The sequence below is a fragment of the Corvus kubaryi genome, unplaced genomic scaffold (genome assembly GCF_017639235.1).
Source record: "Corvus kubaryi isolate FWS band 111438036 unplaced genomic scaffold, C.kubaryi_AGA036_p1.0 37398, whole genome shotgun sequence".
Taxonomy (NCBI): Eukaryota; Metazoa; Chordata; class Aves; order Passeriformes; family Corvidae; genus Corvus; species Corvus kubaryi.
The window spans coordinates 54,179,507-54,246,503 of record NW_024581137.1 but is presented as its reverse complement, the minus strand read 5'-3'; the positions used below and the strand labels follow the sequence as shown (position 1 = coordinate 54,246,503).

The following is a 66,997-nucleotide window of genomic DNA, read 5'->3' as shown; positions in this document are numbered from 1 at the left end:
GAAAGAAAGAAAGAAAGAAAGAAAGAAAGAAAGAAAGAAAGAAAGAAAGAAAGAAAGAAAGAAAGAAGACTACTCATTTAAAAATTCCTCTTCTCCCTCCAGTTTTTTAAATGCTGCTGGGTTGCTGAGCTGTGAAATACGATGTCTTTTTAAGAGTTCCAAGATTTTTGCCCAGGAGGAAGAAAATACTGTTCAGGTTTGTCTCTTGAGGATTTAATGATCACATCGTAAATTTCTCTGGAGAAATGAAATAGCAGTCAGTGGGTAATATCCCATCTAATGCTGTTTCCCCCTCTTTTCTTCCTCAAAGGCCCAGCCTCTCTCTTCAGGCCTCTGGGATTTTCTGCATAATGGGAGGATGCAGAGACACAGGGTGATGTGCCCTTCACAAACCAATTTGACACACTCAAATGTTGTCCCTGCTCCAGCTTAAATCTTCCTGCTTGATTTAAACCCCTCTGTGCCCTAAAAACAACTCTGTTCAGTGCTCTCAAAAGCTAGAGCAACTAAAATAAGGGAATTTTTCTATATAGGTGGTGTGTGGTAGTCCAAACATCTGTGTTCCTGCATCCCAGCACGTTTCAGAGGGATTCATCTTTTACTGGAAGAACTCAGATACCAGAGCATAATGATTTCCATTTTCTTCATCATCTCTGCAAGGCATGTGAAGCCAGCCTAACTCTTTGCTCAGAAAAGCCTACATGGGAACCTGTGAAAGGATGAGACAAGGGGGCAAAAAGCTGTTATTTTTTAAACATCAGCCACCAGCCATGGAATCAAAGACTCATAGAATATCCTGAGCTGGAAGGAACCCACAAGGATCATTGAGTCCAGTTCCTGGCCCTGCACAGGAAAACCCATCGTCTGAGATCAGCTGCTCAGCTTCATTCCTGGACACAGGCAGAGCAACAACCATCCTTTTTGGATGCTGTGTTTTTTCCCAGAGGCATGTGTGGAACAAAGAGAAAGTCCATCTTCAAGTGGGGGTAGAAACACTCGTCAGCCTATGGCCAAAATCAGTGTATTAGTGTTGTCCTGCACACTTTCTCCACCTAAACCCTTCTTACCCTCTCTGGGGTAAGAGCTCCTAGTTCTGGTGTTGGCTTTTCTGAGAGCCATGTGTCTTTACCTGCACCCAGTTTTCATCATAAATACTGCAAGATAAGGAGGAAGGATTTATTATTTGCAAAATCATTGGTACCCTTGGGCTGAGATCTCTCCCAGACTCAGGATTTATGCATTTTACTATTTCCTAACCACCAGCAGCATGTGACTCTCAGCCCTTTGTTTCCCAGGCACTCTCAATGAAAAAAAGCACAAGTCTCCGTTACTATCTGGTTCTTGCTTTGCAGCACAAATCAGGTTTCAAGGGAAGCCAAGCCATGTCCTGCTTCACGCGAGAGTTTTCAAGTCACATCTTACCCTATTTGCTCATCTTTTTCCTGGACAGGGTTTATTTCCATGTGTGAACAGGCTGACCTGGCTAGTCACAGCAGCTGCATTAGAAAACACCATGGAGAAAGTGAAAATGGCATGGATGTTTGAAACCCTGCCCTGAGACGGATGGAATCCCCTCTTACCCAGATCACCAGTTCTGGTGTGTGGTTTGGGGGAGGAAAATGGCTGGATCTAAAGTAGGGGGGACCCCTGCCCCCTCCTCACACCCACATGGCGCTGCAGTTTAGTTTGCAAGGCAGCTGATGAGGGGGTTTTGTATCTTTGGGCAAATCTCTTCTTTGTTCTCCAGGTCTCCTGCTGCCTTGATAGTCACAAATGCCCCAGGCTGTGGGCACAGGCAGGAGATGTGGTGGGTTCCTACTCCAGCCTTCTCACTGCCTGATGGTGCTTAGGGCAGGTCTTCCCTCCTTCAGCCCTTGGGGATTTGGTTTCCTTCTCCTTCCCGTGAGTCGACGTGCCCGGTCACAAAATAAATATTGTACAATATTCCTTTGGAAAACACAGGGCATCAGTGCTGTATCCCAGTCTTACTCTCCTGAATAGCCCATTTCTGCACAAGGGTACACAGACCTTGAAGGACCTGTTGAATGTCAGAATGGGTCACCAAGCCTTGGATGTTGTCTCCTGACCACTGGCTCTGACCACACCTTAACACAGAAAAACAAAAGACAGTTTACATCGCACCTGGAGGTGGGCCTAAGCCACAAATTCAAATATGAATGAAGACAGAAGGCGTTTGTCTCCAGGGTTTTGGTTCTAGTCCTTAAATAAAGCAATTCAATTTACAGCGTGCCTGGCCCAGAGGAGCTTGTAAGAGGGAATGGAAATCCTCTACCAGGAGTTACGGGTTTCATATGGAAATCTGTGGAGGAGTGTCCTACAGCCTCTGCTCTGAAGACATTGGGACAAATCATTAGCAGGAAGACTTGTCATTTAAACCACTGCTGCAACACACTTTCACTTGACATTGGCACACAGTGTCTCCATACACCTGCATAACTGTTTTATAAAATGCTAGGCTTGACAGGATGCAATCCCAAAGGATAAATTAATAATAAGCCACATATACAGACGCAATACTCAGAATTGCATAACAGCTCCAGAGACGAACAACCCATATCAAGTTGGGAAAAACTACTCTGTTTCTGGTCCTCTGTCAATGGGCACATTCCTACTTTGTGTTGCCAATATTTGCTGGATTTAGTGTGGCAGGGATCGGATGTGACTCACGGTAAAACAGGCAAATCCTGCCCAAACTAGAAGCATCCCATTTCGTGTGTTGAAAAGGCACCAAATTAGCTATTTCCTCAACATTTGCATAATTTTTTTTGCATGAAACGTGCTTCAGGGTATATTCGCTCTCTCAATCTTCTAATTTATTAATCTTCATGGCATGGGCATAATTATTTTCATGGTGCTGACATGGTTTCTACATGCAATAAGCATCACCACGTCTAAACAATTATATCACCTTCTTCTCTTGCTTCCTCTGTAGCCTCCCAGCGCCAGTACTCTCCTTCTCTTGGCAAAGCCTGCTTTCCTCCTTTCTGCTCCCAACCCACCTGAAAGGAAAGGGATTAAGATGGAGACAGTTGTAGTGGCTGCAAGTCTGGCTGTGTGGTGAGGAGAGACGGGATGGCTGCGAGGTTACCACAAAGTGGAGGCTCCTTCCAGCCAGGGCTTCTACATGGCACCCTCCAGACACAAGGGTGGAAAGGCAGCAACAACCAAAGGCAGCTTCAGTCTCCCTTGTCAGGGCAAGGAAGGAGATTGTAGGAGGCCTGGAGAGAGACAAAGCTTTACCCAAGGGATTCAGACTCAGTCAGGGCCTATCTGCAAAGGGGTTTTTAGGCATTGCCAGCAGAAAAAGCCCCACACCCCCATGGCCTCACACTGTGCACGTTTTCCTGAATGCGCCCTGTAGCCTTCTTTCTTCAGGTGTCCCTGGCTGAGGTGCTTGGAGGTGAAATGACCTCCTCAGGAACTAGCTGAGGAGCAGCAACACAGGATGAGGTCCCCTCACTGTTTGCACCCAACTGACTACATGAATGGGTCCTCCTCCTTCTGCTGGACTGGCCTTTCAGCCTTGATACCACAGTGTTGTCAGGGTCTCCAGATGGTCTTTATCAACAAACTTCAGCCCTGTTCTTAATCGATTTCATGACATTTTCTGTCCTGGGGCAGAGCCATGGGTTTGACTCGAGGTGGGTGTCAGGTTCCCTGTGTTTCTCCAGCATTTGGGGATGAGCCTTGTTTGAACATTTCAACCTATCAATGCCTGGCAGGAGAAGCCAGCCCATGCCTGCTGGCAAGCAGATTGTTTCAGAGCCCTGTTTTATGAATGTCTCCTTCTTGGACCTGCTGGACAAAGGAAAACAGGAGACCAAGCTCACTTGTGCTACTTGTTCTTGGTCCCAAATAGAAATCAGACCGAGAAACGAATGCACGGTAGTGTCTGTGCCTGGACCACCCCAAAATCACACACTTTGAGTAACCTCAGTGGTAAAGAGCTCTCTTTACCACTGAGAAAAAAAATAAATTCACATATTGGCTAAAAGCCGAGTTGCAGTGTTGGCAGCCGGTTGCTGCTGATGCCAAACGAGCCGGTTTACTGGCTGGCAATAACCAGCTGCATTCCCATCCAGAAAGCCAAACTTGCACCCAAGAATCAGAGCAGGCATGCAGGCAGCAAAGCAGGGGACTGTGATCCCACTTACAGCACAGCAAACCCAAGTTATTCTAGTGGATTTCTTCCAAGCTCCTGCCAATAAAACTAAAATCATAATCTGGCTTCTGGTCATTGCTTGGTTCCAGGGCCATGGAAATATTTTCTGCTTGCTGCTGGGTGAGTTCTCCTCACCATGCCTGTCATGGGCAATTTTTTTGCCCCTCACAGCAGTGCTCAGGAGAAGATTGCAGACATAAAGGAAAAAAAGAATCAGAGCCGTTACAAAAAAAAGCCGGCTCTTCTCTGCGATTGTTATCGCAGGCAGACAGCAAACCCACACAGCTGGGTGCTGGTGTCTGCCCAGCCCAGGAAGAGGAGGAAAGGGCTGCTCTGGGTGTGGTGCCTACCTGTGCTGGCTGTCAGGGGAGTGTGGCAGCTAGGGCAGGAGAGCGTGGGCTGCAGCAGGGCCTGGCAAGCGGCAACCCCCAGAGAGTTCCTGCGGTGGCTGCTAGCACAGCTCTCAGCCAGTCCTGCACAATCCTGTGCCAGCTGGATGAAACCGTCCTTGGGACACAGGGGATGGAGCTGCGGTGTTGAGGCTGCTCAGTGGGATGGACAGAGGGAGGTATGTGGTCCTTGCCCAGCGTGCAAAACTCTGCTGAACATGTGGACATTTCTCTTCAGGAAGAGAGCAAATACGGCCTCAAGTTGCACCAGGGGAGGTTCAAGCTGAACATCAGGAAGAATTTCTTCACTGAAAGGGTTGTCAAGTGTTTGAACAGGCTGCCTGAGGAAGTGGTGGATTCAACACCCCTGGAAGTGTTCGAGAAATGAATGGACGTGGCACTTGGTGCTATGGTTTAGTTTGGCCAAAGCTTTGACTCGATGATCTCAGAGGTCTTTTCCAGCATTAATGATTCTCTGATTCTGCAGTGTTTGGGTGCAGCACCTTCATCTCTTGAACTGTTCTTCCTATCATCTCTCACCCAGTTCTCACAGTGCCAAGGCTGGAGCTTTAGTGCATGTAAAACCTGCCCTGGCGGTTTTCCATCAGCATTCAGTGCTGGCCATGCTCAAAGCACACCAAGGCTGGCTGTCACTGACGCCGAGGGATCCAAGCCCCTCTTCCTGCCTCTCTGAGCTGGAGGGGTCAGTCTCAGACCCAATGCAGACTCCAGGAATAAAGCCGGCTCTGCTTTACCTTGAGGCAGGCTGTTCCCTCTCCTCCTGGGACCTGACAACCTCTTTAGTGGCAACTGTCCCCATTGTCATTGGTGCCAGGCAAATCCGCCCTTGGGCATCATCTGGGCAAGTGGCGCCAGGGCCACCTACTCCAGAGGCTTTCTCCTGCTAATTTTGCTGGTACAGTGTGTACTGGGACAGGTCAGGTAGCTGTAGGGCTGTCCCCAAAGCCTGTCTAAGTGCAGTGGCTTGCACCTGGGTTGGGATTCTTGACAGGGAAATGAGTTTCCATGACATTAGCCAACAAACTTGGAGCAAACTGCATCACCTCGTGCTACACATCTTCCACCTCAGGCTGAAGGAAACCTCTGAGGAAAAATGCAGAGGAGGACATAGAGTGATAGCCAACTCTGCAAGGTCCTGCTCTAGAGAGGGATGAGAAATAATCCTATGTGTGACCCCCTCAGTGCCCCCAGTGCTCGCTGTCCCTGAGCGACTTTGCTGAGACAGGAACTGAGGGTCCTTCTGCTGCAGCAGCAGCTCAACACAATTTGCAGAGCAGGGAAGCAGTTGCGAAAGAGTTTGGGAAGAATAAAAACCCAGTTGGAAATTTCACTACCAATATTTATGATGCAGAGCCAAAGGCTCTCATCAAGATTTGGTAAGACAAAGTCCTGTAGCCTCCCTCATGAGAGCGCAGGGGACCTCAGCTGGTTTCTCTCCCAAGGCGTGACGCCAGGCGTCTTGCACGATTCCCCGTTTCCACGTGTCTTTGCGCATGTTTGCAGACTTTTGAGAGTTGCAAAATTTCCCCTTCCACCGTCATCTGAGAAGGGTGGACACTAGCGCTGTTCCCAGCCCCACGGTCAAATTGCTCAGCCTTTGAAGATATTTCCTTGGAGTCCTTGAGCCTGAGTTTCTTGGCTTCTTTGAAGTTTCCCCTTGATGTTAGTGCATCTCTGGGTGACTCAGTTCCCTCCCTCTCCGAGTGAGATCAGATCTTGTTTGCCAGCTTTGTCTTATGCCCCCTTGCTCAGATAACTCCCTGATATGTGGTCTCAAGCCACTGAGTCCAAGACCTCTGAATTTATGGGGGACTCTGGATATATTTCTCGTGGTAGCACATTCCCCCAGTACAGGGGTCTTTGAAGCATCCCTGCTTTCTGGAGGTGAAATCCTACAGCCCAGCTTCATCGGTCCCAGGACCCCCACCAAACATGAAAAGCCTCATTTGCTCCCAGTTTTGCTGTGTGGGACTGAAATGAGGATGAGAGAGTCAAAACACCTTTCCTAGAGTCATAACAAAAATCCCTCTCACCTTCTTTTTATTCCTCCTTCAGGAATGACTCCTTTGCTCACAACTTTCCTGGGGAACTTTTCCATCTGCAGTTGTCTCCGGAGGGCTGTCATGGTCACCTTCAACAGCAGAAATCAGCCTTGAGCTCTTCATGCTGCCCAAGGCTGGCATGAGATGCACGTTGGGTTTTGATGTCCATCGTGCAGTCACAATGAGCATGCAGATCTCACTGCCACACAGAGCCAGGCTTAAGGGGAGTTGCCCTTATCTGACATCCATTGATTTAGGCCTTTAATCTGGGAAGGAATTTGCTGCAGGTCACAGGAAACCAATGGATAATTCCGCAATCGTCAGTTGTGTCCCAGTCCTGCAGCATCAACCTCTCGGGCAGGTTTTTCACCAATGCAGATATCTGTGTGCTTCTGGAGGAGGAAAGCAGTCCCTTAGCTCAGTTCCCTTACACCCACTGACCCCTGAAACCTGGAATCTTTTTTGGAAAAAGCAAGGATTTAAATGCTAAAAGCCAGAGGGCAGAAAGCAGAGCCAATCCTTAGGTCTGCTGGCACTGCTGGAATCAAGTGCCATGGAGTGAGAAGGATGAGATGGGGAAACCCAAGATAAACAGACTCATGTTAGTGCTGTTATCCCAAGCCAGCAGTAACTCTGCTCCCACATGAGAGTAGCCCCCGCCCCCCCAAGCTGGGGAGCTGGATGGCTTGTGGAGCTACAACAAAGGATTCAAACATGTTTCCTCTTGGAACAGGATGAAGTGAACCATCTGCAACCCCATCCAGTGGGCAGGTTGTCTTCCCCCCTCTCCCTGCCTCCCTCCAGAGCAGCAGCTCTGCTTCTCATCCACATCCACCCTCCCCTTTGAAAGCCAAGCTTCCTGCTCTGGGCTATTTCTGACCTCCAGAGCCAAGCTGCCAAGCACCCAAGGATGAGCTGGCCAAGGTGGGTTGCTGGTGCAGGACAGAGACCAGCAGGGACCCGGGGTGCTGGGGGCACTTTTCTCATTGAAACAAGGCAAGATCACAGAATCATAAAATGGTTTGGGTTGGAAGGGACCTTAAAGATCCAGCCCCCAAGATGCTTCCCTGGTCAGCCATGTCCAAGTTGACAAAGTTTCTCCCACCCCTGTCCCAAGGCAAACAAGGAATTGCCATTTTTTGGCCCTCATTTTCAACATTCTGGTGTTTCTGCATGTGCATTTATTCCCTCTTATTCACACGGATGTATAACCAGGCAGCAGCTGTAATGTAATACCAGAGTCCTGTATATAACTCTGAAAACACCACTGGAGCAGCCCTATTATCGTGAGACCAATCTGAGCAGGAAATATTATCATTACCAGGGGGCATTATTTTTTCCAATCACACTTCATATCAGTTGTCATCAAACCCTGTGTTTTATATAGTGTTACAATAGCCACAGTTGCCATGAATTGTCTCTGGATGGACTGTAAGTATTAAAAACAAAATAAGAAGCATATGTTGGAATGTCTGAAACTAGCAGACAAAACTCAAGGCTTTGACAATGTTAAGGGTTTTTTGGAAGGAGCCAGATTTTAGCAATAACATTCCACTTTTGTGAGTCTACCCACCAGCATCTAACCTGCCCTATAACATCTCACTCGAGTTTACAATTTCCTTCACCTCCTGTTCCTCTCTAATGTAAACTCTCTGGCTTCTCTCGAACGTGTGGCTTGGAAGTGGAATAGCTCCAGCCTCCCAGGTGCCAGCTGGAAAGCCTCCTTTGCAGTGGACAAGCAAGAAAAAAATCTACAATCTAAGGAGAGTGCTCATCCATAGCTCTTTTTTTTCCCTCCCCTCCTGTTCTAGCTGTAGCAAAATGTCAGAGGCTTGATGCACACATTCCTTTGAAGCCATTCCATCGCCTGATGATCCATTTTGCTTACGAAAGGAATGTGCGCTCGGTGCTGTGATTTTTGTTGGAAGGCCTCAGCAGCAATGGAATAACTGCAAGGAACACTGCCAGGTTTCCCCCCCTTCCCTGCGCATTCCAAAACATCCATCCAGCGAGCAATAAATAGCAAAAAAATATTAATTACCCAAAGGAAGAATTCTCTCCTGAACAAATATTGGCTTTGTGACAAGAAGGAGCTTGTGAAATGTGTGTTTGCCTACCAAGCCCACTCAGTCTATTTCTGATTCCCAAAGAACATAATGACCTGTGTGCCAGATTTTATTTGGGCTTGTTTTTATTTTTTTGCATGACCAGCAAGAACTGTGACAAACGTACAGAAAGGAAAACACTCTATTGTTGCTTTTGGTCTTACGGTGGTTTTTGTTCTGTGCTTTTAACTCTGCTTCACTTCTGGAGATGCACAGAAAAAAAAAAAATCCAGTTATTCTTTTTTAACTTATTCACCAGTTCTCCCAGCTTTTCCTGAATTCATTTACTGCTTAAAAGTCTTCAGTAAATGAGCTTGAGAGAAATCAGTTTTGAGTTACTGTATACCACACACAAACACAGAAGGACATGCATACTTTTATATATGTATTTTTTTTTATATATTTTTTTTTTCACAGATATACAAGTAGGGACTTGATTCTGGGGCCACATGGGTTAATTTAAAAAGTAGAAATATATAAAAGCCTCCAATCCACACTCCAAAACAAAAATGATGGTTTCCATCCTGGGCACAGTGTTGTGCAAAAGGGTCAGTCTTTGAAGAACTTGTTGCAAATGAAGGTGAATAACTGTTTTTGCATATGGTGGTGAACACCACCCACCCTCATCCCTGCCTCCCAGCCTGCAGGAGCTCAGCTCTTGGAGCTACTGCAAAGCAGGAGCTGTGGTGAGCATGAGAGTGACTGAACTGGGTCAGAAAAAAGGTCCTGCCTGCCTAGAAGCCAGCCCAGCCAAGCAGAGATGCCATGGGATGGATGTAGGATGATGGATGCAGCCCCCACGGTCTCCTGCAGCCTCAGCCTCTCACAGCTCAAGGACTGCCAGAGCTGAATGTGGGGTTTCTGCGTTCAATAACTTTACCACCAACTTCACCCTTGAACCTGCAAACTGAGGAATTTCCTGTAGACTGGGAGGGATAGAGGAGAACTGGGAAAAGGGGATGTTTCTGTTCCCACTTTGGTTTCTTTCTGCCAGAGTGTAGGTCACCCTGCTGCAAAACTCCCATGGCATTTCCCCAGCAGGTCCCACAACCTTCACAGGTTATGTCCCTTTGTAACAGGCTCAAGTCTTTTGGTCTAACAGGAGCTAAAAAACCATGTTGGCATTTGCTCCTTGCCTGACTTGTTTTGGGGCTACTCTTTTGGGAAAACAAGCAAACAAACATACAAAAAACATCACTTGGACAGGCACTTGGAGGAAACCAGGAGGGAGTTCAGGTCTGTGTAGCCCCAGGGCTTGGTTACCACAGTCCCAGGACATGGAATGCCAGCCCTCTCCTGCAGAACAGCACAGCAGTGACATTTGGAGTCTAAGTAAAATGATGGCAGCCTTCCTGAAAGCAAAGCCTTCTTCAAAACACTCGGAGGAGACCACCCAGAGAAGACATGCCTGGAGTTCCCCACAAGCAAATCTCTTACATCCTAAGCTATCCCTCATCTAAGTTGCCCAAGGCAGGACAAGATCCATTCATAGGTTGTGCCCTTCCCTGCTGCGGGGAGCCGGTTGTATTGTAAAGGCAGTCAGCAGTTAGGAGCAGTTACATAGAATTATTTATCCACATAGAGATCTTTTCATGAACAGAATAGTAAATCTTTTCATTCAACAATTTTTAGACAAAAGCTATTTGTTAATGTGACATTTTTCAGCTGCATCAGTGCAAACATCCATCCATTTAGTTTTTCACACACAGAAAACTTCTTTCTTGTTGTTTGCAAAAAAAAAAAGAGAGCGAGGGTGAATGAAAACGGAACGTATTTTTGTTGTTGCTGCTGTTGTTGTTTGGGGTCTGTTTTGCTGGAAAATAAAAACAGGTCACAACAAGATGATGCTATGAGTCTTTAATTTAGGGGAAAGGTCATTTTTAACCATCTAAATTCACTTGATTCAATAAGTGTTGCCCAGATCCAGTGTCATGCGTTGCTAATCAGATTTCAGGAGATATTCAGCACAGCAGATCACGCTGCCATGTCTTACCAGCCAAACTAAACGTTGTGGTTCCACCATATCACAACAGGAACACTCCACACAAAATACTCTTGTAGTATCCTGAGCAGTGCTGCTGGTTTCTGGGGATGTGCAGAAAAGAGGAGCAAAAAGACAGGGAGAACAGGAAAGGGATTGCAAAGGTCAGCAGCATCCATTGGGATGCTTCGGGGCTGAGACCCACCCAGTTTTACCTCACCTTCCCTACCGTGGTGACTGTATAACAGGGGAGGGATGCCATCCTCTCTCCTTGTCTTGTTTGCTCTGAATCTGTGCTGTGGAGTTACAATTTCTGACCACTGTCTTTTTTCTTTCCCTCTGTGCTTGTCTACCCTTTCAACAGGATTCCTTTCCCCTCCACCAGTGGATGTTAGAGGGGATTACAAAGCAATTTAGCTGGGAAAAACTGCCAGGAAATGAAAAAACAATTTATTAAATTGTTTTCTGCACAAAAATCCAAATTCTGGCTTGAATTTCCAGAGCTGGAATACAACCCAGGGGATTATGTGCAGTTATCTCCAACCCTGGGCATTCATCTTTCTTCCTGGTGCGTTCCTCTGATCATCAGTGGGTTGTAGCAGAAGATAAATTTCTTTCAGTTTGAGGCTATTCCTTGGGCTTCTGTGGCGTTCCCACACAAAACTGTAATTGTCACAAACACCTTGAAATTTACTCTGCATAGAGAAATGAACTGATTTGATAAACAACACTCATTGCACCAAAGTAAGCACAGACTTGATTTCTATCATGCAAAACCAGATGTGGTGCCAGAGTCAGAATAGCAAACAGGAGGTTTCATGGGAAAGGCTGCTTGTTTGCAGCAGGTAGGATGCCTTTGAATGTTTCAGGTGTGACTCATTCGACAGGAGCAGACACCCAAATTGCCCATCTGAGCAAGTCTCCCTGGTCTCCCTTTGCAGTCACTGGAGATCTCATCAAGAGAGACTGTGACTCCTCCACAAGTGGGCAGCTAAACCTGGCCTGATATCCTGTGCCCTCAGGCCTGACCATGGCAGTGTCCCTGCAGCTGGCAGAGGTGCTGGGCTGTAACATGTGACGAGGTGAATGGGTTTTTTTCGTGTTGGAGCAAATTCTGGAGTTCTGGAGTGCTGGAGGGCATGTTAACAGCAGAAACGTTCAACCCAGACCTTGTCCCTCTGAAGGAACCAAGCTCTTGGTTCTGTGTCAGGTTTAACCCCGCCCAGATCTGTGTTCAGTGTGAGCTTTCTCATTTGATGCAATGTATTCATGAACGTCTGGTGGTTTGTCACGTTCCCACCTTAAGAAGTTGCACCCTCAGCTTGCTCGGGCTGTGTGCAAAGCCTTGAGTCTGCCAGGAAGATTTGGCCAAAATCTCATTATCCTTGGTCAAATCTTGAGTTGGCAGCTGGGTGTCCTTGAGTTAAGATATTCCCCTCCCTGATGCTGGTGTCCAGCTGAGTGGGAATCAGAGATTGTCTGCTCACCACACTTTGGGCACTAGGGGAAGGACAGACCTCCTAAATCACAGGAGCATGAAACCATACAATTGTTTAGGTTGGAAAAGACTTTTAAGATCATCAATTCCAGCAGTGCCAAGTCCACCCTGTCCCTCAGCACCACAGCTGTACATCTTTTATGTACCTTCGGGGATGGTGACTCCAACACTGCCCTGGGCAGCCCCTTATGATACCTGACAACATTTTCAGTGAAGAATTTTTCCCTATAAGCAATCTAAACCTCCCCTGGTGCAACTTGAGGCCATTTGCTTCTTCTGTTAGACAACCATGGCCACGGGGAAGGTGAGGACGTGGAGCTAAGGCCAGATGGATCTCTACCAAAGGATTAATTTCTCTGCTCCACAAGCTTCAAAGGGAGTAACTTCCTGTCTTGCCAGCAGGAAACCATCTCTTTTTGGCCAAGGCAGTCCTGTCAACCTCTTGGAGTGGTCAGGAATTGCGAGGAGAAGCAGGTCTGGTTTAGCTGAAAGATAAATCGCTGTTCCCCACTGGCCCCTGGAGCTGTCAATACCCTGACCACACCTGGGCATTTCTGACAAAAAAATCCAGTTTTCACCCAAGCATTGCTTTGAAATCCATGAAAATGCATCCACCACAATTTCCACCTCCTACTCTTCTCTTGTGGTGATTATCTGTATTTCAGTTGCACAAAGACCTCAGATGTGGCATGTATTTTCTCCTGCAAAGGCAGAAACACTGTCTTATCCCTGTGTCCTGCATCCTCTAACACAATGTGGTGTCACTACAACTGAAACTGAAATTTCTTGTAGCATCAGACTTTCTAAAATCCAATCTTGACCCAGCCTTGTATTCTGAATAGATCAGGGTTTTTTTTTTTGCTGAGGTTTTTTTCAACAAAAGAAACCCCAACCCACTGAAAAATGTTAGAGGGAAATTGCAAATGTTATGCTTGTCTGAACAGGAGTCACTCTGGGAAACGCACTACAGACAGACTAATTTCTGAGAGATTCCCCCCACGTTCCCCCATCCTGTGTGTAACTCAGACAAGGAATGTTCTGGTTTAGCTTATTCCCATTTTCTAATGCACACACACTGCTTATCAGAGATGCACTAGTTAAGGTGGAGGAAATTGAGGTGAACTCTACCAGTTCAGGTCTTTATGCAATTTGAGATGGTCATTAGTCACATATCTTGGCATGCAGTGAATTAAGAGCTCTGACTTACAGAGTATCGTCTCAGACCTTTTGTTTTGTATTTTGCTCTCCTTTGTGTGACTGAACACCCAAGAAGGTTGTTTTATTCATCTGACTCATAAAACTGATTACTTTATACAATTTAAAACAATAATATACATTTTAAAGATCTGTATGTCTTCTCTGGCTCTTTTAGCTAATTATGTGTGAAAAGTCCTTCCCGACTTGGTGGGAAAATGTTTCTCAGCTATTAATCAAGCCATTGATTTAGGAATTTTGCTCAGGGAAAGAACTTAGCCCTCACACAGGGAAAGGACCATAAATCTGAGAGAGGAAGAACTTCTGGGGCTCTGTTACTCATCCTCTTCCTGCCTGTGTGAATAGAGTGACTTTTGCAGACCAGATGTAGCAGTCAGCACTGCAAGAGTGGCAGGGAATTCCCTGCTTCCCTCTCGGCGTGAAGGAGGCACAATTTGAACATGTGTGGCTGCAGCCAAGGAGGAAAAGGCAGAAAACAAGGTAAAAATCACCCCTGGGCTCTGCAGTTGTGCTGACACACACTCACTGATGGACAACAGAAAATGCTGCTGTTCAAAAAAAATCCTGGGCTGGAAGGGACCCACAAGGATCATCGAGTCCAGCTCCTGGCCCTGCACAGGACACCTCCAAGAGTCACACCATGTGCCTGAGAGCATTTACCAAATAATTCTTGAGTTCTGTCAGGCTTGGTGCTGTGACCACTGCCCTGGGGAGCCTGTTCCAGTGCCCAGCCACCCTCTGAGCGAAGAACCTTTCCCTAATAAAGTGTTGGGACACCCAGACTCGTCCCATACATGATTCTAAATGCTGCACAATGAGATGCCACCACATTTCCCTTTGCAACACACCTGGACCCACACCATCTCCCTAATCCCAAGGCTTCACAGACCACCTCCTCCTCTTCCACCCCCTCACCCCATCCTGGCCAGTGCTTTCACCGAGGCTGAGGTGCCCCTGGGGGCAAAAACTCAACAGAAAAGCTTGGTAACTGCAAAAAGGAGCAGCCAAGGGTTGTGGGGAAGGACCTGAGTGCGTGCCTTTATGGCTAAAAAGGGCTGTGAACAGCTGATCTGGGTGAGTTATCTCACTGTTAAACAAATCTTCCTGTTTGGGAAAACATTGCTCAAGAGCAAAAGGGCCAGAAATTGCTTTTAGAAGCTGATTTATTTTGTGTGGGCCTACACACTTTTTGCCTCTGTCCTAAGAAGCACAACTCCCACTGACTTACTAGAAATATTAAGAACTAGTGACTCAGTTTCTAAGAATAATTTTGGGTGTTTCTATTTATAGGTACCAGCCCTAAGCTCAAAAGCATTGGCAACACCCAATCCTCTATTTTTCCATCATGCTTTGATATCACACTGAAATAGCCTGGAAATCAACACTTTCCACTGTTCCTTGTTTCTGGATATCTGCACTTTCCAACCCAGATAGCTCACAGCACTCGATTGCTCAGGAAGGGACTTGAGCCATCAACTATTTTCAGGAAGTGCCTGAAGGCCCAGTTTACAATAGAAGTGGAGATGCTGGTGGACAGATGCAAAGTCATCCTTCTGTGGTGGATTAAAGATATTAAAGAGCGTTTCTGAGGGGCAGCTGGTGGGCTGGAAGTGTCACCGGTGGAAAGGGTGTGAGTAAAGGAAGTTCTGTTGTGGGGCTGAGGATGGAGAAGCAGAGGATGGAGAAGGAAAGGATGGAGGCACAAGGCAGGGCATGGAGAGGTAGAGGTTGGAAAGGCAGGGCATGGACAGGCAACCTCGAAATTATTTCAACTTATGGCAACCAAAGTACCCTCAAAAATGTCCCCAAAGATGAATAATCGCTCCAATCACTTTTGACTGTGCTTTTCAAATGTAACCCATGATTTTTAGGGGACAGACAGAATCACGGAATCACTAAGGTTGGAAAAGCTCTCTGAGACCATTGAGTCCAACCATTCTCCCAGCATTGCCAAGGCTACCACTAAACCCTGTCCCCAAGTGCCACATCTACATGCCCTTTACATCTCTCCAGGGATGGTGACTCCACCAGTGGCAGCATCAATACTCACCAGACATCAAAAAATTGAGGCTGGAAAGTCACTCCTGAGCATTTAGACCAAAGAAATCAGTAGTGCATATCTGTAACCAAATAATGAAAATAGACACCTACACGATTTAAAAACTGCAGAAAGAAGAGATAACTACTTATTACAGGAATCTCCCAAGCCATTTAGTGCCCTTTTTTAGGATAATAGCACACCTGTTGCTTAAGGGCAAAAAACCCCTGCTTGCTCATGTTTATTATTTAGAGGGGTGATCCCATTGGGAAGGTGTTGGGGGAGGGATGGGCTGCACTTCCCCCTCCATGGTGCTCAGCACGGCATCCCCACACCCCCGGCCACTGCCAGCACACCGAGGTGAGGTTACAGAAGGAGCTCTGAAGGTTCTCTCGCCCTTCCTCCGTCCTGCCCTGGGCTCGGGGTGAGAGGCAGGATGCTGGACGTCAGCGCGTGACTCATCCTCTGGGAACCGGAGCTGGTGTGGCTTTCTGAGGAAAGAACCCACGAGTAAGGGCTTTTCTTTTTTTTTTTTTTTCTCTCTCACTTTTTTTCCCTTTTCTCACTTTTTTTTTTTTTTTTGTTTGTTTTTCAAGTGGAATTGGGCAATGCAGAACAGTGGCACATCAATGAAGGTTACATCAGGTTGGCAGGGAAGAAGGGGACTGCAAGAGCCCCAGTGCTTCCCCCTTGCTCAGAAGCCACAGAGTTTAATGCTGTGGTTGGGGGATGTTGCTTTCACAGTTATAAAAGCTCATTCTGAGCAAAAAGAAATAATATGAAATAAAACGTAATTGTTTCTCAGAAGTTGTTGTCTCTCCTGAAAGGGTGGATTTGAACAATATTATTTTAATCAAGTGTTTGGCTGCTGCAGGATGTTGTAAGGAGGCTGGGATACACATGGATCAAAACAGGTTCAAACCAGCTTTGCAAAGCCAATAATGTGTATTTCGTTACAGGGCTTCAGTTTATTTTTTTTTTTTTTTACCAGTTCTGCTTAATTACTGGTTTAGATGGCAAAACCAGTCCATCTCTGATTTTTAGGAGAGATGAAACAAGCCTTTCAGTAACAGCACCTCCCTGCCACACCAGGTGCTGTGAACCTGCTGCTATTAGGAATTATTAGTCACGTAGAGGCTGTCAGTGCACTGACATGCCTGGATGGGTTATGCTTTTTGTGGGATATCCTCTGCTCAGCATTCCCTCTGAACATCCTCCTGCCATCAGCTGGCCAACCTGACCCAGGGACTGCCTGCTGACCGCTCCTGGGCATGGTGACACAAGTTAACACTGTCCTGACACTCACACAAGATCATTTTGGGTATCACAGGTGAGCCAACAACCCCAAAGTTGGGAGGAAAGAGGACTCCAAAAGGGGCTGCACTGAGTGTCATGGGGAAGGCTGGTGGGACCCAGCATCTTCTGCCAGCAGGAAGGTTCTCAGAGGTGATGTGAGCCCGCAGCCCTGTCCACAGTGAGCTGGGGTCCTGCCAAAGAGCTCTCCCAGTGGCATTTCCCAGAAATAAAGCAGAAAGACAAGAAAAACTCAACCAAGTTTTCTAATAGATGCAGGAAGGCTGGAGCAGCTATTCCACCTACTCACATTATGCTCAAAGAAGGGGTTAAAAATAAAAGGGAAGGAGTCAGGGCTGGGGACACATCCCTTTGACAGGACAGCTTTGGTTAATGGGTCTGGGGAGGGGGGGTTGTGACAGTATCCCCCCCAAATAACTACCCAGCTTTTGCAGGAGAGGTCACCCCACTGGCAGGGCTGGCACAGAGGGGGTTAAGGTTTGTGCAGGTGTTTCCCTGTAATAGGCACTGTCAGGTACCTCTGCAGCCTTGATGACCATCTGGTTACTATAAAGAATGGTTTATGGGATCTCATCCTGGGTTTTGATGACTTTAACATAAGTATTGAGGGCCTGCGAGGTACAGCTTCGTAAAAATAACAGCTTAATAATGAGAACGACTTTCCCCTTCCAGAACAAATTCAGGTGTATTTTTCCCTTCCATTAGGATTGTAAAATGAGACAAAAGAGACCCAGTCATCTAGGAGGGAAAAAAACCCCCACAATACCACAAACTTCTTAGAACTTACAGCAAGGTGCAAGCACAGCTCAAAGCTTCTGCAGGGCAGGACTGAATCCCAGCCTCCAACTTGAAGAAGGGGAAACTGAGGCACAGAGGTGGCAAACAGCTGTAACAGCATCATCCAGGCAGCCAGTGGTCAGCACAGGAACCTCGGCCCTCGCTCCCTCCTGCACTCCTGTAATTAAAGACATCAGCACAGCTTCCCAAGGGTTGTCAACCTTTATCATGGCTCTGTCTTGATCTTTCAAACTCTTTCTTGTATTTCCAAAAAGCATTAACTCTCTTCAGCTCCAGTTTCTCAGTGGTTTATCAAATATCAGGGCAGTTTGTAAACAAATGACTTTCTCCTTTCAAGAAATGCTTGCTAGGTCTGGCCCAAAATTGTTTTATTTTCTCGCAAAGGTATGGGAGACCTTCTGCTATGCATTTCTTTGGGACACTGAAATATTGGATGTGTAAAATCAATGTTTTTGAGGTTTTACTTGGGCATTCCTCTCAAAAATATTTTCTGAATTTGCTCTTGCAAAAAAAAAAACCAAAAACAAACCAACAACCCAAACCAAACCAGAACAGAAAACAAACAAAAACAAAACAAAAAAACCTCCAACCCCAGAAGTTTTTCATGCAAGTAGTTTGAAGGAAAGATTGAAATTCAGGTAGCTGAATATTTACAGGCAACAGAGACAGTAATTTCACCTGAGAGCAGGGGACCAGGACCATCCTTTGGAGACACCTGTTTCTACAGAGCGTGGGCTGGGCACAGGAGCCCAAGGTTGAGCCTTGGAGAAGTGGGATCAGCTGGGACTGCAACCTCCCAGGGAGCAGGGACATCCAAACACCTGGTCCTCCCCTAACCCTTCTTCTGCAAACCAGTCAGCAAAGAGTGGAGCCATCACGAAATGACACCTGGCCAAGAGCCAGGGCGGGCTGGGGACTCCAGCCTGATCCTCACAGCACTCAAACCTTGCTTGGATAGCACAGAGAATAGCCCCTTGCACGGGGGGCCTGGTGGTCCCAGAGGCACGGAGGGCATCACTCCCATCCTTTGTCTACCAGGGAAAACTCCCTCTCTTTTTCCTTTTTAGAGCCAAGCCAGTTCCTGATGTCCTGAGATGGGCTAGGGGAGCTCTGGATTGGGCCAGGGCAGCGGAGATCATTGGCTGCACGTCTGGGAGGAGGTAGGGGTGGGATTATCTTTCTTATGCCTCCAGTTTGACCTCTTTGCCAGCAGATTGTTCTGATTTTCCACATGGAGGAATCTAGGGACCCTCTCGAAAGTTCAAACTCCCGGCATCTTCCCTGCCGGCAGCAGCAGAGGTCTGGGCTCCTGCAAAGCCCTCACAGGGAGCTGGGCTGCAGCAGCGTCACTGACCCAGATTGCTTCATGCACAAATTTGGACATTTCATGTCTTTTTAACACTGGACCATGTGGTCTTTCCGCTAGCCAAAAATTTCCGTGGAAAAGTAGGAATTTGTGTTTGCGTTTTTTTGTTGTTTTTTACCACCTCGCCAAAAGACCTGAGGGAAATTGCTGAGATGATTTCAAGTCGAAGCAATTCCATTTTGCTTATTGCAACAGAATTTTCTTGCAAAATTTGCAAGCAGTTAGCAACCAAAAAGCTTAACAAGTGAAAAACAAGAAACAGGGTTGTTTCTTTCAGATTTTTCCTTAGCTCAGAAAAGCAAAACATTTCCATCTTTAGTCAACCTGAATTCACACAATTTTTTTTTTTTTTTTTTTAACTTGCTTGGGTCAGCCAGCAAACCTGAAAGATCAGCTCTTTGCACAGCTTCATCTGACAACCTCCTTGACTTCCTCTGTGCTGGTGCAAAACCCTGGGCTTAGCTTAGCCAAGTATTGTCCATCAGTGCAGCACAACACAAAGCTATAAAACACATGGGAATATCAAGCACTGTCCTTCTGCCCTTTCCAGCTCAAAGCAAGCACTGGGGCATCGAAAACCAGAACTTCCCAGCCCGTGGCTGAAGCACAGAGTCTCCACAATCACATATCTTAATAACAGGTCTGACCCAGCACAGGAGTGCTCTGTGGCATGCACGTTATTGCTCCATCTGCCCTGGCTGCAAACATTTATTATTCTCTGTGACACACTTTGTAAAATTGCACTGAGGGAACCACGTCTAGTAATTTCCATTCAGATGAGCTGAAGGAATTAATGAATTTGGAAGATCTCAGATCTTTGGAGATAGGGACAGGCGATGGCACGCTTGAAAATAATCACCCTCAACTGTGCACAAGCTTGAAACCACCCTACTAATCACAGGCAGCCGGAGTGCTTATCGGGGCAGAGGGAGAGCTCAAGCATCATTCAAACGCTCTAATAATGGTAAATGATTCCGCAAACGCACGTGTTCAGGGCTCGGACTGCTTCCAAAGCTAAGTGCTTATGAAAACTTGAAGTGCTCCACTGGTTTTAAATCACAAGGCAGGGGTGGCTGATTCAAACTAGCAGAGCACTTCTCTTTCCTTGCATTTTCTTCTCCCCCCCCCCCCCCTTTCTTTTTTTTTTTTTTTTTTTTTTTTTTTTGTAATGATCACTTCGATTTGGAAGCAAGTCAAACACTTTAGTTTAGCGGTTCACCACCATATTGAACCGATTTAGAAATATGTCAAAAAAAGAAACAGTAAATTACGGTTTAAAACCCTTTTGTTTCAGAGCATTTAAGAAGCAGAGGCTGCAGCTAGAGCTGGGATGTATTAGCAGGGGCTGGAAGACAGCGCTGATTGAAGGCATGGACACTTATCTGTTTGATCACATACCTACTGCAGGACAGATCTGCCCATGTGCTGCTCCCTGCCCTGCACCTTTGATGTGCTGACTTTTTTCTCTGATCCTCAGTGGCCTCTTGCTGCAACTGGAAAAATTCCTCCATTGTAGGTGCAGTGCTAAAAAGGGCTTGAAATTTAAGTGCTGTGCATGGAAATGGGGAAGGGTGCAGCCCTCATACGGGGTTTTCAGATGAGCAGTGTTGGAGTTTTGGCAGCCTCCAACACCGACATCATCACAACCCAAAAGTGAAACTTTCTGGTGGATTCATAACTCTCAAAAGACAGAATAAAACTGAAGCAGACAGTATAAATAATGGAAAAGTGAATTAGACTTTAAAAATTCTGTCCTATTTAATAATTCAGAATGATTATAACATGCTGAAAGGAACTTTTTTTTTTAATTACTTCTAGCCTGGCAATCTCCCATTAGTGCACACACATCTCCATCAAAAATCATCAGCTAACAAGAGCTGCATTAGTGCGAGAGAAGTGGCAAAGTACATCCCTTTGGATGTTTATTCACACCAAGGACATGCCCTGCACAGCCTTGCCACACCTACAAACATGTTCAGGATGGAGGAGATGCTACGGCCCCCAGGACCTCAGCCGTGCCCTGGCTGCATAAAACATTCAAAATGAAACCCCCTGGGACCCAGTAAATTGAAGCTGCTTGTCACCCTGGCTGGGACACGAGTGCAGCGGGAAGGAAGCCGAGCACACGGTCACAGGTGGGAGCTGAGGTTTGCCTCTCATGTCATGTGGCAAGGTTGAGGCACTGATACAGCCACATCCAGCGGGGGAATCGAGGACATGGGAGCACTCCAGGCTGAGTGCTAAAGGCAATATCAGCAGAGCCTGAACGATGAGTCCTCCCTCCCTGAAATGATTGCAATCCTTGTTTAGTGACTCAGGCTGTGCACCCTGCCTTAGGATGCTGTAGGTGGAGAGAGGTGTTGGCTGCTGCTGGCATTGACTTGACAGTGGAGGCTGAAACACAGGCAGACCATCAGCATTCCCATCATCAAGAGCCACTTTTTCCTCCCACCAGAGCAAGGAGCTCCAGTGGTGAGAGCAGGGAAGCATTGCCTGGGTGATGCTTTCCACGAGACGTGGAACCAAATGGCATGTGGGTGAGGAGCAAAGCTCTGGAGATGTCAGAAAAGAGGAGAGCAGATGGCAAGAGACAAGTGGTAGGTGTCATGATTGATAGCTAAGAGCTCTAGGTGGCTGAGTCCAGCTGAGTCACAAGCACTGGCGCGGCTGGAGGCAACGGGACAGCGGAGTAGCCGAGGAGTGCACGCCTGAGGAGCAGGAGAACATGCACAAAGGACTCTTTTGTACTGGGAGGTGAGCGTGGCTCCGCTTGCATGGCTCAAACCTGTGGCCACAGGAGCCAGGCTGTGCTCTGAGGCTGCAGCCAGACTCATTTAGCATTTTGAGGGCCGTAATTTACAAGCAAATATAAATACTGGCCACCCACAGAATATACCCAGCTCCCGTGGCAAAGCTGGTGGGTGGGGAAGCACGGCCACCCCTCAGCCACTGCCTTCCCCGTGCCATCTGGCTTGCTGTTGCCAGGCCCGTGATGGCCATCTGCCTTGGGGCTGCCAAGAGAGAAAGTTAATTATATTTTTTTGTAGAGTTGCCACGGCAGCTGGAGATGCCAACCCAGCATACGTGAATAAATCACACCCAAATTCCATTGCCAGAACTCAAAGGGAAGTTGTTTCTGCGTTAGCCATGCTTCAGCCCCACCACACCAGCAAGGACAAGGCTTTCCAAGTGTTTAGGAGCTGCTGCTGCTGCTGTGTCATGCTTAGGCTTTGCCATGATGCCTCAGTGTGAGGGAAGTTCTCCTCTATCACAGGATGTGTGGTGGGGCAGCCTGCTTCAAATCCTGCCTGGACTTGCTGGGGGACAGGAGGAAACACCCCTTCACCTGATCTCCCACTTCCCACATCCATCAAGGGAACACAGCCATTCCCACTTCCTTTGAAAACTGCCTCAAGCAGGAAAAAATAGTGTAAGGACAAAGTACAAGAAAAGCAGAGCTTTCTTTGGCTCTGTTAAAGCCCCTGTGTGACAACGCAGCTGTGCAGGGGCACTGAACAAATTATTTTCTTTGCAAAACCTCACCTTTTTGTACCAACCAATATTCATTAACTACCTTCAGCTAATCACAACTCACAGACATCAGCACAGTCCTGAGCCCAAACCAAGCATCTTTCCTTTGGCTCCTGGGGGGTACAGAGGCAATGCCACACTCTTGCACTGAGGCCTTTCCAGGTTGGCATCCCTGCACTCACCATCCTGTGCTGTGCTGACATAACCCTGCATCTTTTCGTTTTGCTTCACAGGTGAACCCCCCAGGGATCAGACCTTTCCTCCCCTGTGATTTTCAGGGCACCAAACATATTCTGACAGACACTCAAGGGTCCTGTTTTCATTTAGGTCTGGAGGAAGCTGTGTTGTCCTCACACAAAAGAAGCACCAGGGCATGGATTAAACCCTCTCAAGAGACCGGAGTTTTCCAAACTGCCTCATAAAGGGAGCAGCACGTTGTGAGAGAGAAAGCTCCTTTGTTTTGGATAGCAGCTGTAATCTCCACATCAAGCACATGTTGGAATTCGTAAGTAGCCATTTAGCCATATTCTGACAGCAGAACAAGCAACCTCGGGGCAGCAGCCAGGCCTATTTATAGAGAGGAGGTTTGAGGTAATATCCTTACCTTGGATGCACTGTCTCCACTTAAGAGCCCAGCTTATGAGGGAAAGTGATGCCAGATAGGCAGCCAGCAAGGAAGGAAAAGAGTCACAGCTCACTCTGCCTGGCTTGCTCTGCAGCAGAGCAAATTATGTTTTACAGCAACAATAGAATTCTCTGAAAACTCAGTTTCTTCGCAGGACTAACAAGAAAAGGAACAGCAGAAGATAGACAGCTGGAGAGATTTCTCAGGCCAAACCTGCACAAGCTTATCAAGTTAATGTATCACTCCTGTCGCAGCACAGGAGCGTTGGGAAATCATGAGCTGCCCAGGAGGTCAGAGATCTGCCCACAAAATGCGCTGACCTTTTTCTTGTTGACGTTACTGATGACACCCAATGGCTTAGGAAAGCTCTTGGGATGCTCACTGAGTGTCATCATGAATCGGGGCTGTCCCCACATCTTGCGTCAAATATTGATGCTTCGAGTCCTCTAAGGCCAAGGTATTTGGTGAAGCTCAAGCAGTGCCAGCTTTGGTGTCCTGTACGGATGGGATAGGATCCAAGTCCAGCTGGAATCACAGGGCTGGTCTGGGGCACCTGAGAAACGTGGATTTTTCCAAAACAAACAGGAATCAGGAACCCATGGAAAGCATGAGAAGGGGAGAGGATGCCAAGGTGGTGGTGAGACACCTTTGGTTAGCAGAGGTCTTTGAAGGGCTGTACTCAGAATAACAGGGTGTAGATATGATAATTTAAGGGTAAACTGGGGCTTGAAATAAGGCATGGTGGGATGAGATTCAGCTCACGGACAAAAAAATAAAATCTAAATATAACCATTTCATTTAAATTTATTGCTGCACTACCTGTAGGTCAACTACAGGTGCTGCCTGGAGAGGGATCCCAGTGGCCCAGGGGGTGGTTACCTTCAGGTATGTTGCCCAGATATGTCTTTATTCCAACACTGGCCAACCCAGCACTGATTTTTCCAAAGGAAGGATGTTCCTTTATACTGACTGTTGAACCTTGAACCTTGAGGTCATACCTGTAATTAACCTGGTCTACTTCTGAAGCTCCTTCTCCACGGAAGCAAAATGCATTCCCAGTCAGGGGACAAGTATTTGATTCATCAGGTAAGGAAAAGAGGAATATACACAGGAATTTATATTTCTATGAATATCAATTCTAACAACAAAGCTCTAAGAAGTTTTAAGAAGTTCCCAGCAGCACATGGGAATGGGGGGAACACCCCTCTGAGACACCTCTGAGTCCTTGTTCTCTTCTGCAAGTTAAAGTTGTTGCTGCTGCAGCAGGGACAGCTGAAAAAATCCTGGTGTGGGAAAGCAGGAGAAGCTGGCAGGTATCCAGCACCAGCTTCTGCCATGGGGGGAGTGTCCTGCTTTCCAGCAGATGTTTGGCTTTTATGGCTCCTGAACCCAGCTCCTTTATCTTCCTAGGACATCTCCAGCTACTCCTTTACTGCCTGAATTAAACAGAAGCAGGAATTGAACTGGGAGTATGCAGATTTTCTAATGTGCACACAAAAAGCAGCAGATTGAGGAGAAAATCCACGTGCATGTACACACACATATATGGGCACACTACATGCATGTTGAGCTGCCAAAAATGGCCAGATTCCTAAGGCTGATATAATTTACAAGCCAAATAAGTAAAGAGAAAGAATTTAAGGAAATATGTGACTGATAATTACAAATTCAGCGAAGCATGTTTTGCCTTTGCCCCAAAATGCATATGCCCTACCTGTAGGGTAATGTCTGTGTGCCCACTCACTGAGTCAAACTTGGCACATTCAGAGGAAAGAAAAGCTTATTTTAACAATAAGTAAAAAGGAGCAGTCAGAAATTGTAGGATATTGGTAAAGGAGGCAAAAGGACAGAGGGAAGAATTGTTCAGTGAGTACCTCTGTGCTGTACTGGTGAAACAGCCCAGTGACAGAGTCTTATTGTGTGCTGAAAATTAAATACCTCCGCTCCACCAATACTTGTTGTGGTCATTAAGCAGCAAGTGACTCAAGCTAAATGGATAACTTGAACCCCAGGATTTTCACCAAGCTGCCCAAGGGCTATTAGTATTGGATTTCATTATTTCCAGCGTGTCTGCGAGTTACAATTGGAGACTGTATCAATTCTAGCACAATAATAAACTGCTGATAAGTACATCAGTTCAAATGTACCAGATTAATAAAGACACTAATGCAGTCAATACCAATCAGCACTGGTTCATGGAAAGGAGATCCTGTCAAAGTAAACTTACCTTTTCCCTGTTGATAGGGACAACAGTGCTAATAGAGCTGGCACTTTATAAAGGTATCAGTAGCACAAGGTATTTTAAGCTGATTAAATCCACTTGGCATACATAAAATCTGCTAAGAACAAGATATTTGATAGATCTCAAACTCTAATTGCAACAGGAGACAGTTCACTGAGCTCCTGTGCTTCTAGTGGTGCTTTGCAGAGTTGTTTTGGTCTTATACTTCAACCTCTTTTACTGATATTCTGCAGAAAAAATGTTACTACTGTCTGCAAGTGATGGGGAAATCTGGGAATGGCCAAAGAAAGAAGAGATTGGGGTAGTGGGACCCTTGATTGGTTGCTGTGCTCATCGCAGGCAATCAATATTTAATATATATTGTACATCTATCTTTTGAGGAATGAAGATTTTCTGTTCACATTTACTGTGCAGCACAGCAGCCCAGGAAGCAAAAATTTTGGAGAATATCTTCCAGGGGTTTAGAGGGCAAATGGAAGAAGTGTTAATAAATTGGAGGGAGTCACAGGACTGGTGAAAGGATTTAAATATATAGCTTGCACTGAAAGGCTTAAAGGGCCCTCAAGATGTATAGAAAAGCAAGGAAATAGCTTAGGGGTGACTCTGGTAGGGCATCAAAAGATGACAGAAGGATATTCTGCTTACCTGACATGGCCAAAATAAGATTGCACATGAAAAAACTTGAGACTGACAAATTTTTATTAGAAACAATATTTGTTTATTTATTTATTTATTTTTCCAACAATAAGAACTGTCAGTCCCAGGAACCAATTTCTAAGGTTTGTATTTGATTTTCCATCTACAGAATTTTTTTAATCACACTTTTCTTTTTTTCCTAAATTATATACATTTGAGTGATAAACCCAAGAATTATTTCCTCCAGGCCTTACAATGAATAAACCTAAATAACATGTAAGTCTATTAGGTTTAAATGTGTCCAGTATCCAACAGATCCCTAAAGGGCCATGAAGTTACCTACTCTGCCTCTTAGACCTGGGATGGAAAGCCAGGATCAAAGAGGTCACCTGATGGAAAATTCACAGCTAAATCAGTTCTTCTGCAGGTCAGTCTTTATCTGCCAGGTCATGGACATTGTCTGCACTGTGTTTTGTCATTCTGCCTTTCAGGTTCTGCAGGATTTACCTGGATTCTGTGGTGTGCCTGAACCCCTGGATGTGTTCATCCAGACAGAAGAATAGAGGAAATAAATCTGGAGTATTTCTGTGGTGTCCTCTAGTCTGGCTCTTCTGAGTCATCACTTAATGACATATTTAATCACATTAATGTTTTCCCTAGTCCTGGTGAGACTTATTTGTGTGCTTAACTTTATACTTTACCAGGTTGACCTACTATTTAATGTAAACCAGGTACAACCTGGAACTTCCTCCCTCGGAGCTCAGATAAATTTATCTCCTAATGCCTTAATGGTTACTGTGTCACATGCAAGAGCAGAACATGATAGCTGGATTTTTTTAATTAATTAGTTTGTCAAGCTTATTTTAAAAAGGAGAAACCTGAGCCTAAGTTTGCCTGACAAGCAAAAAATACTATGGCTAGGTAGATTTTCCAAAGCATGAAATTCAAGAGGAGTTAGGTTTCCTTTTGTGCCTTTGAAGAGCTCTGCTTCAGGTCCAAGAGCTTCGTCTTGGCTAAAATGCTCCAGGCACTTCCCCACAGCCATTCCTGGAATGTTTGGCTGTTTCCAGGAGGCCCCATGACCAAAGGAGTCCAAAGGAGTCCCGTGCTGCCAAAATGTCACGGTGCTTATTGCAGCATCCCTAAGGTTCATCTCCATTTTTTTTCCCCCCATATTTAAAGACTCAGTCACAGAAATGCCTTTGGCTACACACTGGGAATCAGACCACAACATGATGACTCTGACCTATTTTTCTGTCACAGCACATGTCTGGTTGACAGCACTGCCTCAAGAGCCCTGGAGTTTTCCAGCCAGCTGGGCTCGGAGCAAGGACAGTGGATATTTGACAGTGGGCATTGAGAGTAGCCTTCCCAGCCTCTTTGGTCAGTCCCAAACAAGATTTGAGTACAAGCTGCTGTGGTTTTGATTAGGTAAGCAGGGTCTGGGTACCTTGCACATGATATCCATATGAAATATTTTCTCATTCTCAGCAGTGATTCCAACAAAGCTGCTTTGCTATGGAAGGAAAGGGAAATTCTCCGTGTCACCAGAGCATCCCAGGATGCAAAGATGAGGGGGAACCTGCTGCAGCACCAGCTCAGATGTTTTTGGAGTGAAGTTCAGCTGATTGGTAGAAAAATTAGATATTTGTATTTACTGGTTAAACTAATTTTATTGAATAGGTGACTCATTATGGGCAAATGATGCAAACAAACTTACATGAAAATACCAAAACAAAGTCTGGAAACGTCTTACGAGAGGTTTATAACAGAATCATAGAATGGTTTGGGTTGGAAGAGACTGTAAAAATCAGGCAGGGACATCTTCCACTATCCCAGGTGGTTCCAAGCCCTGTGCAACCGGGCATTGGACACTTCCAGGGATGGGGCAGCCACAGCTTCTCTGGGCAACCTGTGCCAGGGCCTCACCACCTTACAGGGAAGAATTTATTCCAAATAGCCAACCTAAACCTACTTTCTTAGTTTTAATTTCTTCTTCTTCTGTTGCTGGGGAGGACTCTTATTTGATTTGCAATCTTAATGAGCCTTGCCTTGTATATGTGAGGGCATTTTCAATGTCAATGAAAGGGGCATTCTGAGAGGGCATTTTCAATGTCAATGCTCCTTAAAACATGAAAATTAACCTCCAAAACAACCCTTCAAGATGAATCCAGATGCTCCTCATGCAGCATATCCTCCCTTTTCTTCCACTTATGTTCTTTCTCCCTTTTTCATTGCATCCTTTGCCCTTATGGAAATTGAAGTGCAAAATCCAGCCTGGAAGCACAGGAGCCACACTTTGCCATCTTGCTTTAATTAAATCTCCAATCCTTCTACAGAGAGCCCAGGCAGCTTCAGCGAAGCTGTGTGACAACCAAGACATACCCACAAGCTGGGACTTCCAGAGCACCCTCTAAACATTAAGGACTCAGGAGCACACTCTGTCCTAGGGAGTTTCTAGCCAGGACAGAGGAAGAGCAAGAAGTGAGATGAAGTGCAGCTAAGGCTAATTCGTTCCGTGAACATTGATGTATCATGTATATTTTATTATTCCCGCTTTGTAGGATTCTCATAGGATTTCCTGGGAAAAAATTATGCAGCACATGAATATCCTGGGTTTGTCAGGCTTCTGAAAATGCTCTATATGGATGGGCTGAGCACACAGAACATCTGTGGCTGGGGCAGGCTGAAATCCCAGGCAAGTGTCTGACATCCCAAACACACGGAGCCTTGATCTCTGCTCAGAGACACACGGGCTGGCTGAGAAAACCTGGGGAAATATTAACTTCCCCCGTTCCTCTCTCCTTTTTATTTCCTTACTTTGATGTTTTATAAGGAACCAAGGCATCAGTTTTTAAGGATTGTTAGTGGGGGAAGGGAGTTCATTGTGACTGGCCATAGCTCCAGCAAGGCTTCAGGCATTAGGAGCCGTAGCTGAACTGATGTTTGCTTAAATGTGATGCTAATTTAGCTGCCTATTTTCCTTTTAATATGGGTTTTTTAGTCTTTAGGGGCCATCTTTAACTCCAGTGAGAGGGTTTGGCTGTGGCTGTGGCTGCAGCAGCAGATCAAGCAGGGCCAGATTGACCCAGACCCACCTGGCCTTAGAGATAAATATAAGAACACGGTTCATATCCAGAGTCACCTCCTCCCCGACCCTTCAAAACATCCCACAGAGTGGTCTTGCTTATGAGGTCCCACCTCCTGGCCCTTGCAATGCCCTGAACTGTGCCCACATGGGAGCCTGAGCATGGGCCAAAAGTGATGCCAGGGAATGAGCAACTTCTTGGTGCTCTTGGGAGGGTGTTTGATCCCAGGCTCTGGGGAGGTACCAGAGCATTCAGACCACCTACTGCCAAGCCTCATTCAAGTGCTGCCATCACCTCCCTCCAGGAGGCCTGGGAGGAAGCAGGAACCAGTCTGCCAGCCTGGGCTAGCAGGAGCCCCTTTGATGTCTGCAGAGAAGGTGCCCCAGTGACAACATGTGTAGGCAGCCTGGATGTGACATGAGTTCATCTATCACCAGCCTCTCCTGAAAAGCCATCTCTGGGACAGAGGAGTGTTATTGCCCTGTTTATACCTGATGGAGATCGCCTGGGATGGCAGACAAAGCCATCCTACACATCTCTCCAGCTCCCTGCCTCCCCTGGGTTGCACCAGGTGGGTTCAGTCCCATTCTGCTCCCCTTTTCAGCTTAATCTGGGGGTGCATATCAGTGACTTTGCCCTGCCAAGATGATGGAAACATTCTGCCCTGAAGCTCACCCTACTATTTCTTCATGGTATTTTTTATTGAGAATATTTATTAATATGCCACCACTGCATCTATTGTATTTTGGAGTGGGGAGACAGATGTTGTGTTTTCATTGTCAGTTAGACATGAAGACTCAGCATTAAAAGCTTCAAACTTTTCATCTCTGATGCCAGAGGAGCACAGAGGGGTGTTTTTCAAAGCCAGGCTGGCTAGGAAGCCTTGGGAATACATGAAGCTATTTCAATACTTAGTGAAGCAACTTCCAGATAATAAGGAGAATTTCTTTACCAGACCCTAAGCTATGTTTTGTTGGAATCCTGGGTTCAGATAATTTCAATCTTTCAGTGTTGACAGGCAATGATTTTCAAAAGCACACTGCATTTGACCTGAGGCCTTGGGAAAGGCTTCCCAAATTATGGGATAACACTGAGATTGTTGCTGTGTAATTAAAAGTTATATTGCTGGGTGGAATATGTAGAGATGTAGAAAAATCAGGTTTATGGGATTTAGTAACAAAATGGAGGATTTTGGGTGTGGGTTTGTTCTTCTTCTTTTCTCCTTCTTCTTCACGAATCTGTGTGGTTTGGTATTGGTTCAAAAAACCCACAATGCAGATAATAAATGAAAAGTTACTGGGTTATAAGTAAAAATAAACTAGTTGGCATTCCCTAATTGGATAGATTGGACTTTAAATGGCCTTGGAAGTTAGAACTCGGGGCCATTTTCCACCTTGTTAACTAAGAAGCACATCCCGTGCAGCTGTACCAAAGATAAGAAAATAAAAAACATCAAATTAGAAGAACAACTCAGCATCTTCTGCCTTTTAATGCAAACTCTGAGTAAAAGAACTCGTGAAACAGAGGCAAAAGAAACAAGAGAGAAACCAACAGTTGGTGCCAGCATGTGAGGACTCAGGGTTTGGAAACAGAAGAAATTGACAATGTTTTCCATCTGACCTCTAAGAAAACAGAACCTTTTATTTTTAAGTTTTAATTTTTGACTTTTTAAAGGTTCTGTCTAGTAGGATGTGCAGTGTAGAAATAGCTTGCATAGCTTCTAGTGACGCCAGTCTTATACGCTAGGTTTTAGGGCCCCTTATTTAATGACAAAGTAGGGGTTCAACCTGCAGCTGTAGCCCCATTTACCCTGCCCATTTGCACTCTGCTGCAGCTTCGGAATGTGGCTGTTGATGTGTTAACGAGGTACTGGCAATTTGGATGATATCTGCTCTTTTACTGCTTTTTTTTGTGCTTCACAAGGTCTTGGGAACTTTATGTTTTATTGATGATTTTTTGGCCTTTCTGAATGCGGAGGAAAGCTCCTTAACCTACCAGGGAGTTGCCTGCAGACTCAAAAACCAGGAGGCAAGAAGAGAACTAAGTTGGATATTTTCCTTGAATCTTGTGATTCTTAAGTCAATCTTTTCCTTTCAGATGGGCTCAAGAGGCTGAGATCTAACACAACCAGAGGTGGATTTTGCTTTCAGTGAAGAAGATATAAGGCATTAACTGAGTATCTGCAAGGGGATGATCTGCTCCCAGCTTTCAGCCTCACTGCTGAGGAGAGGGACAGGAAAACTCAGTTCTGGCTCATTATGAACTTGATGGTATCTTCCTTGTAAGTTACTAAACCCATTTTGTTCATTTTGCAACACATCAATTTTATGGCTGAGGTTGAAGTATTTACTCGTCCTTGGGGTTTGCAGTTGTTGAGATACAGGATGGAAAAGCAGCCTGTATGTAAAATGTGGCTGAACTCTGCTATCCATTCAACAGAGAGTCAATAGTTCAGGAGTTAATTCATGAGAAGAAGGGAGTAAAAACACACCAAGGTCAGGATCTCATGACCCACAGGCTGTCTATAGCTCCATCTGAAAGACCTTGTAATAGATAGGTATGTGGCTTGGAAAACGCATAATATTGTGGTTAAGTGAGGCATTTCACAAGTTTTGTAACATCACACTGCTGGCAGACCTTCTCAAGTGCATATCATATTCATATCAGAGCTCTCTGCGGGATGGGAAACGTTAGGGTGATGAAGGTTTTAAATCCCATGACACACAAATTGATATGCCAGAAAAATATTTACAAGCTGGTGAGTGTCCCGTAAGCTCACGCCAAAGATTTTTCTCTTCAGGAGCTGTGCTGATTTACACCAGAGCTCTGATCCTCTCTGTACCATATCCCAGGAGCCAGGGAGTGCCAAGCCCAGGTAGTTTCTCCCCGTTACCCACTTGCTGCTCCTCCTCACAGCGCTGTGAGATTTGTGTAGTGTCAGCACTGACAGCCAATTTCCCGCCTTTCCCTCTGCTCATCGCTGGTGTGGTGCAGATAAGGTACAGGTTTCCAGCTCTGCAGATCCCAGAGTGAAACAGGCCCACCCCCAAGTATGATCTCAAGGCATCCTCCTTCCCACCTTGCCTTTAAAACACCAAACTGCCCCAGCCCAGGAGCGAAGAGAGCCACTACCTCTATAGGGAAACATGGATCTGGTGAGGCACGAGAGCAAAGCTAAGCTCAGCAGGGCTCATGGGCTGTGTGCTTCCTGCCTGTCCAGCTGGCCCTTAGCCTGAAGGTCTTGGGATTCCAGGCACCAGCCTTGCTCCAGCCCATCGTTCGCAAGCTGGAAAAGGCTGGACGTGGTCTAAGAGCTGGAATACCTTTGCAGTGTGGACAATGGGTTTGATCCTTAAAGGCTGCAGTGGTGGCAACCAAGGGGTTCATGGGATGGTCACACCTGGCCAGACCCTCTCTGCCATCTCTGAACTGGGTTCACTCTCCTAGCCGGCCCCAGGAGATGATCTAGCTTCAAAACTGAAAGGGAAGGGAATGGAAGACTGGGTTTCCAAAATCTGGGTTATTGAACAAGAAGGGAGCTGGGGCTGCCATGGCAGGGGAGTTGTCAGGGAGCAGGCAGGATAGGAAGGAGGGAGCAGGGAGGATGGGAAGGAAGGCTGCTCTCAGCCACCACTGCCTCAAACACTTGTTCCATGATTCCTGAGGCTGCCACCAGCATCTTGTGTGCACTGGGGGAAAATCACAGACTTTCTGTTCCTCTTGTGCAGGATGAGGCTTTTTGACTTCCCTTCAGACCTGCCCTCTTTGCTTGCAGCATGAGACAGATGTGGTAGAGCGTCTCTTGCTGTGTGCAAGTGCACAGCTCCCAGCAGCGCAAGCTCCCTTTGGGGCCCGGAGATGTTGCTGGAGAATTAATCCAGAGGAATATTTGCACCCCAGCCCTCAGTGTAGCCTGTGCCCATGGAGGGCCCCTCCTCTTCCACTTGCAGGTTTTCCTTGCAGCAATTTGAAAAGCGAGGGGTAGGAGGAGGGAGGGAGAGAGCATTAGTGGAACAAATGCTCCGAAAGCGGTTCCAAAAACATTTCCATCTTCCGGCAGAATAGCAGCTGTGGCATGTCCTACGCTGTGTTCGGCGTAATGGTCACCAGCTGTGAGGAACTGCTTTTTTACTGACCAGAGCATTTCCTTGGGGCTGCAATGGATACCAAACACCTCCAGCTCCAAGTTTGGCAGGTGCCCGGAGCTGGCTGGGCCTCCCTTGCGCTTTGCCAAGGAACTCCTGGAGCTGAATTTTCCCCATGCCACCCCTCTGCCCACACTGCCCTCCAGCCTCCAAGCAGCAACAATCCCACTCAGGATGGGAGAACTCGTGCTGAGCTCTCCTTGCCCAATGCTCCCCAAAGCCAAATGCACACCAGCCCTAAAGCCCCAGTAATTAAAGGACATTTAATGAGGTAATATCCAAGATAAATCATATGGCAATAATAATTTAAAAATAATAAAAGCTAAGGCTTTTATTTCAGGAAGATCTTTTGAGGAGGGGGGCTGGATATAATCTTTTTGAGTGCTCTATTATAGGCTCTGAGTTATAAATAAATCCATATTTTAACATCTGGGATTCATAACATCTTGCTGACAGTCAAATCTCATAAAAGATGTGGTGACTTCTACAGATGTGGGAAACCTCATTCAATGAGCTGCATAACAAAGGAAATCTAGTTCTTTTTCATTATTTACTGTTAAATCTGTGTCTCTCTGGCTCCAGAGAGGGAGAAAAGCTGTGGGGTCACCCGTTCTCAAACACACCCTTGCCAGGAAACTGAAGAGCAACAGCATTGCCTGAAAGCCGGGGGTGAAACCAGCACTCTGTGCATTGTGGCCTGCCTGCAAAGGACAGGATTTTGATCCCTCCTTGATGCTCCAGGCTGGGTGTTCATGCAATAACAAGCAGTCTCTGGGAAGCTGGCAAATGGTGGGGGATGAGAAGGTAAACACTGCCTGGGCATCAAAGACACTAAGATTGGCACAAATCCCCTCAGTCTCAGCGTGGGATTTTAACAACGTGAAACGGGGGAAAGGAAGGGAAGAGAAAAGCAGGACACCCCATCTCCACATCTCCAAACTCTCCTGAGCAACCAGCTCCTCAGTGAGGATGTAACTAATCAAGGCTACAGCTCCAACACTTTACAATTAGCTACAATTCCAAAGGAAGGAGGGGAAAAGGCTGAAGTATTTTCCAGCAAAACTTACTAACAGCAGCCATATCCCCACAAACTACACCCAACATTGCACTGTCACAGGCGTTATGGCAAACTGGAATCTCCTTTCTACTGGGTAAACCCAAAGAAAGTAAACAGTTTATTATGGTCATGTTTAATTTGGGCTTATACAAAGCTGGAGCACTGCAGCCTATGTTTAATGCATTTGTGGTGGTGGGGATTTGTTTTTTTTCCCTCCCCAAATAGCTCATTATTGATTTTCCTCTTAACAAGTGCTCTTGTTCTGACAGTCCGTCTCACTCTCTGTGTGCAGACTGAGAGGTTGTAATCTCCACGTCGGCGATACCTGAATCCTCTGGCCATGGGCATGGTTATGTTTTCACTAAAATAGGATTATGACCTATTAATCAATAAAGATGAAGTGGGTTAGCCAAGCTGTGACAAAGACGTGATTATTTTGCATGGCCCTGGAGAAGCAGGCAGGTGCCAGGCATGAAAGAAAACAGCATCTCAGCGGCCTCATCCTCGGTTTTCTGTGTCCAACAGAAACGGGTGGTGTACGAAAAAAAAGAGTCCCACAAAGAGCTGCTGTTTGTGTTTGAGTGATCAGTCTGCTCCTTTGTCAGGACCCACACAGGAGGAGATGCTTCCCTGCTTTTCTCGGTGCCAAATCTCAAAGCACTTTATAGCAGAGAATAGAAATCTCTGTATTTGACAGGGGGAAACTGAGGCAGGCAAAGGTGGTGGGATTTGTTGGTGAGCCTATAGGATATGGGAGCCAGGGCTGGATAACAGAAAATAGGCTTTGTGAGTTTAGTGAGTCCAGCCCAGCTGGCTGCATTGTGTGACTCGCACTAAGGGGCTGGCAGGACTAGAGCTGAGCTAAAGCACTGGAACTATGAACTTCCAAATTTTCAAATATTTGGATAGCCTATAAAAATAACTTTAAGCTCCTAATCCCTCTCTATCAAATGGTATAATTTTTTTTTTTCCTTCTTTTTGGTTTCAACCTTCCTTCTCTTTTGGTTTTGCTAAAGCAGCCTCAGCTCTGACATCATCTGAGAATTTCATTTAACAAAATGTTTTGAATCATTTGTGCTGGTTCTGGTGACTCTGCCAATGGAAACAACCCCTGCAGCAAGTGATTTTAAACCTTGAATATGATTTTTTTTTCCCCTCCTGTAGTTACATTCGGAGCAATACTGTTCCCTTGACTTCTGGCCAAATGACCCAGAGGAAAGGGTCACTCTGGGATGTCAGGAGAACAGAGTTTGCACAGGCTGGAAGAGCCCATCTCACGACAGGGCAGCTTCCACCCATGTCCCTGTTCCCTCTGAGTCCTCCTGGGTGGGTAAGAGGAGGATGAGAAAGGACTGAGGGAATGTTTGGGCATTTTTGGGGCTGCATCACAAAGTGATGGTGAGACTCACAACTGGTAAAGGGAGAGGGCACAGGTGGGAAGAAAAGCTGTGACCAAACCACACTCTGTACCCACCAATATTATGTTTTATTATTATGACAGTGTTTGCATGTTCTGCTAACCAGCACCACTCCATAAATTGATGTTCTTATATTGGGCTCTCCTTTATCCTCTTTTTAATGGTCATGGAAGTAGGAGCACCATGTCCAGGAACCAAACAAAGCAGCGATGCAGGGTCCCGTCCTGAAGGCCACATTTAATGCTCAACAGCCTTCAGATATCAAAACCAAGCAAAAAACCCCATTGTGGCCTTCAGATATCCCTGAGGCACAACTGCCAGATGTCCTCCTTGTCATGAGGCACAAATATTCGGTGCTTGAGGTTGTCTTCAGGAAGCAGGAATGTCCTTTGCAGATCCTTGATCCTCCACAATGTGTCTCTGACCTACCAAACACAAAAGGCAGACATTAAAAACCTCTTCTTAAAGATCAGGACTGGGGGAATTAAGTTATAGGTTATTTCCAAACGAAATGCTCCCTGAGTCCTTCTGAGCCCCAGAACCACCCCATGAGACCTTCGGGTGTGGTACCTCTGTTCCAACAGCAAAAAAGACTCCAAAAGTGGAGATGTGGAAGATTTTATGGCACCATTGTGGCTCTAGTGATATTATTTGAAGCAAATGCAAACACACTCAGGCTTATAATAAGAGGGTGTAATAGATAGTAAGTGCAAATGACTCATTCACCGAGATTTTCCAGGATTAGACAGCAGCAGAAGGACAACAGCTGTGTAAAATGGACTTTAAAAAATAATCTTCTAATAAGATTTTAATAAACCTGTTAGTAAATTATAATGCTTGACTTCAAGAACTATTTCTCCCCTGCAGTGTTCCTCTGTGGAGTTGAAGCTGTGGTGTTCTCCAGAGTGCATGATACAACCTTGACTGCACCCCAGGCAGGGCAGAGATTCCTCAGGTCCATGGACTCCTCAGGACCATGGACGAACAGAAAATCACACCTGTGGGGAGAAGCTGAGCCCTGAAAACCTACTTCAGGTCCCCTGCAACATTAACTTTCTGAATTAAACTTGACCTCCACTTTTATACTATTCTTGAAATCTTTTTCTTTCTGTTGCCTTGAGTGGATTCATTTCCAAAATAAAATAAATAGTGTTTTATGAAAGAAAAAGGCTGCTCTTTTCATTGCACTCCAGACTGCATGTAGCCAATGCTGGTTTACCAAAGCCTTCCCCTAAATCCCACGTCTGGGCACGCATGTGCACATTGCCCATGCAGGGAAACTGCCACAGTTTTGGTCCTTTTCTCAGCAGTCTGTCTCATGGGGTCAGGTCATTACGTGGCAATCTTGGCTCTTGCTTGGAAGAGAGAACTCGTTTTTGCAGCTGCCACAGTTTGGAAGAAAATCCTGTATGTGCAAATGTTTAGGAACTCAAAAACCAGAATGGAAACCAAATGGACTCAGGTTTATTTCCCCTCTGTAATCCCCTCTGAGTTGCAGCATGGTTGGGTTTAAGCTGGACTGGCCAAGCTGCTCCTATTTCCTACGAGTTTGTGGGTATTTCGGCCTCAAAAGAGCAGTGTTCATCTCCATTTCTCCCTCTGCCTCTTGTTAAGTGAGGTGTCAATAATTTATCCTGTTGTCTTACAGAGGTTTCTACCAACCACAGATGTCACCGCAATGTACACATTATGTTAATAAGTGTATCTGTAAGTGTGTATAACTTACATCTTCATTTCTACTCTTTGGGGAAAGTTGAGGGGCAGAAGCACAAATGCAGGTTCTCAGTTTTACAGGATGATTGGGGAGAATAACCTTCATGTGCGGTGAGATGCATCAAACCCCAAATCACCCACCCTGCTGCACTGGGGGCAGGCTATGTTGTGGGGCTGTCTGGCTCCCTAAGACCTTTGCAGCGTTAATGGGGCACTGTGTGAGCCAGGAGGTTTTGTCCTCCAGGACAGTTAGCACTGCAGATTTAGGAGATTTACATACCCCTGACAGAGTGTCCCAAAAAAGTGAGATGCCCCCTCATGCAGGGGCACGAGGCCAGCTCAGCCCAGCATTGCCTCCCAGAGAAGGCTTGAGTCACACTACCACTACCCCCATGATGTCTGCCACCCCTTTTGTGGGTTTTAATTCATAGCAAGGAGTGCAGTGGCTCTGACAGAGCAGCCCCAGCAAGGCAGGAGGTCTCCCTGTGCCCCAGTTTCTGCCCGTCACACCCCACATGAGGTCAGGGGGTGCTGAGATGGTGGGGGCACAGCAGGAATCTCCTCCTGCAGACTCAGCAGCAGACAGCTGAGGGCTGTGTAACCTTTCAGAGCACAGCAGCTGCTGCTCCGTGAAGAGGAGCCAGAGCTGAACAGCATCTCAAGGCAAGTGCAGGGTGCTGGGGGGCCAGCGTTGGTAGGGAAGCTGAGGAGGAAAAAGCCAGATCAGTCACAGATTACTTAAGCAAAACTGATGCAAGTGGCTCCCGACTGCAGATGGGAGGACAGGTGGATGCTCCCAGGTCCTCTGAGGTCAGGCCTCCAGGTTTTGAAGGTCATCTGTTTTGGCTGGCAATGAAATTACCAAGGGCTCAATATTTTGCCGTAAACTATTCAGTGGGGGTTTTCCCTTGCAGCTTCCACCTCGCAGGGCAGTGCTTGTCCTGCCCGAGTACCTGTGTTCAGTAGGTGCCTGCAGAGAGGGTTTAGGATTCCTACAGAAACCCCTGAGCTGCTGCATGGGGTAACCCAGAGTCTCTGTTTCTGGAGCTTTTCCCCTGCACTGATATCAGGGCAGCTTGGCAAGAACTGGTTTAGGCTCAGCCTCAAAACCTCAGGCCTGTGCCCCCCCTTCTGCCTCAGTTTCCCACTGGTAAAACTGGGAGGTAAGAATCAGGATCTTCTTCCCAGGGAACAATGAGGCCCAGTTACACTGGGAACACCAATACCCCTGGACATGGCAGCTCTGTCAGTGGCCTTGATGAGAGTTAAAGAGCTTTACAGCAGATGAGAATTTGGCTCAGAAGTCCCAACACTGACCACAAGGACTTTGGGAGCATGACCTGCCACCAAACCCATACAGAACATGCAAAGACAAATAATAATTAGCTCTCTGTACCTAATTCCACACAGTTGCCCTTTTCAGGGTAAGTTTTTCATGCTACCAGGATCTGACTCTAAAACCCAGTGACCCTGGGTGTCCTGCAAGTGTCAGAAGGATAATGACAGCTCACAGATAAAACCAGCACACAAATGTGGCCCTGGTGCCCTTTTGATAGCTTCCATTTTTAAACAAGCACCATCATCTAGAGGTCTGGCACTGAGGAGAAAGCACTGAAGCATCACCTGTAGCCACTGTGGCCACCAAATGCTGCTCCAGCTCTTGGTGACACAGGAGAAGCATTTTTTAGCTGGGAGATTGGCTGTGATTTCTGTCAATCAAGTAAAATATAAAGAGATGCACACACACCTACCTGTGTATACATAATTTTCACATGTATTTTACTCATGTTTCAGTCCAGCTCAAGCATCCTAAGAGCTGCTCAGGGGCAGCAATGCCCCATACTGTGGGCTTGTGAAAACCTTTGTTAGAGGAGAAAATTGAGCTTTAGTCATACTGTTATTTCTAATGGATTTGGATCCTGACTTCTCTGCTCTGAAACTCTTTACTCTTAAGGAGCCACTGCAGCCCTCTCCTGTGCTGGAGGTTTCACCCCAGCACTCATGGGGGCAGGTGTGCAGCACCCCAGATGTTCCCATTCACAGTCCAGCCCATTTGCTCCAACTTTGCATCAAAATAGGATCATGCCGAGATCCCGGATTCAACTCATCAGCCTTTGCTGGAGGCAGGGGGGAAGTAACTTTTTCAGACAGCTCAGGTATTTCCTCCAGAGCTTGTCTGTCACATCACTGCAAATATGTCTGCTCCAGATGGTTTTTGCTGGTTAAGAACGGGGTGTGACGAAGGTTTAGGGTGCTTCTTGCAAGGAGGGCAGCGGCTGGTGGGGCCTTGCAGGCAAAAGCCAGACACAGCGAGACTGGAGTTGCGATGTTGCCATTGTGAGCCACCAAAGTGACAGGGCAGGGGCTTACCAAAGCTCACAGGGAGACACTGGCAAGCGCAGGAAATGAATGCCCAGCAGTGTCTGGCCAATCCCATCATCCTACCCAGCTCAGGGTCTAGAGCAGCTTCACTGCAAAGTGACAAAAAGACAAAAAAAACCCACTTTTTCTCTCTAACTGCTGTCACCAGCCAGCCCAACAGAAGTGAAATAACCCTCTCACCCAGTCTCCCCCATAGTTTACGATAAAGAGCCTTTTGTTGCAATTTAATTTGCGAACTTTCTCTTCTCTGCCATTCTCATGTGCCACGGTTCTGGAGACTCATATAAGTATTTTTACAAGAAACGCTTTCAGACAAATAAGTCTGGGGAGGTTTGTAATTTCTATTACCTCATGGCGACTCCATTGATAGACAGCAGCACACCTTGGGAGAATTAGAGAGCATAAAGTAATGGAGGTTTTTGTCCTCTCAAGACAGAGCTGTGAGTGCTGCCTGGCTCATGGCCAACACCACCAATTACCAACCTGGAGCAGGAGACAGGTCCTAGTGCTGAAAAACTGCAGTTTTCCAACAGGCCTGGTAATGATGGAGCTGTGCTGTGAGCTACTATTTCCTCCTGGGCCTGTTAGGCATCCAGGATTGTGCAGGTTTTGGCCACCTCCATGTTTAGGGACAGCTGTTGTCCTTTGGGGGGAAAAGGATGGAGTTTGTGTTGCTTCCTTTTGCCTTTGCTGTCACTCACAACTCTTCCCTGGCTTATTTTTACAGAAGCCCTTTCTGCCAGGAGACAGCACATACAGTCGAGCATAAAGAAGCAATTTTGGAGGCACTGTCATTGGCAATTATGCTTGAAAGCCAGAGATTTAATTATTGTGTGAGAGTGATACCCTTGAAAGAGAAATTGCAGCGGTCCCATCACTTGAGACGTTTCAGCGCTAAAACAGACGACTCACGAAATGTCAAGGAGCGAAAAACGCAGCACTCCTGTGCTTCCCACCTCCAAACCCTGGTGTGAGGCTTTCTGATGGCACCAAAGTTAACTGGGAGCTGGGTTAATTGAGGACACAGGTGCCCCACTTGAATCCAGCTGTCTGCATAACGTGGGGTTTTGTCATACTTGTTTTCCTTGCCCGCTAACCATCGCTAGCAAGCGGCTGAAGCGATGCGGCGCTTTCCCAATTCCCATTTCATGCCTGCGTTTTAAATTAACGCTTATTCGCTCAGGGTGACAGTTTTTGTGTGTTTGTTGGGAATCTAACAATTATATCAGCGCTCACCAGCAAACAGGTCACATTCTGCATCTCTCTCAAGCTCACAGGGTGCCTGTGGATGTAGGAGAGCACTGAATTACCCTGTCCCGATCTCTACCAAGGACTGACAGCATGAAGAAAGCACATTTTGGTAAAAGTATCAATAATTACCCAGCACGTTCATAACACCACGGCACACGGCTTTAAATCCTATAGATGTGACTGTCTTAGAGCATCAGGTCAAAACAGGAGCAACTTTGCAGAAGATGGTGGAGCTGTGTTGGTCTAAAATCAATGAGGACCAGGGTCAGACAGTGAGCTGGGGACAAAGGGGGTGGTGCTGGACATCTGACTGCTCAAGCTGGGTTGGTTTAGCCATGGTTTCTTTTCCCATGTCCCTGAGTTGTCAGTCTGAGATGGGCTGTTACATTACCCAGCAACACAATCACAGCCAGATACAGCTGATAAGCCTTTTTAGAACTGCAGCAGGGATGTGACATAAAACTAGGAAAAAAAATTCCTATCTCCAAGCCCAGATATTCCTGATTTATGCATCCTTAAGCACCAAGAGGCTTTTAACCCCAGGGAAAGCGCTTCTCCCGCTGCAGGGCGAGCACGAAACCAGCAGCGAGGAGCTTGACATCCCGAGCTTGTCCAACTCACACCTCTTATCTCGCTGCTCGTGTATCGCGCCGAATCCTCCCCCGGTCCTTTCCCGCTGGGCTCCCCGCTCCCTGCGCTTGCTCTGCGGCCGCTGCTCCGTGCCAGGGCACTTATCCCTGCTGCGGCCGGTCAGCAGGGAATTTCCTCCCGCCGGAGCAGCGCTCGAGTGGCGCCCAGCCAGGGAAGGCAGGTCCGGGCCGCTGCTGCCAGCAGCCTTGCCAAAGCAGAGAGGGCTTTCCTGGGCGCAGGGGCTGCGAGCTGCTCCGGCTTTGCAGGGAGAGGATGCTCCTCGAGAGGTGAAAAAGCTGCGTTAAAAACCTTGCCAACCTGGCTCAGGGTAAAGAGAAACAGAAATTTTTTTTCTCTTTTTTTTTTTTTTTTCCTCTCTTTCTCATGAATTAATTTGTTGGAGGAATGAGGCTCAGAGAAGAAATAGCAAAATACATGTTGAGTCAAACTGAGATACTTCTTTTAACCTACACAGGAAAACATCTTAGATTGGTTGATGGTTATTTATCGTCTTGTGTAAGCTTCCAGTTATTGAGGTAGTAGTGCTTCTAGGTTGATTTAAAAAAAAAAAAAATTAAAAATTGCCGCTTTAAAAATAAGTTTTGTTTCAACTCCCCCCTCTCTTTCACACACACACAACTATGGGCAGTGTGGAGGCAGAATTGTTCATCGCCTGACTGAATCACTAAATAATTTCTGCCCTGTGTGGGACTCATATCTCATAGTGGCTTTACTTTCATCAAAACTATTAGAAGCAAAAGAGAAAATGTGTAACCCGGGGGTTGCTGGCAGCCTTTCCGGCTGTGTTCCAGGATATCCCCTTTCCCCCATACCCTGGGTTTCATTGCCAAACTCAGCTCGGGGAGGGCAGCAAATGACCCCCCCTTCGTCCCACAGACACCGTGTAGAGGCAGGTGATATTGTAGCCTGTTCTAGTCCCATCGAAGCTCTCTGGACCCCCAGGGGCTGTGTGGTGACACCTCCCTGGCGCCAGGACCCATTCTGGGCTCAGCCCAGGGGGACTGCGGGGCTGGCGGGGAGGGTGTAGCCTGTGAGGCAGAGGAAGCGAGGAGCCAGTGTACAACCTGAACTTGGCCACCCTCGACCCAAACCCCAAAGAGGAAAGCCTGCACGCATGACTTCTTCCTGTTAGGAAATATTAATCATGGCCATGTCCAAACATGGTAAGTGAAACCTCAGGGAAACCGCTCCTTCGGCGATCGAGGGCTGCACGCTGGGATATTCAGGAAGGCCCTTGTGCCTCAAAGACAGGACCCACCCGTCATCAGGGCACCACCTTGAATTATGGATTACCTCCCTGACATTTCCATATTTGAAGAAAAAGCTGAGCTCATCCCTCCCGTGCCTCTGTACCCAGCTGTTGTTTCATGGGCTCAGGAGAGAGACACAGGGTGAGTGAGCCAGGTAGAGGGGTGAAGCACCTGGAGAGAAGAATCAACCACGTACAGCAGGAAAATCAGCTTGAGGATGTTCTCAGCTCACCCTCGCCCTTGCAGTGTTGTTGTTGGGGTGACCAGTAGGGATGTCCTGCCCACAGGAATCACTGACACACACAGGGGCAAGGCCAGAAAATCCTGATAGCACCACTTCCCATGAGACACCTGTGTCACAAAAAAATAATGAAAAAGACCATGAAAAGCATCCCAAGAGGTTTACAAGTAAAATAATGTTCCTGGAAAGAAGCGTCAGCACTCTGGCTTGCAGCACTGTGTGGGCAGCCTCTGGGAGCCAAGGAGCCCACAATGGAGCACGGGAATAATCCCACACACCCCAACCCAGTCTCATCCACCTTCTTAGGCAAGGCAAATCCAACATGACTCCCAGGTCTGCATCCCAACCACCAGGGACCAAAGTACTTTCTGGGGCCAATTCTTGCTTGTGGGCAAAGCCCTGCTTTTGGACCTCAACCCATAGTGGAGGCCAAGCTTCTCCTGTGGAACTCAAGCACACTATAGGGCTCAAATTCCTTGTGGGGGCCACATCCTGCTTGTGGGACCCCTAATCCCTGTGGGACCAACTATCCTGTAAGGCTCAAATTTGTTCCAGGCTCCAAGCCTTGCTCATGGGTCCCAAATTACCTGTGGTGTCCAAATCTGTTCTGGGATCCAAGACTTGCCTGTGGGTCCCAAACCACTGTGGGGTTCAAAGCCCTTGTGATGCCCAAAATCTGTTTTGGGGTCTGAGTTTTGCCTGTGAGTCCCCAGCCCCTTGTGGGCTTCGAGCCCCTTGAAACAGCCATATCCATGCTGGGGTTCAAGTTGTGCCTGTGGGTCCCAAATCCCAGGCAGAGACCCAAGCCATTTGTGGGGTCCAAAGCCCTTTCAGAGCCCAGCCCTACCCATGGGTCCCAAGCTCCCCGTGGGACTCAAATCTGTTTAGAGTCCAACCCTCAGTATGGGTTGCCAAACCTTTGCATGGCTCAAATCCCCTGTGGGACCCAAATGTGTGTCAGGGTCCAGGTTTTGCCTGTGGGTACCCAACCCTTCGTGGGCTCCAAACCCCTTGAAGCACCCAACCCCCTTTTGGGGTTCACACCTACTCCGGGTTCCCAAGCCCCCTGTGGTATTTAAATACGTGCTAGAGTCCAAGTTGTGCCCATGGGTCCCTAATCCCAAACTTTTGCAGGGACCCTAACCCTTTGAAAGGTCCAAAACCCTTTCAGTTCCAAGCCTACTTGGGGGTCCCCAGCCCCCGGTGGTTCCTGAATCTATTTTGGGGTTCAACGTTTGCCATGTAGGCGTTCAACCCTTAATAAGACCCAAAGCTCCTGTTGTGCCCAAACCTATTTTGGGGTCCAAGTTTTCCCTGAGGATTCACAACCCCTTGTGGGCTCTGAAGCCCTTGAAGCAGCTTCAGGGTCCACAGACTCCTGTGTGCCCAAATGTGGTTTGGGGTCCATGCTGTGCCTGTGGTTCCTCAGCTCCTTGTGAGACACAGCTTCCCTGTGGGACTCAAATCCATTTTGGGGTTCCCAGCACCCCGTGGCCACTTTGGGGTCCAAGCAGTACCAATCCCTCATAGTATAGACACCCCTCTCCAGGATCTAAATCCATTTGGGGTCCCCAACCCCAAGCAGTACTCAGACCCAGTTTGGGGTCCACGCTGTGCCTGTGGCTCCCCAAGCCCTTGTGGGACACAGCTTCCCCGTGGGACCCAAATCTATTTTGGGGTCCTCAGCTCCCGGTGGTACTCAAATCTACCTTGGGGTCCAACCTGTCCCTGTGGCTCCTCAGCCTCTGGCGGGACACAGCTCCCCGCGGGACGCGCAGCGGTGCGGGGCGGTGCGGGGCGGTGCGGGGCGGTGCGGGGCGATGCAGGGCGGTGCGGGGCGATGCGGGGCGGTGCGGGGCGGTGCGGGGCGATGCGGGGCGGTGCGGGGCGATGCGGGGCGGTGCCTCCCGCCGCTCCTGACTCAGCGCCCCGCCCGGCGGGGGCAGGAAGCCGGGCGGGCCGGCCGGCCCCGCTCCTGTCACCGCCTGCGTCAGAGCCCGGAGTTTTCCACTGACGGAAAAGGGCAGCGCGGGGCGGCGCAGCCCGGCCCGGCCCCGGCAGCGGAGCGGGAGGCGCCGCGCCAGGCACCGCCGCTGCAGCCGGAGCCGCCGCGCCGACACCGCCGCCGCCGCAGGTAGGGACCGCCGCGGACAGCCGGGATGGGGATGGGGATGCGGGGGAGACGGCCCCGGAGGCGAGCGGGAGGCTCGCGTTTCACCACCGGGGGTTGCGACTGCGGAGTCCGGTCGGTGCCTGCCCGGCGCGGGGTTCGGCTGTCGAGAGCCGGCTCGGAGCCGTCCCGCCGGCCGGGGGTCGCTGCCGGTGCCCGCCGCCCGTTCCCGGCGGTCGCGCCGCCCCGGCGCCGTCTGGCCGCGCTGCTCCCGCCCGCGGGCGAGCGGAGCCCGGCGGGGCTGCGGCTGGGGCTGAGCCGCCGGGAAGCTCCGGGACCCTCCGGGGCAGCGGGACGGCGTTCCTTGGGGGAACGGGTGGGGGTTTGTTGCGCCCCCGACACACCCCCCCGCACTTTCCCGTCGGCTGTGCTGTACAGAGACCCGAACACCTTTATAATATTTATTAGGAGTAGCGCAGAGTTCCCCTCTCACCCCCGCCCCGGTAAGTCCAGGCTCCGCTCCATCCCCACCGCCGCGGTTCCAATTTTTTGATGTTGAGAGAAAGGTTGGGGGGGCGGGGGGAGCCTTGCCGGCTCGCTCTTCCCCAAATCCGCCCGGCTGGGGATGCTTTCCCGTCGCTACAGCAACACCTACCGACGGGCGCACGGAGGGACCGACGGGCGGACAGACGGAGCGGGGCACCCCCCACATCCCCCGCCTCCCGAAATAAAACATCGCGGCTTTTACAGCCCACCTGAAAAAAAGGAGGAAAAATAAAGAAGGATACCCCCGCCCCCAACTTCTAAGTTCTCTCAGGTTTCTATAATTTTTTTTGCCTGCGCCCCCCACTCCCTCCTCTACCCCCGGCATCCTCAAAAGTGTCTGTCACCTCCGAGTTACATAATGTCGCTGTAGGAAGAGGCTGACACACAGGGACAGCCCTTTCCTAAAGCAGCTCAGCCTTACTAACGCCTGGAATGCCAACGCCTGGGTGGGATGGATGGAGAGAAAAGCCTCACGGCCGTTTACAAAACTCGAAGTCACAGAATGAGGAAATCCTAAAGGTTGGAAAAACCCTCTAAGATCCCCGAGTCCAACCCTTAACCCAGCACTGCGAGGTTAAGTCTTGTCATTTGTTACCATGAATTGATGTCCAATTATTATTGTAGTTTATTACTTTATTTTTTCATGAAAATTATTTTAATTTTCTCTGCTGAGCAGTTTGCTGATATAGCCCGTCAAGGTGTGTGTGTGGGGTGGGGGGCGGGGTTATTTTCAGGATGGTTGGGTTTGCTCTCCTCCCGGAGAGACTCCGCAGCTCCCGGCAAAGCCTTTAATAATTCAGCACAGGAAATGCGTGCGTATATATAGCAGGGAAGGTAACGCACAGCGTGTACCTACAGGAGGACAAATATGGAAACCTGGTGTGAATTATTCATGCGGTGTGATCAAATAGAGGATTTTCCTAGACAAAGCACACTTCGCTGTTTTCCTGTTTGTTAGAGCACAATCTGCGCTGAGTACATCCGAACCTCCTTTCATTTTGGGCCGTGTCAGATAACCTTTAATGCATTTGCTAAAATTTCTTACTTACCTTTCAAGCTGTCAGCAAGAAGTAAGGGCTTGGTACAAAAACCTGACAAGCCTTTTTTGTTGTTTTTTTTTTTCTTTGTGGCCTTCCAGATATTAGGAGATGGGTAAACACTTCTGCTGCTCTTTCCGGGGAAGGTGTTCTGCCTGTTCAGTCTCTGACAGGAGAATAAACTCGTGGTGCTACAGGCTGATTCATGCTCCCACTCCACAGCACGACGTACTTTGGGTTTTGCTGTTGCATAGTAGGCAGAGGCTATTTTTAACCGGAGCAAGGTTATGAAACCTTAGACCCAGCTGGGTGAAAATAATCTGGTCTGAACTGGAAAGCACAGCTTTATGTGGCTGGGAACACGCGTGGGACTGTCCCCTGGAGGGTCCTGGTGGGATGATCCCGCTCCCCTTGGCTCCAGTCAGCCCTGAAATTGGGAAGTGTTGTCATCAGGAGGCTGTCACGGAGGCACAGGGGAAACCACTTAAGTAAATATGCAAAGAATTAAAATAGTTAAATGATCGAGCAATGAATCAGTGCTGATAGTGTGGTTATAATTAAATAACCCAGAGGTGTTACTGGGATCATCACTGCTGTTAGACATCAGATTTCTGGGATAGCTGAGCGGGAAGCTCAGCTCCGCAGCACTTTTTGGTGATTCTCACAGCGAGGTCTCTTTACCCACAATAAACGGCAGCGTGCAAACAAACACCAACCCGAGCAACTCCCCCAGCTCTGCTCCACGAGCTGCCTTCGGAGCCGTACCTGGCTAAAATATGCAGTGGTGTTTTTTAAACTAATATTTACTCCTGCTAGACCTGCACAGCCACTGCAGCTCTGGGGGAGGGAGCGGGAGCCGCTCTGACTCACAGTCCTTAACTTGCTCCCAGCACCCGAGCCCTCGTCCCGGTGTGCTGGGAAGAGTCCACCTTGGTGTCCTGGGATGAGGCCACTTTGTCTTGCTGCAGGCAGGCAGCTGAGCTTTAAAGTCAGCAAACCAGCTCAAAAAGTCACTGGAAAACAAAAACTTCTAGTGCATTGTGCTGAGTATTGGGGGCTCAGAGGTATTGTTGTTTTCTTGATGTTCCCCAAGTCAGTTGGCAAAAGAAACTTTGCTTTCAATAACTCATGCACAGATTTGGGAGCCTTCCATTCTTTAGGATGCTCCACCGACAGAACCCCAAAATTTGAAATATTCTTGCTCCTGGGTGTTCTCCTGCGATACCATGGGAATTGTGGCACAAGCAAAAGGCAGCTGCTGGACTCGCCGTGAGGAGTTTCCTTTGCTTTGCTTGCACTGCTGCGATCGCCTGACACTTCAAAGCACATCTACAGCCCCAAAATACAACACTGAAACATCTTCTCCTCGTAATTCTGCCCAGAGCCACGATGCCTCTTTGTGCAGTCTCCTGGAGACTGGACACTGGTAGGGATTTTTAGTTGCCTTCCTCTGCACTTGGCTAAACAAATGCCAAACCTTCTTAAATCTAAATTACTCGAAATATTTACTGTTGAGACATCGTCCAAGAGGAGGATAGTTAAAACATTAATTCCTTGCATTCCAGTGTGTTAGGGCTTTGCCCTGTGACTTGCTGGGTGCCAGAAATGGGACTTTGCAGATCTGATTCCCTTCCCCCCAACTAGACGGCGCCCCCTCGCCCCCAAATCAGCAGCCCAAAAGCTTTAATGCTTTAAAAAAAAAAAAAAAGGAGGGAGAGAGAAAGAAAGGAATGCACATCTGGGCTAAATATTTGTTAGAAAGTATTCCCAGGATAGTGGGAGTTCTGGTGCCAGAGAGGAATTCCTGCGGGTTTGATCCATTGCATTATGTACTTGTTCCAAAAGCTGTTTTCAGTAAAATAGATGAGTAAGAAGTTTTAGCCAAGAACACAATGTCTTTTTTGGCAACTGAAAGGAAGATAGGATTATTTTATTTCAGGTTATGTAAAAAAGAGAAGGAGAAGATGGTAAAATCCTGCACTCGGTGGTACCTGCAGAGATTTGCAGTGGCAAGCTCAGATGTAGATATTTATTTTTTCCATGCTGCTGTGGACATTTTTGTGACTTGCTTGTAAGACACCGCTGTGGGTTTAAGGTCCCTTGCAAAATTACTGCAATTAAAATATCCTCATTGTGTCTGGGCTTTTTTGGCTGAGTGGCCAGTGGCCTCAGTGACATGGCTTTAAAGGCAGCATCCAAATTGCTGGTGTGAATTCTGTCCCCACGTGCCAGGGAGAGGAGGGGAGCAGAGGATCATCCTGGCTTTGACAGTAACATGTCCATCTGGAGGATTTTTTGGGGTAGGGTAGATGCCTACATCGATGGGTGCAGCTCCACTACATCGCTCCTGAGAAGGATTTGAAAACTTGGAAAACATCACAGCCATAAATCAGCAATGAGGGGGAAGGTGTAACAGTGGAAAATTAATATATTTTGGCTGGTGGGCAGCGGGTTCACCAGCTTTTTCCCATTAGCTGGGATTCCTGTTTGCACAACACCTACTTGGCATCAACAAAACAATAGGTGTCTTGAAGAAGACAGCATGCCAAAAGTGGGGTTTTTCCCTATTCATTTGGCTCATTCTCATAGATGGGGAGCTGCACACACCTCCCTTCATCCTCCTGGCTGATGACAGTATTTAAAAAATAAATAAATAGAATTGCACCATCTTATGCACAGCTTGCCTTGGCTCCAGCTTAGTGTTTGTGTAGCTCTGTTCGCTGGCTGGAGGAGAGTGCTCTGGTTTTCCCTGTGGGGTGGTTTGGGGGGATGTGGTGCAGCCCCTGATGGGCTCTTGGGTTGGCAGGTGACCTGAGCATCAGGGCTGCTGCATCTTTGATCCAGGCCTGGGAGTTAACCCTGTCTCAGCAGCATGACCTTGGCTGCTCCAGCACCCTCCGGTGTCTCCCACGAGACTTGGATGTGGTCAGCATCGCATCTCTGAGGGCATTTGCTGTTGGACATGTGTCCTACAGGCATTTTGGGGAGCTGGTGCCTCCCTCCCTTGGCTATAGTAGCATCCCTCACTGTCATCCCTCACTGTCCTTTGGAGCATTCTCTCTGCAGCAGGAACTGATGCTCTTTCAAGCTACACAAGTGGGATTTTTTTTGCCAAGTTTTTGCCTGTTCCAGGTGGGCAGTGGGGTCTGCAAACCTCTGGCTGCAACCCAGGCTTTGATTCAGACCCCTGCCGTGGATTTGGAGAGTTTCTTTGCTCCTGATTGTTTCTTAAAGCAAAAGTGAGACAGAGCAAGAGGCACATGCACAAAAATAATACAAATCAAAGGTTTGTTATTTGCTGTTTTGTGGCTGCCTGTGAGCTCAGCTTTGCTGTGGAGCAGGCAGGAAAGGGGTTAATCCAGGTGTCGGGTAGGACATGTGCTGCTGGGGCTGGACAGTGGCCAAATCCACCTTCTCTGCATCTATTTTGGATTAAGGCCAAAAAAACAACAACCCCTCTGTGGCAAAACCACCTGCAGCTCCAGGTCTGCTGAGGAGGAGGAGGAGGGATGGAGGGATCACTTCTCCCCAGCTTCAGGGGACCATGGGGGACATACTGACTCTGTAAGTAAGCCTTGCAGAGAATGATTAACTTCTTCAGGCCAGGGAAGTGCTTCATCCAGGGACTTTTTTGACCTTTTGGGTGACTATTGTCTCCTGGGAAGCTGGTGGTAAACATAATTAAGGGAGGGTTGGTGCAGGGCTTGGAAGGAACTGTGTGTGCTCCTGTCCTGCAACGTGATACTGCTCAGTGCTGTCGGGACACTGAAAATCCCATCGTGGGGAGGCTCTGAAACTGGTGTGGTGTCTGTGCTGCCTCCTCAGGGCTGTCAGAATGGCAGGTTTAGTGGTTTTTTGTTGTTTTTTTTTTTTCTTTTTCAGAGGCTTTAATTAACTTCAGACATGCAAAGCGGAGTGAGAAAGTGTTTGGTTTGCAAAGAATGAATTTGGCCGGTGGAGAAGTTTCATGTGGTGGGAGGGGATGTGGACTGGGTGTCTGGCACCCCTGTATCTGCACTGTCACCGTCCCAGGGCTGTCTACTGTCCCACCACTATCCAAATTGTAGAGATGCTTTAGCTTTTGTGTATTATGGGGTGGCTGGAGCTCTCCCCTCCTTGCTGGGAGGAATTCCTGGGCTGGGGCTGAATCTCTCCCATCATGGTTGTGCCTTACAGCCTGGTGGGATGGGGCCAGAGCAAGTCACCCCTCTGGCTGCAGCCTGGCTCTCGGCTCTGGGGATGGCTCACTGGCTCCAAAATAAGCTGGCAGTGTCTTCTGCAGGAGCAGGGGCAGCTGGGGTGGTGCTGTCAGGGTCTAAAAGGGGGAATGATCTGTCATCAGTGCAGGAGCATCCCAGGTTGGGTGGGTGCTGCTACCCATTAGAACCATAGAATATCTTAAGTTGAAGGGAGCCACAAAGATCATCAAGTCCCAACTCCTGGCCCTGCACAGGACCACCCCAAGAATCCCACCCTGTGCCTGAGACTGTTGTCCAAACCTACTGTGGGCAAATTCTGTAGCTTTTGTGGGGGTTTTTTTGTCCTCTGAATTTGCACAAACTTTATAAAAGCGAAGTTTAAAAGATGCAACGCAGTTATTTTTGGCTTTTCTTTTATTTTTTTCCCTTTAAGATGAGCAGGGGCAAAGCATGCAGGAAATTTAGGAATCTAGGCAAGTACAGAGCGCCTTTGTTTTTAATTAGCTGCGTTGTTTTTAATTGCTACTATGCTTGATACATAACCCAGCCTAAACAAGAATAGCTTATTGAATGGGGGACTGACTATGAAAGGCACCGTGAGGAGAAGGGCTGTTCTTCACAGTTGATATATTTGTATTTCAGTGCTTCATTTAATAAGTCTGTTTCCCCGGGGGGCTGTAGCAAGTAAATCATGCCAACAGATTGTTTTCTGCAAACTGGCTTATTTTTGTAATTAGCAAGACGTTAAAGCTGTAACTGCATAGAAAGCGATCTGGGTGAGGAGTGAGCATAAAAGAATTAGTAAGCAAAATGTAATACTTACTGTTTGATAACATTTGTGTTGATTGAATTGGTTTCTGGACAGTTTGTTGTCTGGGATGGTCATTTTCTTTCTGCAGTGTTGTCAAATGGGAGAGAAATTCACAGGTGTGCACAGTGAGTGTAGTAAGGGGAGGTGTTTTAGGGGAGTACTTTTTGGGGATCACATCTGCACGGCCAGGTGGATCTGATGGGGAAGCCTTGCTGGGGGTTACAGCTGTCCTGCTTATCACTGGAAACTGCCAGTATTTCCCTGGCTTCATTTTGCTTTTCTCCTTTGTTTTCCAGTTATATGACAAAAACGGCGTCACCATGAGCGGAGTATTGAAAAGGAAGTACGAAGAGCTGGGGGATGACAGTACCTACTGCTCCTCCTCCTCCTGCTCCCCCCTCTCCTCCTCAGCATCCTCAGGCTGGGACACTGATGAGGAGAATTCCCGTGGGGAGCCCAAGCCCAGCTCTGCCTTAACGTCCAGCTTCACCCGTGAGTACCTCTGGCTTTCCCAGGATCAGCCATGCCTCTGCTTGGTTTATTTATAGGGTGTTGGTGGGTCGTGACCACACAGAGACCGTCTTGGAGCACACCCTTATGGGTAGAAGTGGCTGTGATGCCAGCTACCTGTCATGACACCAATTTATAATCATCCAGCCTCCCCACAGTGGTCTTCCTCAGCCCTTCCTTCCAGTATTTATTATTCCTTTAGAATGTTTTTGCTGAAGTCTGGGTTTCCAGGCATGGAAACCCAAGGACCTGGGTGTGCAGAGGCATGTGGGTGCCTCCAAGCCCCTGCTGCAGGACCATCCCACCAACCCTCAATTCCCTGTCAAGCTTTTCACAGGAAAAAAACTAATCAGACAGCGAAGGCCCGTAATGCTGGTTTTTAAAAATGATTAACCAGTAGCGTAATTACCATTTCAGAACTTGTTTCCTACGTGAATTTGGTACTTTGCCAAAGAACATGACACGTTTGACTTTGCCTCCGCTGCTAGTACAGATAAAAGCTATTTTGTTTTCCCAGCAATATAAGTTTTGAGAGCTTTTAGGAAAACACACAGAAGGCAGTGTTGTAAAGCCCTTTATCTGCCATGTGAAGAGAAAAATAAAAAGTACAATAGAGGAACATCTTCATGGAGGAGAAATAGTCCAACCTAGTAAATTATACTGAACACCCACTGTATATAGCAGTTAAGGTCCACTTAGCAGACATACACAAACACGCAGCGGTCTGAAAAGGCTTTAGAAGTCTTGTAATAATAAAGAGTCTCATTCTTGCTTGTCTTCCCAGGTTTTGTGACAAAACAATGAACTTCTTGTATTCTCTGGCTCAATTGGAAAAGGGTCAGGAATGGGAAAACAATTTCGGAGGAGGGGTGCAGGGAGAGAGAAGCAAATGCCAAAGTGCAGCAGCTCGGCCAATAGACGATCGTGGTGGTTAACTTGCCTACTGATAAAGAGCTCGTGTTTTAGGAGATTGAGTCAAGGTTATTGTGAAAATGCAACTCACAGTGCAAAGATATGATCAGAGTGACTGCAGGGCCCAGTGTGAACCCCCAGCTATTGAGCAGAAGCTGCTGACACAGCTGGGTGAACACTTTTTTTCCTTTTTTTTTTTCACATGAAACCGAAACACTGTATTTTGGCAAGTGAGACCTGTGAAATGTGGGTGCAGTTAACTGTCCAGTCTTGCACTTTCACAGCCCTTGGGGCCCACCGAACCAGCTGAGCCCCTTGGGTTCTTGTAGTCCTTTCCTTGGATCCCACTGTAGGGCTGCCTGTGGCTCTGCCACCAGAGGAGCCAGGCTTGATCCCAGCTCTGCAGCAGTCACCCATCCTTTCTGGGTTATTTTTTTCCATGGACGCAGCTGAAGCACCCATGCACCAGCAGAGCATGGGACCTCACATACCTCCCCACCACAAATTTGGGTGTAGCTGGCTCTTGTTCCTGCCACACTCACGCAGCTCTGCAACCCAGGGCTGCTGAGCCTCGCTTTCCTTTCTTGGCCAGCCACACTCGTGGAAACTCACTGACTCTGAACCTGCCCTGACTAATTAATCCCCCTCCATCTGCTGCATTTGCACGTGCAGATGTGCTAGGCCAGGTATCTCTGGAGAGGCTCTGCTGTAAATGGTGTGTAGCATGTTTCAGCAGTTTTAAGATAAACCAGAGTCATGTATTGCCATGTTTACCCGGGGATCACCTGCACAAAGATTAACATCTTTGCAGCTGCTCTCAAATGAGTCTCTGGAGATTAAACCATAGATTCAGAGTTCCTCCCAGTGGATGGTGAAAGGAAGTACCAGAAAAAGCAGACATTGGGGCTGTTTTCTGCCCTGCCACAAAAGCTGGAGCCATGCAGCCCTGGAAATGCCAATGCCCCGGCATCCTGGGAGCAGACCAGGGGCTCCTGAGCGTGGGGCAGAGTGGATTTAGAGAGACAGATGTGTAGGATGGCTGGTTGCTTGTTCATTATGCTGTGCCACACGTGAAGAATAAGCAAATGGATGTTCCCTGGGGGAAGTCAAGCGGGAAGGAGAAGCAGCAGCCGCCACGTACGGTGAATCTCATCGGTGACTCCGATGCAGCGGGGCTTGGCTTAGCTTCCTCTCCATCCTCATCCCACCTTTGAAGTGTTAGCTCCTAAAACACCACCAAGCAATGTTGTAGCCCTGTCCCATCGTGTCCCTGTTGAGAGACTTACTTGCAAGTCCCACCTGTTTGTAGTATTTCTATTCCATCTGCAGCATGGCAGCACTGACTTCGTGCTTTCTTTTTCTTTTTTTTTTTTTTTTTTTATTCTCCCCTTTTTAGCCACATCTATCCTGAAGAAATCCAAGCGACTAAAGAAGAACAACGTGGAGTTTGACCGGGTCACTGTGTTTTACTTCCCACGCTGCCAGGGCTTCACGAGTGTGCCTAGCCGTGGGGGCTGTACCCTGGGGATGGTGAGCAAACACAGCTCCTCCCGGCAGTTCACGCTGGCAGAGTTTTCAAAGGAGCAGGAAAACGTCCGTCGGGGCAAACTCGAAGAGAAATTAAAAGAGGAGAAGTTGGAAGCGTTGAAATGGAAAGTGAGTAGGAGCGTGGGGCTGGGTTGATGAGGAGCTGGTGGATGTTGTTAGTTAATTGGCCAATTTTTAGTAAGAGCCTCTGAGACTCGGGGGCATCAATCCTTGGCTCTCAGTTTGGGTCTCCAAGAAACACAGGCTCTGGTGGGGAATCTTCATTTAGCTCTCCACCTTTGAAAGGTGATGGAAAGGATGCTGAACATGTTTTTTACTCTTTTGGTAGTAGCTCTCCATTCTGGGATCCACTTGAGAATCCTCTTGGCATCTCCTGAAGTCTTTTCATTTCTCATTTAGATACTTGATATCCCAGGACACAGCTTCAGTCAGGTGTCACATCTCTGTGGGCTCTGACTTAGATACTGATCCTGAGGCTGGCCACCATGGGGTGGAGGTCATTCCTTTCTTGTTTTCCCTGAGCTGGGGGTTCCAATGGCTCTGAGTCCCAAACAAGCCCCTAATGCTTTCTCCATTTTTCGCCCTCAGCTAACCATGAACGGCACGAAGGAGTCCGAAGAGGCCAACCAGCTCACCATCGAGGACATCTCCGACGACGACATCGACGTCAGCAACGTGGACCTGGAGGACGGCTTCTTCCTGCAGCCCTACCCCGCCAAGAAGAGGCGCGCGCTGCTGAAGGCCGTGGGGGTGAAGAAGATCGACAAGGAGGAGAAGCGGGAGCTGCACAACATCCGCCTGTCGCGGGAGGACTGCGGCTGTGACTGCCGCGAGGTCTGCGACCCTGAGACCTGCAGCTGCAGCTTGGCAGGCATTAAATGCCAGGTACTGCCCTCGCCCCTGGGCACGGGGGGATGCCGCGGCTCCAGCTGTGCGTTAGAGCAGGGGGGTGTGAGCAAGTTGGACAAAGTTGGGGCAGCCTGTAAATCCATCTGCTCCTACCTGCGCTTGGAGGTGAGGAGAGATCTTGGAGCATCCCTCAGGCTGCAAGGCAGACTCTGCTCGAAACTGTCCTCTTCCCAAATCACACGTGCAGCCATTCCCACGCTGCCAGAGCCTGCAGTGAGAATGTCCCTGCTCTGCATCCCCACGAGACTCACACCTGCTTGATCTCCTGTTGGAGATGGGCCATGTGGGAATGTCTTCAAGGAAGAGCTTCTTGCTCCTCACACGAGGCTGCGCTTTCTCCCCCTCCTCCAGGTTTTATTTTTAATTCTTTTTTCTTTTGGTGTGTGTCACAAATCCCAGCACGCTCAGGCAAACGTGGGAGTGTCAGCTGAGCGTCAGCCCACAGCGAGCTGTGCAGGCCACCTGCACTGTGGGATAATCCCTCTGTATTCAATTAGTGAGTTATATTTTTCAGGGTATTTTTTGCGAGTGCCTGCCCAGCTGTATTTGGGGAGCCTCAATGCCTATTCTGGGCGCTGCTCGCTCCCTCGGTGCCGTGTTTGGAGGCTGGGGGTGGCGGAGGTGGGTGCACACGGGTGCTCCATGTGTATGTCACAGCCCCCCTCTAGTGGCTGCTGCAGACCAGATAGTGAGATCATTAAACAGCAATAAAGAAAAAACTCACTTTTGCCCCTTTATGTCTCCTTTTGGACCATTATATTTTGCCTTTTTTTTGGAATCTTTTAATTTCCTTCACTTGTACTGAAATCCAACTTTTTATGACACCTCTTCAAAAGAGCAGAGTGTCTCTTTTTGTTTTTTTTTTTTTTTCCTGCTTTTAAACCCCTCAGCTGCCACTTGGTTTCTCAGGGCAGACGAGTCACGGGCAGTTTTGGTTTTGTGCCACCGGGTTCCATCCTAATCCTCCCCCTCTGCTTCTCCCTGTGCCAGATGGATCACACCTCCTTCCCCTGCGGCTGCACCAAGGACGGCTGTGGCAACACCGAGGGCAGGATCGAGTTCAACCAGGCCCGCGTGCAGACACATTTTATCCACACCATCATGAAGCTGGAGCTGGAGAAGCAGCAGCAGAGCAGCGAGAAGGTAGCGGAAGCTGAGCCCCCGTTCCGGGAGCGGCTCCCGCTGCTGGGATGCGTGGCAGGGAAGGGCTCCTTGGAGGAGCATGCAGTGCCGCTGGCACCTGCCTTCCAGTTCAGCCCCGACCTGGAGGCCCTGGGGGAGAACAGCTGCAGCAGTGACATGACAGACTCCTCCATCTCCTCCCACCCCAGCGAGGACCTGGAGGAGCCCTACGAGAGCCTTCCCTCCGACAAATCCCAGTCAGACGTGGATGACGACGGCTTGGCGCGCATCCTCCACTTCAACGACTCGGATGCCGAGGAGGAGAGCGGGCGTGGCCAGGATGACCTCAGCTGCTTCCACCCCACCGACTTCTTCATTGAGGACCACGGCAGCGAGGCCAAGCCAGTCCCTGGCCACTTGTCCCACCTCTCGGAGTGCCTGGATGAGAATGCCAACCAGGACAGTGGGGGTTTGCTGGAGGATGCAGCCCACGTGAGGTGCGAGGGGCTGTCCTGCTGCGCCTCATCCTCCACTGAGCCCTGCTCCAAGAGCTATGCCGATCTCAGCCTTTCCTCTGATTCCTTGGATTTCTTCCAGTCCTTCTCAGACTATAACTTGGGACCCCTTTACAACTCCTTAAAGGAGTACGAGAACCTGGATAACTTCTCAGCATTACAGTTTCAGTTGCCTAATTTCCCTGGCTTCCCGCAAGCCGGAGATCAGGGCTCCTGTTTCTTGGAGTCCCTCATTGGTTTGTCCGAATCCGTCCCTGAAACCCCAGCCCCTTTCACAGACAATCAACTTTTGGAGGATGCCATCAAGTCATCGCTGATGGAGACAGTGAAAGTGTGAAACACCTGCATGGCTCGGGCAAGGACTGGTGCCAACAGGAAAACAGAGAAACAGTTGGACAGGCAAACTTTCACTGAAAGGATGATGTGTGCTACTCAAATATAAGGAGGAAAAAACAGCAACAGCCCAAGACTTTCTAAGCAAATGAACTATTTTTGGTCTTTATAGAACATGGTCGTTTTGACATACTGCAGCTACAATCAGTTCTCTTGCTGTTTGTGCAAAAATTTCTAAACTTTCATGATGGGGTGGGGAGGGGAGGGAGGGAAACAGACTTTCACCTGAGAATTTCCTTGTGTTTTGTATGAAAAGACCTGTTGAGAAATACTCCTCGCTAACGTTGCCAGTCGTCCATACAGCCCCTTCTAGAAACGTTTCAGTGTTGCAGGAACTTTTTAAGGCAACTTTTTGAAGCTGTATTTATTGTGAAAATTTGTGGTTTGCGTAAGAGTTGACCCGACACACTCTTACGTTTAAATCTGACGAGGTTTACAGAAGAGATCCATACACTATATACATGATCATTCTTCATCTATTTATTGCAAGTTCCAGAATTTAACTAGCCACTGAAGCTTGAACTAGCATGAAACCTTATTTAAATTGGTAATACCTCAGATGTATTATGTGTACAATCATATTTTTTTGCATAATATATCTGTATTTATTTATTTTCTACCTGTAGTACGTGAATAGCACTGTGGTTTGTCGATGACCTGGAAGGGCAATAAGGTCTTCAAGAGGAAGATGACCCTGGTTTTTCTGAGTCTGAATAATGTTGGCTGTTTGGTCTTCACATTTCTAAAAACACTGAACAGAAGTGGGTGGGAGGGGAGGGATGAGGGAAGAGTTCATGCAACATCCCTTGGTTTCTCCCGGCCTTGTAGCAGACATGAGAATGGTGTCTGGTCTGCCTAATACCACTGTGGAGAGCAAAACAAGCAAAACCTTCAACTATTTAAGAAATGACATGAACTAGCTCGAAACAAAACCCAACCCCTTTTCTTGTAAATTATTTTATAATTTATTTAATTTCGTAAGGATTTGGCCATGAGATCTTTCCCCATCAGTTATGGTGCCTGAATATGCAGAGGAACTGTCAGCAGCAGTGGGGAGGTGTAACCATAAGGACCTGGGCAGCCCTTGCAAGGGGCTTTGGGAGAGCAAAGCCAAAACAACAACGCTGTGCTCAAGCTCCTCAGCAAGTGCTCCTTAGGACTCCCCAAAATCCAGTGGGTCACACTGATTGTGCTATTTTTTTACATAGGTGAATCGGGTAATTCAAGCAAAACAGTTGGATATGAATTTTATTGGGTTATTTATTCTGTGAGTACAGTTTTTGAGGGAAGAAACAGCAACACCTGAAGACCAAGCTGAAAAACTGAAGGCTTTTGGTTTTTAAAATGAGATAAATCATCGTGTTTTAGGAAGGATACTGGAGGCTGCCTTGGCCTTTTGCTATTTAAGTCAGTCTGAGAACATGACACTATTTGGCCATGAGATGTAACTGGACAAAAAATCTGAGCATCAGTGATACACTAAGTGCCTACACCAGTGGTATGGAAAAAGCTAAACGGATTCAAAACCTGCCGGCTTTAAAGTCCCCCTTGGAAAATTTGGTGATGGGAGTGATTCCCGGCATTACCAGCACAGGAGGAGGAGACAGTTCTGGTGTCCCAGCCCTGCTGCCCTCGGAGCAGCTGGAGGGAACTTCTGGGGGTGCAGAGACACACAGACAAAGGGGAACAACCCCAAAACACAGATCTGAGGATTTTTCTATTGGCTGAACTGTTTCTATCCCCGACCACAGGGATGGTGCTCTTGGATACCTGCTCATCGACAGGTGCCTCACTGCAAACCTGCCAGCAATTTAGGAAACTTCTGGCGTACGAAACATGGGTTGCTTGGGGTTTTTTTAATCCTTCTTGTTGCTATTTAATTGTACATCTTCTCTGGTATTGAGCCGGTCAACTTGGAAGTGGAGCTGACCCCCCACGGCCACGAGTGAGTCCTGAGCCCGCGCTCGCCGCCGCTTCCTCCCGCAAGGCATCGCCCCTGGGGCAGGAGGGCGACTGTAGGAATACTACTGGCAGATGGAGGATTTCCTGGATATATCTATTATTATTATTGTTATTATTATTATTATTTTTATTATTATTATTGTTATTTTTTTGTTGTTGTCATTGTTTCTTCAGACTGAAAAATCCCTCTTTCAATTATCTCCTAGGTGGTAGTTCCTTATCCTTCAGACTGCATCAAAAAATACTGACAGTTGAAAGTCTGGTACCATTCTGTATTTATTGGCACTAATATATTTTGTAACATTCCTAAGTTTCTCTGCATATGTATATTTATATATATAAAATATATGCCTATATTTTATATATATATATATACACACACTTTTTTTTAATGAATGATTGGGATTGACTCCTGCCTTTGTGGATTTTTTTTTTCAATAATTTATTCTTTTTATTTGTGTTGGTGCCAAAAAGAAAAAAAAAAGATTTTTTTTCTCTTTTTTTTTTTCCCCCAGGGCACTGAATTGTAAATATATAATTTTTTTTTCTTCTCGGTATCTGTGTAAAAAGTTGCCTGTTAAACAGTTTTAAAACTGGGTATTTATTGACACAATCTGTAATTATCTAATGTATTGGTTGAAACGCTTTGGTTTCAACATAGCTTTATTTTAGCTTTCTTTGTGTATATATTGTGATTATGTTGCTTAAAGGTACAAGTTAAAAAAAATGCTTTATTTTTACCTTATCCATTTGCATTTGTTTATAAAAAAAGCATATTTGTCTACAGCTGCTGTCTCTCATTTCATCAAAGCAATATGAAGAAATTTCCATTACACTTTCAATAAAAGAATTTTGTTTGAATACGGCAGTGTCTTCTCCCATGTCCTTTGCTGACACAATAACCTTTTCTCTTTTCCCTAAATAAAGTAAAAATCAGTGCATGGGATGTGGTGTTCCCAAACTTTTTGGGCTTGTGGATGGTGGCGGCTTGTCTCTAAGGGATGATGGAATAGACAACAGCCATGGTAGCATCCACATCACCAAGGAGAAATCTTGGGAAACCCTGGAAACCACTTTCTCTTATGGGTTACAAACCATTTCTCATTGCCCCATGAGACCCCTGGGACCTGGAAGGATGCAGCTGGACAGAAGCATCACCATGGTCCTGTGCCCACGGGGAAAAACAGAGAAAATACTCCTGGTCATGGCAACAGCACAGAGAGACGAGGGGAGGATGTGAAGCAGCCCATGGTACAAAGGAAAAAGGATTTTAATAAATCCCAGGAATCTAGATGGGGAAAAGTGCACCTTTCCCATGGGTTTGTGGCTGTCAGCACAGGCATAAATCATAACCACTACCATTGACCTGAAAACAAGGGAAATTGGCCAAAGAATGCCATTGTCTAGTTTTCCATTGGGAATCCATTTTTAAAGGTTGCCATCTGCCCCCAGAGCAGAGAAGCTCAATTAATTGAATGAACTATTTGTTACAAATTATTTACTGAGCTGTAAAAGCAGAAATACTGAAAAGTGGCTCATCCATGGAGGCTGTGCAACACGCGGTGAAGCCCAGGCTGTTTACCCACCCAGAAGGATGTTTGGTTATGGGTTGTTGTTTTTTTTTTTTCTTTTATGGGGTTTATGTCTATAGTTCCCTCTTAAATTAACTATTTTTTGATTGGGAGAGGAATAGTCCCCATCATACAGCTCCAGCTGCAGCACTGGTGGGATTTTGGCTCGCAGTGATGATGTTGTGGCACGCCCTGGCACGAGGCATCATCACCAGACCCATCACCCGCAAGGGACAGTGCTGGAACAGCCCCAAGGTGCTGCATCCCATCAACCAGCCTCTGGCATGGGCATCCCCATGGGGAATCACAGAATCATAGAATGCTTTGGGTTGGAAGGGATTATTTTGAGATCACCTACTTCAGCCCCTCTCCCAATGCCTTTCACTAGACCAGGTTGCTCTGAGCCTCATCCAGCATGGCAGTGAACACTTCCAAGGATGGGGCATTCACAGCTTCTCTAGGAAACCTGTGCCAGGTTACCCTCACAGTAATTAATTTCCTCCTAATATCTAATGGAAACCTGCCGTCTGTCAGTTTAAAGCCAGCCTCCCTGTTCTATCACTCCGTGACCTTGTCCAAAGTCCCTCTCCAGCTCCTTTAGGCACACTGCTTTGGAGGCAGCCCAGGATGCGGTTGGGGCTTTCTGGGTTGTCAGTGCACATTGCCAGATTGTATCCAGCCTTTCATCAATCAACACCCCCAAGTCCTACTCCCCAGGGCTGCTCTCGATCCATTCTCCACTAAACCTGTGCTTGGGATTGGGATTGCCCTGACCCAGGTGCAGGACCTTGGGTTTTTTTCCCATCCCATACGAGTGACAGACTAAAACTCACATGGGAACTTGCCAATAATGGACAATTCTGCAGTGCCCTTTCCCTGGGAAAGGCACGTTAACCTCCAGGTCTGAGTTAAAACCTCAGCTCTGGACAACTTCTGCTGAATTCCATGGAAAATGCACGGGGATGGGCAGAGGAAGTGCCAGTTAGAGTGGCAGAGGTCTCGAAGCCAGCAGGGATGCACCACCGAGAATGCTTTCATTGCCCCTGCAGAAGACCTGAGACACCCTTGCCCACTGCAGTGTCCCGCTGCTCAGACACGCTTTACAAACGTGCCCTTTTCCTTCTATCAGCCACACAAGCGACAAAAAAAAAAAAAGAGATTTCACCCCAGATCTCCTGCCTCCAAGGCAAGCACAAGCCCTCGGCATGCAGGATCTGGCCCTATGGAAATGCCCTCAGTGCTGCAGAGCCAACACCCCTGCCCTCACCTTGCCCTGCATCTCCGGTGTTGTTTGGTTTGAGGTTTTTTGTTTGGTTTTTCTTTTTTTTTTCCTCTGACGGAGTTAAAGTCCATCCTATCCGTCATTTTATAGCTGTTCCTGATGAGGAAAGTCCTCGGGACTCTCATTCCCGCACGGCGCCAGGTCTGGAGTCACCGAGCCTGGCGTCACAGCCTGTTCCCGTCCCCGGCGGCCCCGGGTCGCCAAATGACTCATCCCTTTTCCGGAGGCAGCTCCGCCACCCGGGGACAAAATGCTTTCTAGTCTGGTGGCTGCACGCACAGCCCGACCCGTGCTGGCACCTCGGAACGAACCGAAAGCGGGCGATGAGTAATGCTGCGCCTCCGGGTGCTGCGAGCAGGGCGGGCGGGGTGGCTGCGTGCAGGGAAAGAAAAAGAAAATAAATGGAAATCAAGAGGGTGGTGAAGCCCTAAGCAAGGTGGGGAGTGCACGGACGGGTTTATCTGGGGTCAGTGAATCACCGATTGCCAGGGATGGGAAGGAGCAGCACTGCCTGGTGCCAAGCGGGGCGGGAGTGCCAGCTGGGTGTCACCGGGCTGGGACAGGTTTGGGTGCATACAGCTGGCTGGTTTCAGCCCTGCCAAGGACGGGGGAAACTGTGGGTTGCAGCTGGTTTAACCCCTTCCAAGGTGCAGCCCTGTAAAAGCAGAGTGGGCAGGGCTTTAAGAGCAGCACCTTGCAGAGGGACCATCTCCAGCCAGCCCAGAAACTCCCCTAGGGCTTCTCTGGCCTCACATTTCAAGGGAAACGTAAGCTCCTCCTGGCACAGAGGCTGTGATAAACTGCTGCTCCCTGGACATGGAGCTGCTAGAGCATGTCCAGAGCAGGCCATGAGGATGCTCTGAGGGCTGGTGCCCCTCTGCTCTGGAGCCAGGCTGGGAGAGCTGGGGGTGTTCACCTGGAGAAGAGAAGGCTCCAGGGAGACCTCAGAGCCCCTTCCAGAGCCTAAAGGTGTCACAAGAGAACTGGAGAGGAACTTGGGACAAAGGCATGGAGTGATGGGATAAGGAGCAATGGCTTTAAAATGAAAAGGGAGAATGGCTTTAAACTGAAAGAGAGGCGGTTTGGATTAGATATCGGAAAGAAATTCTTCCCTGTGACGGTGGTGAGATGCTGCCCAGAGCAGTTCTGGATTCCCCATTCCTGGAAGTGTCCAAGGCCAGGTTGGACAGGTTTTGGAGCAACCTGGGATAGTGGAAAGTGGAAAGTGTTCCTGCACATGGCAGGGGATGGGAACTGGATAATCTTTAAGGTCCCTTCCAACCCAGACCAGGAGATGATTCTGTGAGTCTCCTTCACAGCTACGACCATTAGGAATTTTCAGGGTGCTTAATCCACACGTCTCCATCAGCTTGTTTTACCCCGCCCAGCCTGCTGCTGAGTAAATGGCAGTATTGCCATCTACTGGGCAGCTGCCTCCTTCTCCCAGCCTCTCAGCTGGCCAAGTTGCTCCTGGGAAATGCTTGTCCTCCTCTGTGGGACCCGAGGCACCACGTATCTCACAGTATATGAAAGATATCACAGTAAATGAAAACAAAATAAGGCTTAAATGGCCCACTGGGGTTTGGAGGAGAGATGCGGATGTTCTGGGGCTTCACTGGCCTGTCACACACATCCTCAGCTGGATGAAACCATCTCCAGAAGGTAAATGCTCAAAACCCCACCATGGATGCACCTCTATTTTGATTGGGGAAGCTGAGTGAAGACAAAATGCCTGTGCTGGACTTGCCTGACTCCATTACATCAGTAGGTGCATGAAACCCACCAAAACTGGAACATCTGCAACCAGCAGAGCTGAAGTATTCTGTCACAAGCTCAGAGACTGTGAAGACTTTCAGGTCAGCCCAGCTGAGGAGGCTGAAAGACTTGAGATGACCTTGACAGCTGATTCCTTGGGGACCACTTGAGCCACACACTGGGGGTAAGATACTACAGGATGAATAACACAGAAGGTTCTCCCTTCAAAATAAACCTGCTCCCCTGGGATCCCCTGCAAAGGAAACTATTACCTGTTACATTTCCCTGGAAATAAATACTTGGCTACTACTTTGGAGTAAATAGAGATGAAAATTTAATGGTACCTAAGTGCTTTTCATAGTCAAAGCATCCCAAAGTGCTTTCTGGTAATTAAGGCCGAATGGCTGTCAGGAGGCAACAGAGCCCCTTGCAGCCACACTCCCAAATATCCATCATTTCTGCCCGCGAGTGAGCAAGGAATTATTGGTGAAGGAGTGGTACAATTTCAACTGCAGAGATTTTGGGGGTTATTCTGATAAAGGACAGCAGTGCCAGGGTAGGATTTGGATGAGGAAATGTCTGTAACCAGAATATCTCTATGCAGCCATGGTGTGGCTGAGGGCCCTATTGCTGAGCTTAGCTCTGTGTGACTTGGAACTCCTGAGCTCTGTTGTATTTTGGGCCAGCTCAGGTGCTCAAGGCTATGAAGACATCCCCATGGGGGTGGTGAGATGACAAGGGACTTCAGGAGAGCTGTGCCCCTTTGACACAGAAGGATGGGATGGGATGGGATGGGATATAATGGGATGGAATGTTCTCAGACATCCCTAATGGCACAGACCCCTATATTTGACCCGTGCACCCCCTGTTTCACAGCATCTGCAGCCTTACCTCCCAAAATATCTCAAAGTGTTGCAGCCAGCCTTACACCTCACCAGAGCACCCTACACCAGGCAGAGCCAGCCCCCCAGGAGCTATTTCTCCTGTTGCCATGGTTGTCTCCTTTTTCTGCTCTCCACAGGGACGTGGAAAGCACCAGTTTTCCAAAATCTAGTTCATTCCTTGGTTCAGCTTCATCCTCACGACGCAGTGTGTGAGGATGAAGCAGGAAAAGGATGTGGACATTCCCTATGAGCATTATAACACTGTGCCCAGCTGTGTTTTCCCAGTACCACTGGATATTACATTGCTGTTAAACCTATCATGTCCACACAGTAAATCCTGTGGAGTGCTGCATTTTCCACAGGCTTTCCAAGGTGGGCTCCTGGGATCAGAGCTTTGCCCAGCAGTGCTGAGGAACAAGCAGCTCTAGCCAGGCACTTGGATAGTGACAGGGAAATGAGGCACAGGAGAGGCACACATGCCCTGCCCGTGTGCTGCCAGCTCCTGCCTCCCTCTTATCCTCCACAATAAATCATGGCTGAGCAGCACAAGCTGTTCCTGTCAGCAAAACGTGGAAAGAAAACCTTGCTCTTGGCACCAGGGATGTGATAATGACCCTGAATTAGAGCTGTACGTCTCCAGCACCTGATTCTCCTGCTCCTGTGGGTACAGCCTGAGGTTTCTCCTCCTGGCTGTCATAGGAACAGGTCCAGTGCTTGCTTATGTGGAGGAAGGATTTAAAGGAGCGATGTCCAGCCTGGATTTGAGGGCAGCTTGTGACCAGAGGTTTCAAGCACCTGATGCCCTGTGGAGACAACTGTGGGCAGAAGCAGGGACAGCCCATCACTGCTGTCACATCAGGGGACAAACTGGGCATGGCTGTGGTGTTTTGGGTTGTGGCAAGGCACGTGCATAATCACTAAATTCCTGGCGTGGTCCCAGTAGCAGCAACATCTCCAGTGATTCCCAGCTTTTCTCAGCCCTGGCCAGGGACGGAGGCTGATGAGAAATTGGGACCCCCTGGGACATCCCCAAATCCTCCCATACAGCAAGCACACAAGGTTAGACCCCCCCAGGCATCAGGCACAGCAACACTTCACTTCTCAGCATCTGAGTAATTCTGGAAGTCGTTCGAGAGGCTCCCTTTAAAAACTGCCATTTCTCAAAGCCTTTGATCAAAGTCCTTTCAATTCCTTCTGAAACGTGAAGGAAAAACTTGAATACAGTCAAGCCAAGATCTCAGGTGCCAGTGTGCTCCTGACACAGGGCTGCTCAGTGCTCTTAGAATGGACATTCCTGGGACAGAGCACACCACACTCAGGCTCTTTCAGAAGTGTCCCTGTCCCTGGCAGTGGGGGCTGGAACTAGATGATAACTTCAAGATTCTTTCCGATCCAAACCATTCTGTGATTCTGTGACATAGCAGCAGAAGTCACAAATGCTCTTTAAAGGAGCAAGAACCATCCAGTAATATTAAGGGGTAGAAAAACTGAGATTGAAGGGTTTTTACTTTGTCAGAAGAGGAGAACTCCCAAACTGCTGAGAACCCAGGAAATGCTGCCAAGTGCAGCCTAACAAAGTTGAGAGCCAAAAATACAGCCAGGACTTTGCTCCTTCACAAGCCTTACAGAAAATACCACTGGTTTCATTTTAGTTTGCCATAATAAGGAAGATTTAACAGTTTGCAGAGAAGAGCTCTGAGAAACAGAGGTGAAAAGCAGCTTCTGTGTGTGTCATTGCTTATCTGAGGGT

The 66,997-nt window shown here is 47.8% G+C and overlaps 1 protein-coding gene and 2 long non-coding RNA genes across 4 annotated transcripts; 1 reads left to right on the top strand and 2 right to left on the bottom strand.

The window, feature by feature from the left end:
* Positions 1 to 8,794: 8,794 nt before the first annotated feature.
* Positions 8,795 to 23,364, bottom strand: LOC121671933. Its single transcript, XR_006018673.1, has 3 exons — positions 23,086 to 23,364; positions 17,574 to 17,741; positions 8,795 to 15,963 (listed from the first exon to the last, which is right to left on the bottom strand). It is a non-coding gene; the product is annotated as an uncharacterized LOC121671933 (long non-coding RNA).
* Positions 23,365 to 35,742: 12,378 nt separating this feature from the next.
* On the bottom strand, positions 35,743 to 45,015 carry LOC121672057. 2 transcript variants are annotated; one of them, XR_006018753.1, is made up of 3 exons: positions 44,891 to 45,015; positions 43,112 to 43,291; positions 35,743 to 36,118 (listed from the first exon to the last, which is right to left on the bottom strand). It is a non-coding gene; the product is annotated as an uncharacterized LOC121672057 (long non-coding RNA). The 2 variants fall into 2 exon arrangements; XR_006018752.1 differs by having other exon boundaries at positions 43,137 to 43,291.
* Positions 45,016 to 45,226: 211 nt separating this feature from the next.
* CSRNP1 (cysteine and serine rich nuclear protein 1) lies at positions 45,227 to 60,616 on the top strand. Its single transcript, XM_042043609.1, has 5 exons — positions 45,227 to 45,315; positions 52,181 to 52,376; positions 54,703 to 54,962; positions 55,443 to 55,739; positions 56,754 to 60,616. The coding sequence occupies exons 2-5, from the start codon at positions 52,205 to 52,207 to the stop codon at positions 57,735 to 57,737; spliced, it is 1,713 nt and encodes a 570-aa protein (XP_041899543.1). The 5' UTR covers positions 45,227 to 45,315; positions 52,181 to 52,204; the 3' UTR covers positions 57,738 to 60,616.
* The last annotated feature ends 6,381 nt before the right edge of the window (positions 60,617 to 66,997 follow it).

Bases quoted from the DNA above. Each gene is read 5' to 3' on its own strand.
- CSRNP1 (XM_042043609.1), top strand. From the start codon at position 52,205: ATGAGCGGAGTATTGAAAAGGAAGTACGAAGAGCTGGGGGATGACAGT. The intron at 54,963-55,442 runs GTGAGTAGGAGC...TTTCGCCCTCAG, and splicing joins TGGAAGCGTTGAAATGGAAA to CTAACCATGAACGGCACGAA. The intron at 55,740-56,753 runs GTACTGCCCTCG...TCCCTGTGCCAG, and splicing joins TGGCAGGCATTAAATGCCAG to ATGGATCACACCTCCTTCCC.